This window comes from Punica granatum, chromosome 3 (assembly GCF_007655135.1).
Source record: "Punica granatum isolate Tunisia-2019 chromosome 3, ASM765513v2, whole genome shotgun sequence".
Lineage (NCBI taxonomy): Eukaryota > Viridiplantae > Streptophyta > Magnoliopsida > Myrtales > Lythraceae > Punica > Punica granatum.
Window position 1 is genome coordinate 33,707,655 of NC_045129.1, and position 72,089 is coordinate 33,779,743.

General features: G+C 38.2%; 4 protein-coding genes and 1 long non-coding RNA gene across 5 annotated transcripts; 1 reads left to right on the forward strand and 4 right to left on the reverse strand.

Moving 5' to 3' along the window:
- The first annotated feature begins 6,388 nt into the window (after positions 1 to 6,388).
- On the forward strand, positions 6,389 to 26,029 carry LOC116200561. Its single transcript, XM_031531396.1, has 11 exons — positions 6,389 to 6,467; positions 6,571 to 6,610; positions 6,692 to 6,748; positions 7,108 to 7,179; positions 7,278 to 7,355; positions 7,443 to 7,571; positions 7,982 to 8,358; positions 8,649 to 8,839; positions 11,972 to 12,022; positions 12,129 to 12,198; positions 25,355 to 26,029. Exons 1-11 carry the CDS (start codon positions 6,389 to 6,391, stop codon positions 25,900 to 25,902), a joined length of 1,692 nt encoding a protein of 563 aa, XP_031387256.1. The 3' UTR covers positions 25,903 to 26,029.
- A 13,356-nt stretch (positions 26,030 to 39,385) lies between these two features.
- LOC116200720 lies at positions 39,386 to 40,326 on the reverse strand. The gene is made up of 2 exons (XR_004155728.1): positions 39,888 to 40,326; positions 39,386 to 39,726 (listed from the first exon to the last, which is right to left on the reverse strand). It is a non-coding gene; the product is annotated as an uncharacterized LOC116200720 (long non-coding RNA).
- Positions 40,327 to 49,537: 9,211 nt separating this feature from the next.
- On the reverse strand, positions 49,538 to 53,896 carry LOC116200719 (beta-glucosidase 24-like). Its single transcript, XM_031531576.1, has 13 exons — positions 53,723 to 53,896; positions 53,539 to 53,608; positions 52,269 to 52,327; positions 52,106 to 52,181; positions 51,918 to 51,995; positions 51,719 to 51,806; positions 51,355 to 51,610; positions 50,841 to 50,956; positions 50,528 to 50,745; positions 50,402 to 50,433; positions 50,202 to 50,304; positions 50,003 to 50,111; positions 49,538 to 49,867 (listed from the first exon to the last, which is right to left on the reverse strand). Exons 1-13 carry the CDS (start codon positions 53,894 to 53,896, stop codon positions 49,696 to 49,698), a joined length of 1,551 nt encoding a protein of 516 aa, XP_031387436.1. The 3' UTR covers positions 49,538 to 49,695.
- Positions 53,897 to 57,976: 4,080 nt separating this feature from the next.
- LOC116200718 (pentatricopeptide repeat-containing protein At5g59600-like) lies at positions 57,977 to 60,680 on the reverse strand. The gene is made up of 2 exons (XM_031531575.1): positions 58,938 to 60,680; positions 57,977 to 58,665 (listed from the first exon to the last, which is right to left on the reverse strand). Coding segments are annotated over exons 1-2 (1,599 nt in total). The 5' UTR covers positions 60,536 to 60,680; the 3' UTR covers positions 57,977 to 58,664.
- Positions 60,681 to 65,585: 4,905 nt separating this feature from the next.
- On the reverse strand, positions 65,586 to 68,379 carry LOC116200562 (G-type lectin S-receptor-like serine/threonine-protein kinase LECRK3). Its single transcript, XM_031531397.1, has 2 exons — positions 67,350 to 68,379; positions 65,586 to 67,200 (listed from the first exon to the last, which is right to left on the reverse strand). The coding sequence occupies exons 1-2, from the start codon at positions 68,377 to 68,379 to the stop codon at positions 65,843 to 65,845; spliced, it is 2,388 nt and encodes a 795-aa protein (XP_031387257.1). The 3' UTR covers positions 65,586 to 65,842.
- Between the last annotated feature and the right edge of the window lie 3,710 nt (positions 68,380 to 72,089).

Sequence of the window (72,089 nt, forward strand, 5' to 3'; positions counted from 1 at the left end):
CCATTGCGTTCCTTCCAATTGCAACTTAGTGATAGTTGCTATATGAGCAGTGGCTTCCTTGTCCAAAGCTGCATAGTTTAGCTGCTCCTGAAGTTCATCAACCTGAAGTTTGAGTTGCAGGTTTGTCTCGACTAGAAGTTCGTTGTCTGAAAGAGCTTGTGAAGCTTTATTCTCTGCTTCGGCAAATTTTTATTTAAGCTCCTCAACAATGGTCTCGAAGGAAGCCACTTTGGCCAAAATTTTCATCCAATTTTTCCTTCAAATATGTAGATTTTCCAGAGGCTTCAGCTACCAGACTTTCATAATTAAGATCGTTCTCAAGGCTCTCTAGCCTTGGCTGACTCAAGTCCTCTTTCACTCCAGTCCATAAGCCAGTGGCAAATGGGCAGTGTGTATATACGTTAGTCGCGATTGATGGTTGCAATTCGTTTTTAAGTGTCTATTTAACCCGATATACACACTTAAACAGGGCTTTGCGCAACAGTCGAAAAGATCTGCCCGCCACTCATCTCCTCCGTTAGCTTCCACCACCTTCTAGCTTATGCCCTCATTCATTTCACTCGCATTGCTTATATACCTTACAGAAAAAGAAAGAATCCAAACCTGAAATTCAAATGTTTCATGACCCAATTTTCGATTCTTAATTGGAAACTCAACCCCTTAAACTCTTACCCTGATATAACGTATGCTGACTCATTCACCAAGAGCTTCTTGACCTTCCTACTCGACCAATCATTGGCTGCACTATCAGTGACACCAATCAGGTGCTCGATAAGGCGACGGCGCTCTGCATCATCTGAACTTGAGTGCTCAATCTGTAGCTTAGACCTTTCCGCCTCCAGAGCATCCCTGAGGCTCTGGTCTAGGTAAGCATGGAAGAGCGCATTCTACACAGCAATGGCGTCCTCTCCAGTCCTGTCGGGCTTGAGGATTACCGTCTGCACCATGAACTCTTCGCCATCAAGCGAGTACTCTCGGTTATCTGCCTGGATTGCCTTCAATGCCTCCTTCAATTGCGAAGGATTTGAAATTTTCGAGAATAATAATGTACGTAAAAAAATGCCAAAAATGAAACGAAGCCAATGTGCTTAATCATTTTTCTTTTAATTTTATAAATTATTGACTCTTTAATAATATAGCATATTAGAAGTGCGGTCTAACTTCATATCTCACTAAACATTAAAATAACAATAGAAAGAACTGGAACTTTACCCTTTAGTTAACTTTATAACATAGATTTTAATTGGTCATCACTTTCTGTCTGAATCATGCCAAGTACAAGGAAGATTCAGGTGAAGAGATTGATCAACAGATTATTAATTAAACGGAAGAAGAAACCAACTCGTGTTGTATTATATAACATGACATGATACATTCGAGTATTTTATTTTGGGCCAGACACACTCGTGTTTATACAGCAAAAAATAAAACTTACACTACTTGGATTTCAAAGTTTACTATACCTCCATTCGGAACTCCTCCACCAACGGATTGGCACCAACGGCTTTTACGCGGCTAACAATATCTGCTTGTAGCTACCAGAACTGGGATTCAGCATCCCACTCGATGGCCACCAACAACTACCAAAACTGATATGTAACGTCCCACTTGATGGCCACCATGGAAAGGATGGCCACCATGCAGAGGTACCTCTTCTCACCACAGCTCACTACCAGCTCCGCTGCCCTCCTCAGCGCATCCTCCAACTTACCCATCCTCAGCGCTTCCTTGTTTGGTTTCTGGCCTTTGCTTTATTTGTAGTTTATGGTTTGGTGCTTCCTTTATGGTGGCCCGTGCTTTGCTTTTTTTATTGCTATTTATTGGCTCTTTTTGTTGCTATTTATTGGCTCTCTTGCTTTGCTTTAGTTATGTATGTATGGTTCCTATCAACCTTGCCAATGTATGAATGATAGCCTCTTAAATTATTAAAGCCGGAAAAAAATTTTAACTCGAAATGAAATAATGAGTTACGTGTCACGATAATTGGTCTTATTATTACTGCTACTATTATCATATGGCATGAGATGATAGAAGTTGTACATAATGGTTAGAGCTTATTATGGCACGTGAAGATCATGGAACACTTCAAATATCGAAGTATATATATTTCGTATGGGCCAAGAATTCTGGGATACAACCACTTAAATCAATTGGGTAATCTCTTATCGAGCCGATATTAATTTCATGATAATGATTTACTTGTCTTTATCAATCTTAATTGTATGATTCCAATATGTTGCACGTAAAAGACACTAGGGAAGAAAACCTTCTTTTATTTCCAATGATTACATGCATCCTCTCTCTTTGCACTTAAATGGCTCAAAGCAGTGTTATCAAAATCGGACCGGATGATAAACCGGAAGGGGTATGGTTTCATGGGTTTATGGGTCCAACCGAGAATTCGATGGATCGGACCTCACGTTTAATTAAAATAAAATAAATATTCATATTATTAAAAAATTATGATAATTAAGATGAAAGTATGATGATTTCAAAGAAATATAATAATAGTGTAAGAAAATATCTATATTTAATATTACTTACTCCAAAATAAATATTAGATTTTAATAAATACTAAAAAGTAGAGTTAAAAGAATAAGAAAGTAGTGGTGGCTGGGTTGACAGTATGCTATTATAGGAAGCAAGAGGTCATGAGTTCAAATCCTTACACAACCAAACAATTTTTATACTAAATAAGAAACCCATAAAACCCATAGAACCGGTCCGTTCAATGGGTCCGGCGGTTCAAATCTACAATTTGGGTTTTTAGGCAAACCGGACCGAACATGGGACCGTTCTCGATTTGACCGGTCGAACAAGTCGGTCCGATTCGGTTCTGATAACAATGGCTCAAAGTGTTGGTTGGCCTTGCTAGTGGCAATTGTCTTAGAGCATACTGGAAATTTGATCTTTAGAACAAGAATTATATATTTAAAGGGAGAGTGATGTAATTCCTTAGCAGGCCACAACTGCCACAATGCAAGTTCTAAGGAAGAGAGAGGCTTCTGATTCACGGTTGATTTCGAGCGATAGATCTCACAACAAGTTGGGTCCAGAAGGAGTCACATTGGTAGGAAGGCTTCCTTGTCTGGGTCAAAGGGAAAGCCCCTATGCGGTTTATTCTCACCACATCGATCTCAAAAACTCTCTCTACCCCTAACAGCTCCACCGTGGCTATTGCCAGTGATTGCAAAATTGAGCTAATTAGCCACAATCAACCATTTCTCCGACATGAGAGTCGGTGAGAGGCTAATTAGCTAACTAGTTCAATTACTTTATGGGCCAAATGTTATTTCCATGGTAAGTTCATGGACCACATTGCACTTTGTCGGAAACTCAGAGAAAGAAGGCAAAATCAATAGAGAACAAATTCCCCATCGCCTTTCCCCTTGTGTTTCCCTTTCTCCTAGAAACCTCTGGTCAAAACTCTAGCCCCTGCCATCGGAGACACCGTTCCTTCCCCAAGAAGAGGAAAAGCTCTGTCACCATGGCGTCTCACTCCCCGAAACTCAAGTGCCGCATGTACGAAGCGAAGTACCCGGAGGTGGATATGGCCATCATGATACAGGTCAAGAACATCGCCGACATGGGCGCCTACGTCTCCCTTCTCGAGTACAACAACATCGAGGGCATGATGTTGTTTATTGTGAATCTTAATCAATATAAATTGATTTATGCAATTCGACATTTATTCTCTTTATTTAAAATTTTAAATTCGAGTGTCAATACAAAAAATTCATGATTGAGGAAGTTTTATATTTCAACGAATTGATGCGATTTGAACAAAATTAGTCGAGACTCATTGACTTTATTAGAGTCCAAACTAATATATAATATATGCATATTTAAGATGATTTGATTATGCCTCTGTCTCCATGATTTTTTGACTTTTATTCATTGTTTCTGTCAACGGTTTCTTCTTCTTTCTTGTGCGGTCTGGAAGCAGCTAATACCGCGCTCCATGTGGCAATCCTTCTTCTCTGTGCCTTTGAATAATTGGCTGGTGCAAAATTTGAGTATTAAGGTAAAAAATCAGAAGGGTATCTCATGGGCAGTGGTGTTTGGCGTGGGCTACTGGCTTATGTGGTCGTGGAGAAATAAGTCAATTTTTGACCAAACCTTTTCTAGGCCGCAAGATGCGCATGTGTCCATTCTTCGGGCGGCCGAGTCCTTCTCTGTAGGATGGCAGGATCAGGTTGTAGTTCGCAGAACTGTTAGGGAATGGCAACTCGTGGGTTGGAATCGACCTTCACGTGGGTGGATCAAGTTAAACATGGATGGAGCCTCGAAAGGGAATCCGGGTCCAGCAGGAGCGGGAGGAGTCCTTCGGAAGGAGGATGGTGTCTGGACCGCGGGTTTTGCGAGAAATGTTGGGATTGCAACGGCAGTAGTGGCGGAGTTATGGAGAGTGCTTTCAGGATTGGAGCTGGCATGGGAGCTCGGTTATCGGCTTGTTTTATTGGAAGTTGACTCTTTATTAGTCACTCGTCTCATCGCTGGTAGTGGGCCGAGAGCACCACAATTGAGAACCATAGTTCGGGAGATTCGTGCGTGGCTTGAGCGTGACTGGCAGGTTGAAGTCAGTCATCAGTACCGGGAAGGGAATTCTGTAGCGGATTGGATAGCACGATGGTCACTTAGCCTACCCTTGGGCTTACACATTCAACATATTCCACCGCCGGAAGTTAGAGCTCTACTTGCTGGAGATATTATTGGGGCTGCCTTACCCCGTCTTTGTTCGATTTAGTTATTTGTATATTTGCTTTCTGTTTTGTCCTCGGGCTTCGGCCCCCTATCAACCGAAAAAAAAAATACGAAAGGACATGTGGTGGCAAGTGGATTTTTTTTCCTACCCACAAACAACCTCCTTTGAAAAAAAATCTTAAAAACCAAATTTAATATTTTTCTAATATTATTTAAAGATATTATTTACGATCAATGTTCTCATATTGCAAGTGGGATGGATTTTTCCACTTATTGGGATTCACTCTGTTTGTTTTTATTCAAATTCTTTTAAAAAAATTTAGGTATAAAAAAACTTATTTTAATTGGTTAACAATTTATATTGCCCTTTTATTTGTGATGTTATAAATGTCCATAAAACATAACATCATGCGATCTATTGACTAATACTAATATTTAATGACTTGATCATGACCAGAAAATACCTTTAATGAATTTTGAACTCTTGCACTGCAACTGCAAGTAAAATTCGACCACTCAAAGCCAGCGATGCATTTAAAGTCTATTATATTGCGATCATGGTTTTGTAAGTTTAGATTAGCGGGGAGAAATGTTAGATTCTATATTGTATGAGATAATCCTTATAGAAAATTAGAATCATTGATAATTTAGACAATTCATAAATTTTTTTGGGAACAAAGTGCATAATTTTTTTTTAATAAGTTAAGAACTTTGTTCGTAATTTTTTTACTAAGTATTATTATTAGTTTCAATTATACTATCTATTGATTATTATATAAACTAATATGATGAACCGAAAGATTGATAGAGGAATTTTTCTTCTTGTTGCTTAGTGTGAGTTAATACTATGAAAAGTAATTCCTGGAGAAAATGGCTAGGTAATATACTATTAAAAATCAAAATTCCTATTTTGATCATATCTAACATTTTTACATAGGATAAGTTTTCTCTATAACTAATATGGGTTGGTTCATGCTAATTTCACGGGGCCAAAGGCAGCGTAAAAGGGTGATGAATTCAAAATTTTTATATCCATGAAACTAATCCCAAGACCTACTACAAGATTAGGAAAATAGAAATAGATAAAACGTACTTGAACTTTTGCGGCCCAAGCGTGACGCCTTCACCAAGACCTACTAGAAGATTAGGAAAATAGAAATAGATCAAACGTACCTGAATTTTTGCGTCCCAAGCGTGACGCCTTCACCGGTATCCACACCGATTTTGTCGATGAATCTTCAAGGTCGACAGTACTAGTAGCCAACGCTCGAAGGAAATACCGATGCAACACTTAAAATTATTAGACTAATTGGATCAATTTAAGTTGAACAATTCAACTTAAATCTTCAATATATATGTAAACTCATACACGTACATTTGAGCTCCTTATAAAAGGTAATGAAGAAATCAATTATCATGTTTGGCTGGTATGAGATGGCTGAAATTAAGCCTCCCAAACCGCCACAGCCCATAATAATGGTTCCTTGATTTCTATTCTACTCCTCCACACCTGGTCTTAATCCTTGCTCACATGCCCTGTTCTTTCATTCCTTGTTTCTTCCTTCTGATTCAATCCGGTGGGGGGAAGCTTTCAGCTTGTTTTCGGGCGTGGTAGTTCGGCTCAGCCGGGAAGAGGTTCAGCCTCTGCGAGAGTTCTTTTGGGTCAATTGGGGTTGCTGCAAGAATGGAAAAGAGCTGCAAAATCAGTAGATTGAAGGATCGTGGTGGGATTCTGCTGTTGATGCTCATCTTTGTGATGGCTCGTCAGAATCCGATCTCATGTTGGTGTCTGAATCCCCAGTGAAGGGGATCGTTGCTTGGAAGTCTGAAAAGACGTTTGCTGTTCTTTTTTATGCTTGCTGAAAGGAAGTATCCCTCCTTTTGTGGCTCCTGGTATGTGTTGCAGGTTTGGCTCTCTTGAGGCTGAGGGACAGGATAGAGAGTGACCTTTTTGGAGCCTTGAGAGGTTGGCATTACTATGATGGAGAAATGATTCATGCTCGCGGCTCGGGGTCGAGTGCTCTGACGGAAAGGTTGTTGTCCTGTAAGTTTGGCCGCTAAATTTTACGCCTAGTTGATGCAATTAAGTCTTCTATCAGATGATCGATAGATTGTTCTTGATTGGAGAAAGAACTGCTTTTGAGTTCTACTTTTCAATTATGTATGGTTAATTGGGTGGTGCAGATGATATCTTCGATCTTGGTCTGGAATTTGACTTTTCATGTATGGAAGAACCTTTTGTAGAAAGAAGAAAGCAGCGTTAGTAATGATTTACATTTTGCAAGCTCCAAAGAGCGGAGCGTGCAGTATTATGTGAAAATCCGTGTGAAGATTTACTTGCAAAGTTGCATATCCAGTTGCATACCAGTTTTTTGATGTTCAACTCGTGTCTTATGCCTGCAGCAACTTGAAAGATCTCTGTCTTGGAGGAACTCTGGCACTGGAGATTGAGAACCTCGCCCATATTAAGTCCATGTAAGTTCTTGTTAGTTAGTTCGTTGGACAGCAAATCTTATAGCTTTTGTTTCATTGTATTCATGTCCCTTTAAATTGTCTTGTTGGTCTGCTTGCAGTATCTTACGCAACAATACTTTCTCTGGGTTCATTCCTGAAGAGATCAGAGAGCTCAAGGAGTTGGAGGTGTTGGAATAATCTCTCTCTAGCAATCCTGTAAGTCAGCAAAATACTGGAAAGTCATTTTAAGCTTTAGATCCACTCAATTTCGTAAACTATATGAGCTTGGTTTCTTGTTGGTTGTGCGGCTTACTTGACAACAACGGGCTACTAACTGCACTGTCACCTGAAGTCTGCGAGTTCATTTCCGAAGCTCAAGTTGATGAAAACCTGTTATCTGCTTCTCTAGAAAGGTTTGCATTGCAAGATTATACTAATTGCGCAATATGTTTTGGAATTTAGATCCCTTGGCACTGACCTTTGGAAGGATAAGGTACTTTGTTTGGTCAGCATCTTTAAAGAACCAAAAGTAGGATGAACAAGCAGGTCCTGAGAGTGATACTGAAGTGCCTTAGAGTCTGCAAAACTTTATTTGTGCATATATCGTATTTCCTTTTTTGCATAATTGCCAACCTGCGAGTGGAAGTCTGGTGGATGTCTCCATTCTGGGCTTCTAATTAAATCTTTATCAGCGCCATCTATCTTAAATGAACTTTTTGCACAGCTGAGTTGCTTCATCAGTACACAATTTGTGAGTAGCCATTTTAGTTTTTCAGCTGTTGGCCAATTGATTCTTAAATTCCTTTTTTTGTCCCAAGTACAGGAATGCAGACAGTATTCAAGGTCCGCATTTCATTCATGAGAGAGTGCTTGCTGGGACATCCCCTGAAAGTTCTAATTCACCAGACAGACGAAACCGTGATCGACCGCCGCCACTAGTATCCCCCTCCCTGTCCCCGTCCTCATCCCCTTCTACGTCCCCGACTGCATCCCCATCCCCAACCCGGCCCTCATCCCCTCTGCCCTCTCCTCAGGCCTCTAAAACGAAAAAAGTGCTGCTCATCGGTGCCTCTGTTGGGGGATCTGCGTTATTGTTCTTGATCATACTTGGCGTATACGTCTACAGGCGGGACAAAGGTACTATGGTCAAACCTTGGGCCACAGGCTTAAGGGGACAGCTCCAGAAAGCATATGTAGCAGGTAATATGTTCTTTCATTTATTTCTGTTAGTAGTCCATGACTTTTGGCTTCAACTGATTCTCTTAATATAATCATTTCAATTGATGATAATATGCATTGCTTCCTCGAAACTGACCGACACTTGTAGTCCTGTCTACTTTAACACACTGATAGAGCAGAAAAGAAAGAGTACTGTTTCTTCGCAACTTATGAAACACATGTCGGTAGAACAAGATGCACCTAAAGCTTAAATTATTTATGAGTTTTGATTACTTATCTGTTTACAGATATGACTCCAATCCACATTGCAGGTGTCCTGAAGTTGAAGAGATCGGAGCTCGAAATAGCATGCGAAGACTTCAGCAACGTGGTCAGGACTTCCTCAATGGGCACAATATACAAAGGGACTTTGTCCAGTGGGGTCGAAATAGCTGTGGCCTCTGTTGCAGCCAAATCTGCCAATGATTGGTCAAAAGACCTCCAAGCACAGTTCAGAAAGAAGGTATTTGGTCTCTTCTTTCAACAAAATTTCAAGATTGAAAATGTTGTAGAATAATTTACACATAAAAATATAAATGCATGTTTCAAAACGAAATGAAGTAATATTAAGTGAATTGAATAATACATGGGATAAACTTATATAGCAATTACCTTAATTTCAATTGAAATAACTTTATTCATTTCATTAATCGTCAACTTTTATAATTATGAAAAACGTAATTCTACTATCATAAACTAATTAATATTTTTAAAAATACTGTTTTCAATGAGTAATAATACCGCGCGACGTGCGGGTGGGATGGCTTATTTTAATAATTTGATTAACCTGACTCAGATACTTGACCACTGGTAAAACCAAATACCACTATCTCTTGGTTTCTTCCAATTTTCCTCAATTTCTTCTGCCCTCGTATAATGTTTTACATCAGATCACTAAACGCCTGCGCAGCATATATAAGCGTCCTGAAAGAGGCTTTAAACATTACATCCTTCTGATCGAGGCCGTCCCTTTTCCGTCGCCTTGTCCAACAGAGAATGAATTAGTCTTGATGTTGTGTTTCTCTAGGAGCATTACGTATGAATCAAAGTCGGTCTTGGTGTTTTGACAATTTGATTGATGTACGTTTTATTATGAAAAAGAAAGCCTTGTTTTTTGCGTTAAGTTTTGCTTAACTAACAAGCGCGCAGAGCAAGCAGAAAGTTTCTATAGTTAAATGTACTAGAAAGTTGTACCACTTTTAAAATGACATCTGATAATATTGTTTATGAAAGCATGGTCATAAAAATTAGATTGCTTGAATTTGAAGTGTATTTTTATGAAAATTTAATCGACAGTTATTGAAAGATGAATTAGCAAAATGAAAAAGGTAATTTTTTTTGGTTGAATAATATGTCAAATTTGAGAAAAGAACAAAATACTCGAGCAATGAAAATGAGAGGAATCACCAAGGGCATGTTTGAAGACAAAAGAAAATTAAAGAGGAGGGTTTTGTTGTAATTTAATGATACATTTAGGAGAGGAGAGGGGGTAGAAAGTAAATAAGAAAAATAAAAGGATAGGACATAGGAGAACTAATTAATATTAGGTGAAAATGACGTTTCGGCAAATTCATCCAAAAACGTACTTTTTGTCATTGTTGTCATCAATCTTTCCCTTTTTACCACTTTGATCTAGCCCTCCACTTTTTTCGGTGTAAACCCTGATATTCGTGAACTCTATTAAATTCCGACTAATCCAATTGAGCCAGATCATCCCATTAAGTGGTAAAGCTCCCCCAGCGTGGATTTTAGCCATCTACTTTTTCGTTTGTAGAAGCCAATTATTCAAGCCAATAAGAGCATCCCATCCCATGTGTCCATCATTTTTGAAAGGTTAACGAATAATTAATATGTAGTTAAAAAAATAAAAAACAAACAAACCCAATATCGGAGTGGAACAGAGAGGGGCCAGCCTGTGGAGGTCTTAGAGGCAATCTAATTGAGATTATGAAGTGGTGAGCTTACGATAAATATGATATATAGAATTTCTATTCCATTGATCTACACACGTGAGCCTCTCCTGTGGTAAAAAAAAAGAATAGTTTACAAGAATAAATTAGACATGATGACTTGATCATACCCCATAGCCATTAATTGAAATTGCTCAGACAACTCGCAAATGGAACACATCTGCATCAGAAGAGTTCACACAAATAATCTAATGCATGGATGTGCGATTAACTACGTACATACTCGACCATCGAGACGAGAATTTGATCCATCTGCTCCATTCTCTCGGCGGTTTCCTGGACATACTTGTATAGAAACCATAACGATTCCTCCAAAGACCCTACAGCAGCCATAGTCCATCTTAACAACACCCACTTAGCAGTTCAATCATTGGGATGAATTTATCTCGATGCTTACACTCAGCCAACTAGAAGTTCATTAACGCGGCCAAATGTACGTCGGATTATCTGTAGCTTACTGAGAGAATGAGTTCTGGAGCTCGGAGAGAACTGACAAATGGCGTCATGGAGAGTCTTGAGGTGAGCAGAGAGGAGGGGAAGGATAAGCTGAGATTGTTAGTTGGTGGGTTTAGATAGGTTGATAAATGGGAATATTTTCAAATACTAAGGGGTAAAATTATTGAGTTGGCATGCTTAACCCTAAAAAGAATTGAAGGATAATTAACCACATTATTTACCCTTCATTTCCCGATTTCATATGAAATTTGCGATTTCCAGTCACTAATTTGTTAATATATTTCTGATTAACATGTCATACATGATATATATAGCGTGTCGTTGTGTACCTATCTAGGCACGCGTGATAGATGATGTATCGTCTCACACTTACCATGTTATACTAGCTAGTCAAACATGCCCGCGCATATGCGCGAGCTAAGAATTGTTCGATAACTAAAAAAATTATTATTATAAATTCTTTCATTATAACTTCTATAAAAATGAGTTTTCTTTTATTCTTATACATTTTATGTGTGCAATCTGTTATCTTGATATGTTAAGCAATCTCAGTAGTACTCAACCCACTAGAAAAAAATTATGAATTCTCTCTTATTTGAAAAAACCTTCAATGAATATATTTTATTTTATCCATAAAACAAAAAAATAACTATGAATAATATACCAAATCTCATGTATTATTGCATGACTAATACCTAAATAATAAAATTCAATATATTATAAATATAATCATGAATTTCTTATTTTAGACTTTACTCTTTTTATTTGATAAGACTTTTCATGGGTTCATGTCCTTTTGACTTCTAGAATTGATGTGGTAATGCGAAATCACACCAAGTATCGTGTTCTTATTAGTTGTGACTCGAAAAGTCTCTCAATCAAAGGCATACTTCCTCTTATGTAGCGTCTTCTTAGGTGCGTTGACTTAGGATTTATAATTTATATAGATTTGTTGCATTGTTATTACTTATCAATATAAATATATATAAACTAGGGGAGGAGGAAACGCACCATGTATACTCAAAATGTAAACTCTCGGCTCATTATCTTTTTTGAACATTTTATTCTCCAAACAATTAATTACCAACATTGCTCATAACCAATGTCATTGGATATGATCATCAATCCTTCCGAAAGTCCTATGCCACATCGACTCTGAATCAGAGCAGTTTCCCTGCAGGTTTCATCTTTGGGGCAGCCTCTTCTTCATACCAAGCAATGTGAATCCCGTAAACCTTGGAAAGTCAATCAGTCTATCGCCTTTGCAATGATGTTCTTCTTGATTTTCATCTCACAAGATTTTGGTTTCGCCATTTCCTTTTATAGTACGAGGGTGCAGCTAATGAAGATGGAAGAGGACCTAGCAGTTGGGACTATTTCACCCACACGTACCCAGGTGCATTTTTCTCCTTTGTTATAAATAAACATTAACACTATATCCAATGAGATTAATTTTTTTAGCATATGGCTATTGTCATGTTAAACTTCATATGGTATAGGAGCATGGCTTCGAGCACTGCACATGTGTATGCTTTCCTTTAGATTAATTTCACGAGATGAGCCTTCAAAAGTTTTCAGCCCATAACGCTAATCTTTTAAATATTTCACCCTAATCTTTTAAAACAAATAGTTGTGTGGAAAGGAAAAGATAAAAAAGGTCATGGTCATGTCATAGTTCACCGTTATTGTCTAATATTTCCTCATTGAATCTGATTCCCAAAATGATATTTCCTTATGATTCATTCGGTGTAAAAGGACTGGTAGGAAAATATGATAACAAATATATATATAATGGTCATAAAACTAGAGGAAAAAAAATATGAACACCAGAATATCTATAATTATGGCCTCTTTTGACCATCGATCCATAATAAAACTACCAAACATTCATGTCCTAGTTTGGGAAAATACCGAGCAAAATTCAAAGTGATAGTTTCATACTAATTGATGGGTAATCCTAATTTGCCAGATGACTACTAATTCATACTACAACAGATGCCTAAATGAAAATTAATCACGAAAAATAATATAATAAAATTTTTATTAGTTAATGACATTCTTATTAATTCTTCTCTCTACATAATTATGAGAGATGATAATGGTTGTTTATCATTGCTGGTGTTTGTAAGTGTAAAGAAATTATGCTCTTCCGGATGACATAAATTAATAATATACAAGTGGACAATTGATGTTGTAAGTTCTTTCACTATGACCTACATAAAATTGATTTTCATTTATTCTCATATATATACCAGAAAAGGATCCGCTCCGCTCATATTTAATTCAATTTTTTTTTTAAATTATACTCGTGTTAGGTGTAACACTTTGAAAAAATATTATAATCATGCACTATATTTTTATAGTATAAATAGGTCTTTTTTAATATGAAAATATAGTTTTTTTTTCAGTTAATCATATAAGCAATGAATTTTAAAAAGACAATAATAAAATGGAAAATGATAGATAGTGACGTGTGGGGAAATGAAAGAAGTGGAGAGTTTAGAGAGTCACCCCTAAAATTTTGACGTTATAAGACATTTTTTTTCGATAATTCATTGAAATTTCATTAATAGAGGTGATCTTACAAGATGGAGATCACAAGAGATTTACAAAAGGATCAAAAACAACCCCTACAACCACAAAAGAGTTCACTTCTTTGGATGCATTATAAGAAAATTTATATATTATGGTTTAATTTTTTTTATTAAAATCCTTATATTTGCTTCCCCTAAATCGAAAGCGTTATCATTCTATGCCTCCTTCAAAGAGTTCGCGCCACTCCTCCCCCCAATTGAAATCCTGGGTCCGTCCCTAGAGTGAAAGCTATTTGATATGTAGTTAAAAAGGCATATAAATTTAATTACAGAAAAAATGCGTATAAATTTACATATTTGACCCCAATTTCCTTTATGAGCAAAGGTTACTTAGTAACTTACAGTGGGAATTATAGGGAGAATGAAAGTTACGTCAATTACCTTCCTTCTCCTTTTATAATGTATAGATATATATAACATTTAATGAATGCAATCTCCCACCTCAAAATGTTGAGCATATTCAGCATTCAACCCGCTATATAAACAATCAAATATATCAATACTCCCTAATTCATAAAATCTTTCAATAAATTTCTTTTTCGGTTACAAGGGATGCTTGTGGATCTGATACAATGAAAGAGAAATCCTAAATAACTAATAAAGGGGTACATGTAGTTTCATCGGGTATCGAACATACGATCTCTAAGTTAACAGGTAGGAATGTGCACTATTACACTACGCCATGTTTTGATTGCTACGCATGCATTTATGATCAATAATTTTTGTTCATTAATTGATGTTAAGAAAAAATAGCTGATGCGAGTAATGGAGATGTTGCCGTTGACCAATACCACAAATACAAGGTGCCATCATCCTTCCTCAAGTTTTTTTGACCGTTTTATCGAGATATATACGACTATATTTCTAATCTTAATCTGTAATTTTTCTTTTCGATATATAGTCAGTCATGTAGATTCAATAAATGTGAAATAACATTTTCCAACATTTTCCATATACACACGACGTACATTCTCAGCCTATTTACTGAAAATAATCCATTCAACTATTTGTTTGGCCTTGACCATGAAATGTAACATATATGATATTATTAAATTGAGTTGATCTAACACCAATACATGTGTCTTGTTTGTGGTACGTGGCTGCTTTAATATTAACCAGTGGTTCTATAATCGATACTTTTATTCTTCTTATTTAACTCTTACCGTCACTTGTCTTCCCCAAATCCCTTTGTTGAAATAACAGCAAAAAACCATCCTTTTTTTTTGGTTGTTCATATTTATACTTTAAAATTTTCAATATAAAATTATAATCAAACAAGTGTTTTATTTAGCCACGGCTCCAACCTCCACTTGCTCATTATTAATAAAGAGTGGTCGAATTTTACTTGCAGTTGCAGTGCAAGAGTTCAAAATTCATTATATCTTATGGTCACGATCAAGTCATTACTCAAGTAAAGATTAGTATCAGTTAATAGATCGCATGATGTTATGTGTCACGGACATTTATAACATCACAAATAAAAGGGCAATATAAATTGCTAACCAATTAAAATAAGTTTTTTCATACCTAAATTTTTTTTAAAGAATTTGAATAAGAAAGAGCAGAGTGAAACCCAATACGTGGAAAAATCCATTCCACTTGCAATATGAGAACACTGATCATAATAATGTCTTTAAATAATATTAGAAAAATATTAAATTTGGTTTTTAAGATTTTTTTTAAAGGAGGTTGTTTTTGGGTAGGAAAAAAAGCTTTCACTCGCCACCACATGTCCTTTCATTAATTAATATAGTTAATGTGTTCTTTTAATCTTTTCTAAATGAGTATATTGAGGGGATGAATTCTATATGGAGTATTGCCGAGAAAGAAGAAGAAACCGCTGACATAAACATTGAATAAAAGCCAACAAATCATGGAGACAGAGACATAATCAAATTGTCTTATATATACATATATTATATATTAGTTTGGACTCTAAAAAAGTCAATGAGTCTCGACTAGTTTAATTCAAATCGCATCAATTCATTGAAAAATAAAACTTTCTCAATCATGAATTTTTTGCTTTGACACTAGAATTTAAAATTCTACATAAAGAGAATACATGTTAAATTGCTTAAATCAATTTATATTGATTGAGATTCACAATGAATAACATCATGCCCTCGATGTTGTTGTACTCGAGAAGGGAGACGTAGGCGCCCATGTCGGCGATGTTCTTGACCTGTATCATGACAGCCATATCAACCTCTGGGTACTTCGCTTCGTACATGCGGCACTTGAGGTTCGGAGAGTGAGAGGCCATGGTGACGGAGCTTTTCCTCTTCTCGGGGAAGGAACTGTGTCTCCGATGATAGGTGCTAGGGTTTTGACTAGGGGTTTCTAGGAGAAAGGGAAACGCAAGGGGAAAGACGATAGAGAATTTGTTCTCTATTGATTTTGCCTTCTTTCTCTGAGTTTCTGACAAAGTGCAATGTGGTCCCTGAACTTACCATGGAAATAACATTTGGCCCATAAAGTAATTGAACTAGATATTCGTTCCTTATACTATGTTATTAACCGATATTTAATCAACTCGTGCTAGCAATGCTCGGGCCAAGCCGCAGCCACCATAGCCTCTCACCGACTCTCATGCTGGAGAAATGGTTGATTGTGGCTAATTAGCTCACTTTTGCAACCACTGGCAATAGCTACGGTAGAGTTGTTGGGGGAAGAGAGAGTTTTCGAGATCGATGTGGTGAGAATAAATCGCATAAGGGCTTTCCCTTTGACCCGGACAAGGAAACCATCCTACCAATGTGACTCCTTCTCGACCTAACCTGTCATGAGATCTAGCACTCAAAATCAACCATGAATCAGAAGCCTCTCTCTTCCTTAGAACTCGCATTGTGGCAGTCGTGGCCCGCTAAGGAATTACATCACTCTCCCTTTAAATATGTAATTCTTGTTCCAAAGATCAAACTTCCAGTATATTGTAAGACTATTTTCACTAGCAAGGCCAACCAACACTTTGAGCCATTGTTATTAGAGCCAGACCAGATCGGCCGGTTCGACTGGTTGGATCGGGAACGGTCCGATGTCCGATCCGGTTTGCCTAAAAACCCCAGTTCTATGGGTTCTATTGGTTTCTTATTTAGTATAAAATTGTTTGGTTGTGTAAGGATTTGAACTCATGGCCTCTTACTTCCCATACTAGCATACTGCCAACCAAGCCACCACTACTTTCTTATTCTTTTAACTCTACTTTTTAGTACTTATTGAAATCCAATATTTATTTTGGAGCAAGAAATATTAAATATAGATATTTTCTTACACGATTATTATATTTCTTTGAAATCATCATACTTCTATCTTAATTATCATATTTTTTTAATAATATGAATATCTATTTTATTTTAATTAAACGTACGGTCCGACTCATCGAATCCCCGATTAGACCCATAAACACATGAACCCATACCCCTTCCGGTTCATCATCCGGTATGGTTTTGATAACACTGCTTTGAGCCATTTAAGTACAAAGAGAGAGCATACATGTAATTATTAGAAACAAAAGAAGGTTTCTTCCCTAGTGTCTTTTACGGGCAACATATTGGAATCATACGATTAAGATTGATAAAGACAAGTAAATCATTATCATGAAATTAATATCAGCTCGATCAGAGATTACCCTGTTGATTTAAGTGGTTGCATCCCAGAATTCTCAGCCTATACGAAATATATATACTTCAACATTTGAAGTGTTCCATGATCTTCACGTGCCATAATAAGCTCTAACCATTACGTACAACTTCTATCATCCCATGCCATATGATAATAGCAGCAGTAATAATAAGACCAATTATCGTGATATGTAACTCATTATTTCATTTCGACATAAAATTTTTTTATGGCTTTAATAATTTAAGAGGCTATCATTCATTCATTGGCAAGGTTGATAGGAACCATACATACATAACTAAAGCAAAGCACAACAGCCAATAAAGAGTAACAAAAAGAGCCAATAAATAGCAACAAAAAGAGCAAGGCATGGGCCACCATAAAGGAAGCACCAAACCATGAACTATAACTAAAGCAAAGGCCAAAAACCAAACAAGGAAGCGCTGAGGATGGGCAAGCTGGAGGATGAGCTGAGGAGGGCGGCAGAGCTGGTGGTGAGCTGCGGCGAGAAGAGCTACCTCTACATGGTGGCCATCCTCTCCAAGGTGGCCATCAGGTGGGACGTTACATATTAGTTTCGGCAGCTGTTCGTGGCCATTGAGTGAGACGTTGAGTCTCAGTTATGGCAGCTGCAAGCAGATATTGACACCCGCGCAAAGGTCGTTGGTGCCCATCCATTGGTGGAAGAGTTCCGACTGGAGGTATAGTAAATTTTGAAATTCAAGTAGTGTAAGTTTTATTTTTTGCTGTATGAACACGAGTGTGTTTTGCCCACAATAAAATACCCGAATGTTTCATGTCATGTTATATAATACAGCACGAGTTGGTTTCTTCTTCCATTTAATTAAAATTCTGTCGAACGATCTCTTCACTCAAATCTTCCTTGTACTTAGCATGATTCAGACAGAAAGTGATGACCAATTAAAATCTATGTTATAAAGTTTACTAAAGGGTAAACTTCCAGTTGTTTCTATTGTTATTTTAATGTTTACTGAGATATGAGGTTAGACCGCACTTCTAATATGCTATATTATTAAAGAGTCAATAATTTATAAAATTAAAAGAAAAAATCTTGAGCACATTGGCTTCGTTTCATTTTTGGCATTTTTTAACGTGCATTATTACTCTCGAAAATTTAAAATCCTTAGCACTTGAAGGAGGCATTGAAGGCGATCAAGGCAGATAACAGGGAGTACTCACTCGATGGCAAAGAGTTCATGGTGCAGATGGCAATCCTCAAGCCCAACAGGACTGGAGAGGACGCCAATGCTGTGCAGAATGCGCTCTCTCGGGTTTACCCAGACCTAAGCCTCAGGGATGCTCTGGAGGCGGAAAGGTCCAAGCTGCAGATTGAGCACCCAAGGTCAGAGGATGCGGAGCGCTGCTGCCTTATTGAGCACTTGATTGGAGTCATCGATAGTGCAACCAATGATCGGCTGAGCAGGAAAGTCAAGAAGCTCTTGGTGAATGAGCCAGTATACGTTATATCAGGGTAAGAGTTTAAGGGGTTAAGTTTCCGATTAAGAATCGAAAACTGGGGCATGAAACATTTGTGCCCTGTTTGGATTCCCAATTAAAAATTTTTAACTTTAACTTTAACTTTAACTCAACATACTACACAACAAAAACACATATTTCCCAAGTAAAAAATTTTAACTTTAACTTTAACTCCACACACTACACAATAAAAACACACGTTTCCCAAGTCAAATTTATAATCACATCTCATTTGTCCTTTTCCACAATCACAATCAAAATCAAAATCAAAGTTACTTTAACTCTGAAACCAAACGCACCATTGAATTTCAGGTTTGGATTCTTTCATTTTCTGTAAGGTATAAAAGTAATGCTAGTGAAATGAATTAGGACATAAGTCGGAAGGTGGTGGAAGTTGATGGAGGAGATGAGTGGCGGGTAAATCTTTTCGACTGTTGCGTAGAGCCCTGCTTGAGTGAGTCTATCGAGTTAAATAGACACTTAAAAATGAATTGCGACCATCAATCTCGACTAACGTATATACACACTGCCTATTTGCCGCTGGCTTATGGACTGGAGTGAAAGAGGACTTGAGTCAGCCGAGGCTGGAGAGCCTTAAGAACGATCTTAATTATGAAGGTCCGGTAGCTGAAGCTTCTGGAAAATCTACATCTTTGAAGGAAGAATTGGATGAAAGTTTGGCCAAAGTGGCTTCCCTCGAGACCATTGTTGAGGAGCTTAAACAAAAATTTGTCAAAGTGGAGAATAAGGCTTCACAAGCTCTTTTAGACAACGAACTTCTAGTCGAGACAAACTTACAACTCAAACTCTGGGTTGATGAACTTTAGGAGCTGCTAAATTCTGTGTCTTCAGACATGGAAGCCACTGCTCAGATAGCAACTATCACCAAGTTGCAGTTAGAAGAAACTCAATAGCAGTCTGCTGAGATGAAGCTCACTAAGGGCAGATGCTCGCAGCAAATGCGAGAGCTAGTTCATGGCGCAAATGGAGGATTACTGGCCATGGTGGCTATTATCATGGGCGTCGGCACCATGGTCACCGACCGCATGAATGCTAGCTTATCAGGCTTCGCAGGAGGAGCTCTAGCGTCGGCTATTGGGGAACTCCTGAAGGTCTGCTTGGACATAGTCACAATGAAGGCTCTGGGTGAGATCTACCTGCCTAGAGACGAGGAAGAGATGGTCGATCTCAGTGGAGCTGGACGGCCTCCGTCTCTAACAGCCGATGAGTTGCCATGCCCTTAGCTGGTAGTAACTCTATAGGGCATATCATTTGCTATCGGAGCCATCAGCCTACTGTTATTGAAGCATCTGATCTGATCATACAAAAGTAGCATGTGGACGATGGTGGGTATGGCTACCGCCATGTTCATCGGGATTGGAGCTGCCAGCGGACGTTTGGAGAAGTCCTCTGTCGTCCATTCCTGCATCCGAGTCATTGGATTCGGCTTGCTCTTGATGGCATTTAGCTTCGCAATTGATTGGTTCTACAACCGGGTTGGGAGCTACTGAGATAAATGTTCTTTGACCAGTATTGTAGTAATGTGCAACGATGAAAAATAATTACAATCCCAAAATGAATCCTAAACGGGTCTCCGATCTTTGAGATTCCAATAACAAATGTCGACGTTCACATCTCCTTGAACAACTTGTATATGTTATCACAACATGTGTACACATTTTTTCAATCGGTACGTTGAATTGCCTTGTCCTCTTTCCCAAAATAGTTTCACGCTACCCAAAGTGAAAGAGGACTAGGCAATTCAACGTACCGATTAAAAAACTGTGAACACATGTTTTGATAACATATAAAAGTCGTTCAAGGAGATGTGAACGTCGACATTTGTTATTGAAATATCAAAGATCGGAGGCCCGTTTAGGATTCATTTCGGCATTGTAATTATTTTTCCTCGTTGCACATTACTTCAATACTGGTAAAAAAAACATCTATCTCAGTAGCTCCCAACCCCGTTGTAGAACCAATCAATTGGGAAGCTGAATGTCATCAAGAGCAAGTCGAATCCAACGACTCTGATGCAGGAATGGACGAAAGAGGACTTCTCCAAATGTCCACTGGCAGCTCCAAACCCGATGAACATGGCGGTAGCCAGACCCACTACCGTCCACATCCTACATTTGTAGGATCTGATCAAATACGTCGATTACAGTAGGCAAATGGCTCCGATAGCAAAGGATATACCCTACAGAGTTGCTGCCAGCCAAGGGCTTGGAAACTCGTCGGCTGCTGGAGCCGGAGGCCGTCGAGCTCCACTGAGATCGACCATCTCTTCCTCGTCTCTAGGCAGGTGGATCTCGCGCAGAGCCTTCATTGTGACTCTGTCCGAGTAGGCCTTCTGGAGTTCCCCTATAGCCGACGCCAGAGCTCCTCCAGCGAAACCTGATAAGCTGTCATTCATGACAGGAATCCGGTCGGTGACCAAGGTGCCGATGCCCATGATAATAGCCACCATGGCCCGTAATCCTCCATTTGCGCCATGAACTAGCTCTCGCATTTGCTGCGAGCATCTGCCCTCAATGAGTTTCACCTCAACAGACTGCCATTGCATTTCTTCAAATTGCAACTTGGTGATAGTTGCTATCAGAGCAGTGGCGTCCTTGTTCAAAGCCACATAGTTTAGCAGCTCCTGAAGTTCATCAACTTGAAGTTGTAGGTTTCTCTCGACTAGAAGTTCATTGTCTAAAAGAGCTTGTGAAGCCTTATTATCTGCTTTGACAAATTTTTGTTTACGCTCCTCAACAATGGTCTCGAGGGAAGCCACTTTGGCCAAGCTTTCATCCAATTCTTCCTTCAAAGATGGAGATTTTCCCAAGGCTTCAGCTATCGGACCTTCATAATTAAGATCGTTCTGAAGGCTCTCCAGCCTCGGCTGACTCAAGTCCTCTTTCACTCCAGTCCATAAGCATGCGGCAAATGGTCAGTGTGTATATAGGTTAGTCGAGATTGATGGTTGCAATTCGTTTTTAAGTGTTTAATTAACCCGTTATACTCACTTAAGCAGGGCTTTGCGCAACAGTCGAAAAGATTCACTCGCCACTCATCTCCTATATTAGCTTCCACCATCTTCCAGCTTTTGCGCTCATTCATTTCGCTCGCATTGCTTATATACCTTACAGAAAAAGAAAGAATCCAAACCTGAAATTCAAATGTTTCATGCCCCAGTTTTCGATTCTTAATCGGAAACTTAACCCCCTTAAACTCTTACCCTGATATATTGTATGCTGGCTCATTCACCAAGAGTTCCTTGACCGTCTTACTCGGTCGATCATTGTATGCACTATCGGTGACTCCAATCAGGTGCTTGATAAGGCAGCGGCGCCCTGCATCCTCTGACCTTGAGTGCTCAGTCTACAGCTTGGACCTTTCCGCCTCCAGAGCATCCTTGAGGCTCAAGTCCGGGTAAGCCCGGGAGAGCGCATTCTCCACAACATTGGTGTCCTCTCCAGTTCTATCAGGATTGAGGATTGCCATATGCACCATGAACTCTTCGTCATCAAGTGAGTACTCCCTGTTATTTGCCTTGATAGCCTTCAATGCCTTCTTCAAGTGTTGAGGATTTGAAATTTTCAAGAATAATAATGCACGTAAAAAAATGTCAAAAATGAAACGAAACCAATGTGCTCAAGCTTTTTTATTTTAACTTTCTAACTTAGTGACTCTTTAATAATATGGCATATTAGAAGTGCAGTCTAACTTCATATCTCACTAAACATTAAAATAACAATTGAAAGAACTGGAAGTTTACCCTTTAGTTATCTTTATAACATAGATTTTAATGGGTCATCACTTTCTGTCTAAATCATGCCAAGTACAAGGAAGATTCGGGTGAAGAGATCGATCGACAGATTATTAATTAAATGGAACTCATGCTGTATTATATAACATGACATGATACAATCGGGTATTTTATTTTGGGCCATACACACTCATGTTCATACCGCAAAAAATAAAACTTATACTACATGTGGTGGGACAAGCTACAAGTTAAAGAAAAAACAGAGGTAAAAGAAGGTTGAAAAGGATCGACCCCAAGTTTCTGAATGCGTAAAAACTGTGAAGTCGACACTTGTCTGTCTCGGGATGCGGAGGGATGAGTTTTAATATAATAACTAGTTTTGAAAGTTGCGCGTTGCACAGACATTAACATTTCCAACGAATTGTTACAAATTCGAATAATCTTCAATGTTTGTGCAACGCGCAAGTTTCAAAACTAGTTATTATATTAGAACTCATCCCTCCACATCCCGAGACAGACAAGTGTCGACTTCATAGTTTTTTACGCATTCAGAAACTTGGGGTCAATCCCTTTCAACCTTTTTTTATCTCTATTTTTTTTTTAATTTGTAGCTTGCCCCACTACATGTGCCATAAAGTAATTGAACTAGATATTCGTTCCTTATACTATGTTATTAATCGATATTTAATCAGCTCATGCTAGCAATGCTTGGGCCAAGCCACAGCCACCAAAGCCTCTCACCGACCCTCATGTCGGAGAAACGGTTGATTGTGGCTAATTAGCTCAGTTTTACAATCACTGGCAATAGCCATGGTGGAGCTGTTAGGGAAAGAGAGAGTTTTCGAGATCGATGTAGTGAGAATAAACCGCATAAGGGCTTTCCCTTTGACCCAAACAAGGAAGCCTTCCTACCAATGTGACTCATTCTCGACCCAACCTGTCGTGAGATCTATCACTCAAAATCAACCGTGAATCAGAAGCCTCTATCTTCCTTAGAACTCATGTCGGAGAAACGGTTGATTGTGGCTAATTAGCTCAGTTTTGCAATCACTGGCAATAGCCATGGTGGAGCTATTAGGGGAAGAGAGAGTTTTCGAGATCGATGTAGTGAGAATAAACCGCATAAGGGCTTTCCCTTTGACCCAAACAAGGAAGCCTTCCTACCAATGTGACTCATTCTCGACCCAACCTGTCGTGAGATCTATCACTCAAAATCAACCGTGAATTAGAAGCCTCTATCTTCCTTAGAACTCACATTGTGGCAATTGTGGCCCGCTAAGGAATTACATCAATCTCCCTTTAAATATGTAATTCTTGTTTTAAAGATCAAACTTCCAGTAAGTTGTAAGACTATTGCCACTAGCAAGGCCAACCAACACTTTGAGCCATTATTATCAGAACTGGACAGGACCATCCAGTTTGACCGATTGGATCGAGAACGGTCCCATGTCTGATCCGGTTTGTCTAAAAACCCAAATTGTAGATTTGAACCGCCGGACCCATTGAACCGAATGGTTTTGAGCAAAATTCCATTAAACTGGCCGGTTCTATAAGTTTTATGGGTTTCTTTTTTAGTATAAAAATTATTTGGTTGTATAAGGATTTGAATTCATGACCTCTTGCTTCCCATACTAGCATATTGTCAACCAAGCCACCACTACTTTCTTATTCTTTTAACTCTACTTTTTAGTACTTATTAAAATCTAATATTTATTTTGGAGTAAGAAATATTAAATATATATAATAAGAAATATTAAATATATATATATGATAAGAGAGGATTTGTTCATGAAATGGGTAAAATTTAGACTCGGTTTTATGTTGTTTTCATGGTATCTGATGCTTGGATGACAATTTCTAGGAAAACTTGTGCAAGAAAAGAATTGAAGGCAATTTGATGCATGTTCGGGATGAATTGGAGACCATTGAAGTATCAAGATGGAACTTGCAATGATACAAGGACTTCTAGTTAGTGGTGCACCACGTGCACAACCGATCCGAGAGGGAGTTTAGAATCAATTCTCGATTTATTTGCAAATCTTAGGATTTCCTTTCAGTTACAATGAGAGTTTTTTAGAAAATCTTTTAAGATATGTTCATTATTTGTTTCATATTTTTGAGGGAGATATAAAAACCTATGGATCATCTAGGTTTAGGGTCTTCTGGAAGTTTAGTTTTTCTGTGGAGAGAAACTTGGAGAGCAGGCTGGCGGCTGCGGAGTGTTCCTCCAACGATCATCAGTTTTCATGGATTCTTGTATAGCCATGTGTGGCTAATTCGTTTCGTTTGACTTGAGAACGGAAACCTCACGGTTTGGTTGTGAGGAGCTGGTTTTAATATTTCGATTTCAGCACTTATTTATTCTTGGATGTCATCGTTACAAGTATTCTCTCATGGTTGTGAATAGGATATTTGTAAATTAGCTTATCGACGACTACTACGGTGTTTGTAGAAATCGATTCGAAGCAAGACTAATTAGGAACAAACGGTAGTTGCTGCCCTAATTGGTTAGAGAATAATAGGACGAGTCAATTAATTGATGAATCGATTAATCGCTCGGGTTAAGGCATCCTTGCGCTTAAAGCTGTCGCTTAGTTAATTAGGGAATCGGTTGATACCTTGTTAACTAGTTGATGAACTGACTAGTTAGACGGTGTTTTGACTAGTTAGAATTTAGATGCTAGTTGATTCCTTGCGGTCGCGGGAATCGAATCTTAGCTACTGAAATTTACATTCTGATGCTTCTATGATCAACCAAACGCTAGGTGGTTTTCGAACTCAAGTCATACGTCTCTCAATTATTGATTACTCAATCTGCCTCGCACTTTCAAATTGTTTTTGCTGCAATTTAGTTTCTTGATTATCAAAATTCCCCTATCGTTACCTTGCAAGCTCATTGGTTAAGAGAATCCTTTAGCCTCCTTTGGGATTTTGACTCGACTCTCACCCTTTTCTTACTACAAGTTTTGGGGAAACCGATTTTATTTTGGGGGTTTCGAAAGGCCGTGCCAAATTTGGCGCCGTTGCCGGGGAGGCAATTTAATTCTCTTAATTGTTGAGCTAATATATGCCCCGTTCTTCTCGTACAGGTGAAATTATCTTTGATCCAGAGATCGAGAAGACCGCAAGGACGAATCGGAGAGCCAAAAGGCTAGTCGACGAGCTCGTGGAGCCAACCTCTTCTTTCAACGACAGTGAGAGTGAAGAAGAACAAGAATTGACTACAACCACAATGGCTAGAGAACGAACATGGAGGGAGCTAGCAACTCCTGACTTGAACCAACAACCATTGTGTATTACATACCCAGAAACAGAGGCCGCCTTCGAGCTGAAATCAGGGCTGATACACCTTCTACCTACCTTCCACGGACTTTCAGGAGAGGACCCACATAGGCATCTCAAGGAGTTCCACACCGTGTGCTCCACGATGAAACCCCGAGGGGTGACAGAGGAGCAGATTCAGATGAGAGCTTTTCCTTTTTCCTTAGCAACTCTGACGACCTTGTCTCGAGGGAAATGGTCTCCAGAGCAAAACTCACAGCCTTTGGCTGTGAAAAGACGAGATTTAGGCCGAATTCCATCGTTTAGGGTCTCAAACGGACATTTTTATGATATTTTGGTGTTTTTACAATTTTAGGAAAAGTTTATGTCTTTCGTGGAATTTTGGCGTTTTTAATTCTATTTAAGCATTGTAAAACCCTAGGGTTAAGAGAGTTGTTTTTTATCAATTAATAAAAATTGGAGCTTTCGTGCTTTTTGCCCAATTCTCGGATTTGATTCGAGTCGGATGCCAATTTCCTAAGAATTCGAAGAATCAATAAGGATTGAAGATCGTAGTTCCTGTGTTCTGCGGAATCAACGGTTTTGTGACAAGTTCTGTGCGTGAACGCTACGTTAGTTGGTATTAGAACCTACGGTTTGATCTGGAACAACTATGCCACCTAGGAGAAGGGATCGTATAGATGATGTTCTTGAGCGTGACAACCTGCGACATCTAGAACAGAGGATGGAGCAAATCGTGAATCAGAGGATGGATCGTATGATGGAGCAGCTAACACAGAGGATGGCTACACTTATGGGGAACCAGAATTGGGAAAACCATAACCCGAACCCTAACCCTAACCCTAATCCTGAGCAAGAGGAATCTGGCGAGGAGCCAAAGGGAGAGAATTATTCTATCAAGTATGATTCTTTTTGAAAGGGACACGAATATATTTATCAAAGAGGATCTGTCTGACGATGCATTTTTTTTAGCGGGAGGCGATGGAGAGCTTGAGTTCAACGAGGATGATGAGGAAGATGACAAGGGTTATGACGAGAACCGGAAATTCGATGAATTTGAGGGGAATGATGTGGGTCTCTTTGCTTCTGCTGAGTATGATGAGGATGACAAGGAGGCTGATGCGGTCTAGGAGGCCATCAACAAGAGGATGGACTCACGAAGAAAAGTTAGGAGGGAGGCGAGGCTAAAGCAGGAAATTGAGAAGTGTCGTGCCTCAAATCAATAGATGAGGACGAATATGTCAGATGTCTCTATCGAACCAATTACTGCAGCAGAGTATTTTGAGTCAGAATTTTTTCCAATCATCCATTATGGAGCATGGGCTAACATCGATTTTCGATCAAGTATGGAAGATGTGTATGTTTGTGTGAATAATTTTATCTCTGGACTCCTATGGCGAATTCTCTCCAATCAAGGGAGAATGATGCGGCAGAAGGCGAGGCAAATCGGTAGTTCGAGAAAAACAGGTTCTGACGCCTTGTCTCGAGGGAAATGATCTCCAAAGCAAAACTCACCGCCTTTGGCTGTGAAAAGACGAGATTTATGCTGAATTTCATCGGTTAAGGCCCCAAACAGACATTTTTATGTTATTTAGGCGTTTTTACAATCTTAGGAAAAGTTTATATCTTTCGTGCAATTTAGGCGTTTTTAATTCTATTTAAGCATTGTAAAACCCTCGGGTTAAGAGAGTTGTTTTTTATCAATTAATAAAAATTGGAGCTTTCGTGCTATTTGCCCAATTCTCGAATTTGATTCGAGTTGGATGCCAATTTCTTAGGAATTCGAAGAATCAATAGGGATTGAAGGTCGTAGTTCCAATATTCTGCGAAATCAACGGTTCTATGACAGGTTCTGTGCGTGTACGTTGCGTCACTTCGAGACAGATAAGTCAGCCACACACGCTATGTAGTAGGTGTCCCTTTAGAAATATTTTCTTGCAATGTTTCATGTAGAGTATTTTATATATACACATGTTTTACATCTTACCCTCTTCTAATTAATATGCACATGTAGGATTGAGATGAGCAGCTCAGTGAGCTCATATGCACCATGGGCCGGGACGGGACATCACAGAAGCTGGTGTGTATGCTGAGGACAGGGCTACATTATCAGACGAAGGGCATTGATTTATGTGAGGGCAGTGGGATCCTTCACTCACTTGACACGCACCAAGGACGAGTAGCCGCTTTAACTTGCCTGTTTTTAGTCCCTTCCAGGGTCATAATGTTCCAAGATCAACGATGGAACCGCACATGTTCATGAACACTCCTCAGAAGCAATAAGTAACATGAATATGCCTATAGATCGATGATCCGGATATTGTCAAACGTATTATTGAAACAGCGCAGTAATGAATCGGATTTTTTTTTCTTTGATGAAGGCGGGGCTTACCATCTTTCTCACTCTTGTCTTGATGCTCTGGGGAGTGCAATTATTATTTGGTTTCTGCAGTTGACACTCCTCCGGCCTCGTGCAATGTATGCCTATAAAACAGATTATTCATTCCAGAAGACATGATGTATTAGAGGATAAGAAGATTTGGACAGTACTTATAATGTCGTTAGGTAATCATCAACATCAAAAGTAAAAACTGCATGTTTCTGTCCTCCATGCTCAAGAATCTGTAAAGGCACTTGTAACGGGAAGCTGTTCAGTTCAGGGCAGTGAACTTATCGGCCCCAATCTATATGCATATATTTTCATATCATATGGACATCGGGTTTTGCTAAACTAATCAAGTCCACAAACATAAAAGATTTACATAAAACTTTTCATGATAATAACTACGCTGGGTCGGTGTGGTGCTAGCTCATGTGAGCACAAAAGACATAACTTATTCTGCTACCATATTAAATTTCATTTGACTTATACGGAGTTTAGGCTTATTTCCACTAAAAACTCAAGTTGTTAGGCTTTAGAATCCAAATCTCATGCAAATCTAGTTATCTTTCTATCTCTAATCATTTTGAGATTAACTCATTTTACTTCTCAATACCAACAGAAGAAAAAGTACAACTTTCGGGATCCAAGAGCCTGGCTTGTTCGTTTCTGTACGTTTTAATTCTATTTGGACCTTGCCCCTCTTTCTACCAAAAAAATTATATATTAATCATAAATATATATATATATATATATTAATTTCGGTTGGATTGGCCCCATTAGGTTTTTTTTAATCGGGGCTAGAGCTTTGCAAGTGGTTTTTTAGGAGATCACAAACCACTCAAAGTTCAAGTAGGGATCCGAAATTTCAATCTTTTGGGTCAGGCAGGGTCAATTTTTCCAATTTTTATGGTTCTTACTTACACCTCTTGTCAAATATAACATAACTGGTCGTTACTTGTCTACGTCACTTAAAATATATATTTTTTTTTAAAAAGCAAGAGACGGGAGACCAGATCAAGGCGGTACCCCTTCCTCCCAGAAAGGTCATTGGAGGCTCTGATGCTGCAGGCTACTTCGTCGGGAGGGAGAAGTTGCCGAAATGGGTGCCCACCCCGATCTGGACCCTCCTCTCTCTTTGTGCTTTTTCAAAGAAAGACAGAGGGAGGGGTCGAGATCGGGGCTAGGATCCCTTTTGGAAACCCCTCACTATTGGTGAGATTGTCGGCAGCATCAGAGCCGATGATCTAGCCAGGAGGGACAAGTGGCCAGAAGGGGAGCTCAACCTCGATCTAGGTCCCCTCCCCCTGTTTGAAAAAATAGAGAGAGAGAGAGAGAGAGTGGGGGGAAAGATTCAAACATGGGTGTCTCCTTTCGCCTGTTTACGATCTCATTGGGTGGGAGGGGTGGGCAAAAGCGGGAGCCTTCTAATCTAGAAACAATCTCGTTTTAGTGTTTAAAACATATAGAGAATGGGGGATGGGGGTAGGAAAAGGGTGTAGGAGGACGACTAGATTGGGCGCCCCCTTCGGGCCCCTCCTCCCTCCAACGAGGTTGCCAAAGGTGTCAAATCCTCAAGCAACCTCCTTGGAGGGAAGAATGGCAGGAAGGGGTTGGGTTTTCCTTTACTATTTTTAAATTTATTTTAAAAGGCCAAGTAGGAAAAAGAACGGCCACATTTGTCATGTTTGATGGCGTGATGTCCATATCAACAAGTCCGTAACAGTTAGTTCTGAAATGGACAAAAAGTATCTCTTTTAAAAAATGCTTAGGGCTCATTTTTATAAAATGAAACTTTTAGGACACATTTCCAAAAAGGATAAACTTTTGGGACAAGTATTGTAATTATCCCTTAATATAATTATATTAATTAATGCAAATTACATTTTCCTTGAATTTTCTCAAATGACACTCAACCCCGATTCTTTGAAAAAATTAGCACCCTCCTTGAGATTTTCTCAAATGATACTTAACCTCATTTTTAGGAAAATTGACAAGCCCCCCATTTAACTATGTTGACTAACACCGATACAATATTCTGTGAAATATTCATTTAACTTTTATAATTATTTTAAATTCTCATGGGAATCAAATAATAATAATAAAAAAAATAAGGGTTAATAACAAAAAAAAAGTATAAACTTTCACATTTTAACAATTCTAGTATGAACTTTTTTTCTTTAAATTAAAAAGTACAAAATTTTGATTTGATAACACTTCTAACACGGCGTCAAATTTTTCGTTAATTTGAACAAAATTGAGACCATATAGGGCGCAGGCGACCCCAATAGGAGGAGTGATGGCCGGGATTGTGTGGCTCCACCCACCAAAATTGGGATAATCCCTAATTTGAGGGTTCTCCCAATTTCGGCGGGTGAGGGCCTTGATTCCGGCCACCACCACCCCAGATGGAGTCGTTGGCGCCCTGTCACCAATTGGAGAATTTGAATTCAGTTAACTTTTATAATTATTTTAAATTCTCATGGGAATCAAATAATAATAATAATAAGGGTTAATAACAAAAAAAAGTATAAATTTTCACATTTTAACAATTCTAGTATGAATTTTTTCCCTTAAACTAAAAATGTACAAAATTTCAATTTAATAACACTTCTAAAACGCCGTCAAATGTTTCGTTAGTTTGGACAAAATTGAGACCATAAAAGGCGCCGGCGACCCCAATATGAGGGGTGATGGTCGAGATCGCGTGGCTCCACCCACAAGATTTGGGAGAGTCCCCAATTTGAGGGTTCTCCCAATTTCAGCGGGTGAGGGCCTCGATTCCGGCCACCACCACCCCGATTGGAGTTACTAGCAACCTCCCCCCGATTGGAGTCATCGGCGCCCTCTGTGGCCTCGTTTCCGTTCAAATTAACGGAAAATTTGACACCGTGCCAGAATTGTTATCAAATTAAAAGTTTGTGCATTTTTAGATTAATGAAAAAGTTTTTGCTAAAATTATTAAAATGTGAAAAGTTTGTATTTTTTTTTGTTCATAATAATAATAATAATAATAAATTCAAGAGAGATAAGTGCAATTTATCCTATTAATTAATTTCGAGTAGTCCAGATGAGTCTTTGTTCAGTAAAACTTATATAACCCAATGGAATCGTTCAGGGCAACTTGGAGCACTTTAAATTTTGACACCATTAATCTATGATAATTAGTAAAGGTTAATAACAGAAAAAAACAAAAACAAACTTTTCACATTTTAACAATTCTAGCACAAATTTTTTTCTTAACCTAAAAATGCACAAACTTTCAATTTGATAACAATTCTAGCACGATGTCAAATTTTTTATTAATTTGGACGAAATTGAGATCACAGAGAGCGTCGGCGACCCCAATCAGGAGAGAGGGCGCCGACAACCCCAATCAGGAGAGAGGGCGTCGGCAACCCCAATTAGGCCATCGATTGTGGCTCCACCCGCTGGAATCGGGAGAATCCCCAATTTGAGGGTTCTCCCGATTCCAGGGGGTGGCGGCCTCGATTCTAGCCACCACAGCCCCGATTGGGGTCGCCGACACCCTACCTTTGATTGGGATCGTTAGCTCCCTCTGTAGTCTCGATTCCGTCCTAATTAACAAAAAATTTGACGCCGTGCTAGAATTGTTATTAAATTAAAAGTTTGTGCATTTAAGAAAAAATGTTCGTGCTAGAATTGTCAAAATGTGAAAAGTTTGTGTTTTATTTTTGTTATTAACCATGCTATTTAGCAACCAAAAACTATGCCTACGTCTTACTATATTGTGCAAGGTTGGCTTTTTCATTTTTTCAATAGTTTATATACATCTTATTCGAGCTTGGCTTGCTCGGTGATTATTACTATTAAGAGGCTCGACAACTTCGACATAGTGGTCGATTGTTCAACTTGTGCGTAGATATATCCATATTGGGGTAAAAAACGATATATAATGGAGAGGCACATAGAGAATCTTAGTCAGCCGAGATAACATTGGCCATAAGTCGCTGATCATACAAGCAATCCCCCTTCCAAACAGAAAGCATACAAAATCTTCGCCAAAGCATGTTAATTCATAAAAAACTAACTAACCGTATCGACTGTCATCTAACAAGCCCTTAGTATGGAGCGGAGGCTCAACTAAACATGAAACCCTCCGCAAAACTGCTCTGGTTTAGCCCGCAGTGTCGGAGGAAATAGAATTGAAACAACTCCTGCGAATTCGCCTACCATTCTTGGTAATGAAAACAACTGGATTGCCATATTTGTTCTTTGTTAAAGCATAAGCTTCTGTATTCCCTTCAGCTAAGAGAAGAGCCAGCTCGACCCGGCCTGTGATAGATCATGAGAAATGCATAGGGTAAACTTACACTTCGAGAAGGATATCATCAGAATTGAGTAATACTAGATGCATGAAAAGGGTTTGATGCTACAAACCGGAGCACCGATAGGAACTCCATTGCGCTCAGCTACAAGAACATTTCAAATACTTATCAGGGTAAGCTTCACAATTCTTCTCTTTTTTTATTTATTTAATTGAGATCTTTAGTCTTACTTGAAAGATTGGCCCGACAACCTGTTGTGTTGCTTGGATTGAACTTCCAAGCTGAGGTGCATCTTGTGCATAATTAGTAGTGTTGTAGTTCATTCCGATGAAATCAAATGACCCCTTCACAATTGCAGACTGTTCAAGAGAGAATCTTGGAAGCCTACTCGCGACAAGAAATTGCATGCTATACGGGCAAGTCACGAATCCCCGGACGGTTCTGCAAATAATGATGTGTTATTTTACTTTTGTACAACACACATATGCATCGCATGGTAAGCAACATGAACTGGAAAAATCCCATGATATCTGGCTACTAGCCAGAAAAGGAAATGTTTAGTTCTTTGATCTATTCAAAATAGATTGCTTGATTCGCTCTTCATTGCCAAAGATTGATCTATAATTACCCTTTTTTTACTTGTACATTTATAGACTCAAGCGAATAACTATAATTTTATGGCAGCTTGTTGAAATTCCTCAGCTAGTTTCTCACGTTCATTATCTTCTAGAGAATTGGTCTATCAAGTGATGATAGATTACCGACAAAATTGAACAATTATATGATTTTACCGCAAATTTTACAAGAACTTGTCGATGTGCGAACCTGTTATTGATACTATTAAAACTAGGTGAAAACCCTCGCGTTATGCGGATAATTACTAAGGAATTTAACGATAGAAATTGTGAAATATAAAAAATTATTGTATTGTTAATTAATGTAAATTTGATCTTAATATATGTAAGTATAAATGATTGAAGGATATTCAATTACTAAAGTAACAACCATGCTAAAACTGGAATAAATATTTTATTAAAAAAATTAATATCGAAAAAATTAGTTTGAAAAAGAAATTAGTTTAAAAAAATTCATTATACAAATCAAAATTCAACCAAAGAATAAGAATAAATAAGAAAATTCTTATGATTACTTAAGCGACGTTCATAATGAAACTGGAATAGAGATAATGTCAAAACAATCAGTATTGAAACAATCAATCTCGAATAAAGTTCAATCAACAAATCAAAATTCAATCAAAAAAAAAGAAAATTTTGGAGAAGATTATTAAAACAATCAAAATATGGAAGCAATTAGTTTTAAATTTGCACTAGCAAATTCATTCTACAAATCAAAACTCAACCAAGAAAAACAAAAATTGGGAGATAAAAGGAAAAAGAGGTTTAGAATTATATATAATATTGTTATCCTTTAATCGATACTTGGGTAGGTAGAGGACTATTATATATAAAGATATGAAATTGTCAGAAAACGGCAATTATATATTTAATATATCTAATCTATGTATACTTAATCTATATATTTTATTGAAGCGACAACTATATCTTTTATATTATATATTCGATTGCATATTTTGTTCTCTTATATATATTCTGTTGTGCCTTATGTCATATTTTATTCCCATATATATTACGTTGTGCCTTATATATAAAATTTATATATTTACTACATAATTAGTTAATAAAATTTATTTAATAAGAATATAACAATTTCCTTAGTATAGATGATGATGAGATGGCGTGAGAATTTGACTATAAGCTCCATTTTGTTTTTGATGATGTGGTGCCTAGGGGTTTAAGAAAAAATATGGAAAAACGAAAACCAAAAAAATCCGAACCTACCTAACCCTAAAGTTTAGGTTTTTCCTATCCTTAAATGGTTTTTGGGTGGTTTTTTAGGCCATCGAAAACCGAACCGAAAATAATGGCCCCCAAACCAAAAGAACCAGATGTTACCCGAACCCACCCGAAGTTTATGTCATCACTTATATTCTTAGTTTCTTAAGTTGTGTGTTATACTTATTTTTTTTTTAACTTGTTATCTATGATGCTTAGAATGCCCAATCTTAATTAGATTGTTGAATTTGTTATTTATTAGATTGTTTTGAACTTAAAATTTTGTTTTGAGCATTATATTTATGTTTGTTAATAATATTTAGATAATTATATTTAAAGGTGTAAAATGTTCATTTATTTATCTTGGGACCGAGGAACCATCTGAAAAAAATTGAAATGTGTATGGTCGGTTTTTCTTATCCCAAACGGTTTTTGGTTGGTCTTTTGTTCTTAAAGAAAACCGGTCCGAGAAAAACGGAGCCCAAAATTTTATTCAAAAAACCCAACCTACCCACTTGCTTTCCAATTGGCGGCGCGAGAATTCGGCTCGAAACTTTATTTTCATATATATATATATATATTATTTATAGAAGTATAAAAAAGATAAGTAAATGAAAAGTAAAAAAAGATTCAAGTATATCACTTGTGGACATATCAATTGGAAAGTATAAAAAGTATCAATTGGAAAGAAACAAAATAGCGAGATTGCGGACTGGGAAGAAAAAGAAAGAGATAAGAGAGGACATTTGACCCACCGCCAAAATATAATTTGGAAAGAAACAAAGGCATGCACCAAATTCAAATTAAAGTATATTTAGTTCATATAAAACATGAATTCAGAGTTTACTTGGTTAGTGCACTTGCATTTCCCTTTACCTGCTGCTCTTTGTTTAACTGCAATATATATATATACACACACATAAACGACAATATGAACGACAATATTATAAGCAAACAATATTGTATAAACGACAATTTGATTTTACTTAATATTATAGGAATATAATTTCCTATAATGCCAAGGGCAACTCTATAAATATTATAAGTGCTCGTTAATATTAGTTTCCTACTTTACATTTTGCTGTAATTTATATGAATAGCAATTTGATTGCTACAATATATGAACGGCAATTCTGCAAGTAATATATATATAATTTATTGCATAATTAATGATAAAAAAATTCCTTAATACATAAGTGATGACATAGCAAATCGAGATAATTTCGTTTTTTATTTTTAATGATGTGATGGCGTGAGAATTCGACTTATACTTTATTTTCATATATATATATATATATGTATGACACTTACGATCCAGAGGCTTTAAAATATTATCGTTTTTTATCATTATACCATAGCTAGAAACTATTACCAGCAAAACTATTATAATTATCACTTAATTTGACTTATAATAGCTAACCCATAAACATTATGATATTAACTACACTAACATTATGGACTATTCAAGTGATGGACATTTTGGACTTTTACATCTAACATGATATCACGATTTTGTGACAAGTATTTTATTTTTATCGGTGATAACTCGAAAAGTCATTCAATGGAAAAGTTATTCATCCTATGTGGCATCTTATGAAGTGTCGCTTCGGCTTTTAGTAAAGTAATAGTGAAACCGCCTCATTCTTTTGGCCATTTACCCCTCTTTATTGTATTTTCTATTTTCTCGTGTCACATCAATGAGTCTCCCTTGTAATTAGTAAAAAAAAAATTAGAAAAGAGAGTAGCCAGAAAGTACACGTACTATGGAACTTACAGGTATAGAAGTTCTCAATCCATCTTTTGATTCCCTAAAATTTTTCAATATAGTTAAGTCACCAGCTACCATTCAGAAGAGCCAACTACTTTTCAAGTAAGACCAAAGAGATTCCCCAGCAGAAGAGCATTATTAGCAGCATACACCACAGATAACCAATATCGTGCATAGTACTTTTTCGGTGAGCATCGAGCATAGCACTTAGATTGAACCCCCACGGTCTACACTTCGATCACTCCATTCTACGACTGAGATCTTTGCTGTATCTGAAATTATCCAAACTCTCCCAAGTGGTCCCTTCTAGTTAACATTGACTTTTGAAGCATCTACTATCTTATCCATTTCTTACTGCTTCAAGAGTTTATTATGCGTCTGATAACACAGTGCCACGTGGTATACTTATTATACACAATACCTTCTTCTATTGAATCCCGTCAAGTTCCAAGTAAGGATCTATATATAATATATAATTGTAAAACAAGGAGAGAGGATTAACGAGGTTGCTTCAAGTGGAGAGAGAGAATTATTGAGATCGTTCCAAGTGCCAAATCACAGCTTACCATTGTGCCACTTTTCATCTACCAATGGAGATAACTTGACCAACGAGAAAATAAAAAATAAATTCAGTAATAATTGTCTAGACTCCCATGTTCTATCTTTTACTTGAAAAGAAAAAGGGAAAAAAAGTCTCCTATTCTCTTACAAATCAAAACTACACAATAAATTCAATAATAATTGCTCAAATACCTATTTTCATCTATGACCGATACAAAGAAAAATGGTCGTCTCTTAAAAGAACCAACGCTTCTCTTGCAAATCGAAACTATAAAAAAGTTCAATAATAATTGCTTAAACTGCTATTTCCATCTTTGATTGAGACAAAGAAAAATGGTCACCTCTTAAAAGAAACAAGGCTTCCCTTTCAATACATATTTTACTTTATTATAAATCATTTGAAAAAATTATATGTTTCACAGGCCATAAATTACATCTAAAATCATATTTGCAATATATATATATATATATATATAATAAAATTTTAAAATGATTAACATTCTATACATAATTCATAAGTTTTTTGCTAAACAACCAACATTAATTTGATGGAAAATTAAAATGTTGTAGAATACTTTACACACAAAAATATAAATGCATGTTTCAAAACAAAATGAAGTAATAAAAATATGGGCAAATTACACAAAAAATCTAAGTTTTGTAATGTTGCGTTTGGTTTCAAAGTAGGATTTTAAAATCAGATTTTGATTTTGAAAAAGAGTGATATAAATGGGGCCCACCCTTTAACTTTGTATGAGTTATTTTGTTTTGTTGTTGAAAAAAAGTAGTATAAATGGGGCCTACTCTTTGATTTTGTATGAGTTATTTTGTTTTGTTGTGAGCAGAATTAGATTAAAGTTGTGATTTTAAAATCACATTTGCAAACCAAACAAGTCTACGTCTCAGTTTTGTCCTAAATTTTATAACAAAACAAACCATAAGTTTTCTAAATTGTCTAAAAAATGACATCCGTTTTAAATTCCGTCAATTTTGCATTGGTGGACTATTAACTTCAGACATAAATCAATAAAAAAAATAAATTAGGTTAAATACAAATTTTCAAAATTTCAAAAAAGTCTCAATTTCATCATAATTTTGGTTTGTAATGAACAAAAACATATGTTTTTGCTCTTAAAGTCGATCCCGACTAGCATCTCCTCTCATGGATCATTTCTGAGAAATTTTTAAAATATGTATTTTTTTTAAATTACAAATCAAAAGTTGGAACAAAATTAAGACTTTTCTGAAAACTTAGGTTATTTTTGTAAAGGAAAGAGAAGATAATCAGATGACGTGTAAATTTTGTGGGTCCCATGAAGTCCACGTAGGCAAATAGATGGCAAGCTTAACAGAATGGTAACGGGAGGTCAAATCTGAGACGATTCTCAAAACATGTTATTTTTTTTGTTATAAAACAAAATTTAGGACAAAACTTAGGTTTTTTTTTGTGTAATTTGCCCTAAAAATATTAAGTGGATCAAATAATACATGGGATAAATTTATATAGCAATTACCTTAATTTCAATTAAAATAACTTTATTTATTTCATTTAATCGTCAACTTGAAAATTATTAAAATTTAAAAACTTAATTCTACAATCATAAATTAATAAATATTTTTATAAAACTGTTTTTCATGAGTAATAATCTCGCGCAACACGTGTGGGTGGGATGGCTTGTTTTAATAATTTGATTACTGTGAATCTGATACCTGACCACTGGTAAAACCGAACACCACTATCTCTTGGTTTCTTCCAATTTTCCTCCCTTTCTTCTGCCCTTGTATGATGGTTTGCATCAGATCACTAAACGAGGCCGTTTAGTGAAAGAGGTTTTTAACATTACATCCTTCTGATCGAGGCTGTCCCTTTTCCGTCGCCTTGTCCAACGGAGAATGAATTGAAGTCTTGATGTTGTGTTTCCCTAGGAGCATTACGTATGTAGCAAAGCCGGTCTCGGTGTGGAGGCAGCACGACAAGAATCTCCCTTTTCCAAGGAAAATTTTTGGTGAAATTTCCCGTTGATGAAAATTTTAATAAAATTAAAAAAATGAAGTTATTTTGTATAAGTACTCTTGTTTTGACAATTTGATCGATGTATATTTTATTATGAAAAAGAAAGCCGTTTTTTTTTTGTTAAGTTTGGCATAACAAACAAGCGCGCAGAGCAAGCAGAAAGTTTCTATAGTTAAATACACTGGAAAGTTGTACCACTTTAAAACTACACCTGATAATATTATTTATGAAAGCATGGTCATAAAAATTAGATTGCTTGAACTTGAAGTGTATTCTTAGTAAAATTATTTGACAGTTATTGAAAGATGAATTAGCAAAATGAAAAAGGTAATTTTTTGGTGGAATAATATGTCAAATTTGAGAAACGAACATAATAGTCGAGCAATGAAAATGAGAGGATTCACCAAGGGAGTGTTTGAAGACAAAGGAACATTAAAGGGGAGGGTTTTGTTGTAATTTAATGATAGATTTGAGGAAGAGGAGAGACGGTAGAAAGTAAATAAGAAAAATAAAAGGATCGGACATAAGAGCACAAATTAATATTAGGAGAAAACGACGTTTTTAGTCCTTAATCTATGACTTTTCGGCAAATTCGTCCAAAAGCATATTTTTTTTGTCATTCCTTTCCTCAGTCTTTCCCCTTTTACCACTTTGATCCAGCCCTCTGCTTTTTTTCGATGTCAACCCTAGTATCCGAAAGTCCTATTAAATTCCGATTAATCTAGATGAGTCGGGTCGTCTCCCGAAGTAGTAAAACTCACCCAACATGGATTTTAACCATCCAGTAGAAGCTGAGTGAATATTCAAGCCAATAAGAGCATACCATCCCATTTGTCCAGCTTTTTATAAAGGTTGACAAATAATTAATTGGCAGTTAAAAAAATAAAAAAGAAACAAACCCAAAATCACAGTGGAATAGATAGGGGCTGCGGTGGAGGCCTCGGAGGCAATCATAGTTATCTAATTGAGATTCTGACGCGGTGAGCTTACGGTCGATATAATTTACAGAATTTCTATTCCATTATACTACATATATAAATCTCTCTTGTAATCGAAAAAAAAATTATTTACAAGAAAAAATTAGACATGATGATTTGATGATCCCCCATAGCGATTAATTGAAATTGCTCAGACAATTCGCAAGTGGAACACATTTGCATCAGAAGAGTTCACACCAATAATCTAATGCATGGTAGTGCGATTAACTTCGTACATGCTCGACCATCGAGACGAGAATTTGATCCATCTGCTCCATTCTCTCTGCGGTTTCCTGGACATACTTGTATAGAAACCATAACGATTCCTCCAAAGACCCTACAGCAGCCATAGTGCATTTTTACTAACAGATGAACTTCGGCACGACTCCACCCACTTAGCAGTTCAATCATTGGGATGAATTCATCTCGATGCTTACACTCAGCCATCTAGCAGTCAATTAACGCAGTCAAATGTACGTTGGATTGTCCGTGGCTTACTGAGAGGATGAGTTCTGGAGCTGGGAGAGAACCGACAAACCGCGTCGCAGAGCTTCTTGAGGCAAGCAGAGAGGAAAGCGCTCATCGAGTCAGTGTTTGACCTCGGCACCACAAGCTGCTACTCTCCTTCCTCCGTTGGACTGGCAGCTGATCAGAGCTGAAACTATTTGGCTCCATATTATTCGATAAAAGGACCCCACATTTTTTTTATTTAATAAAAAAAATTCAGAAAATTTTTTTTTAAAAAAAAAAGGGAGGGGAAGGATAAGCTGAAGACAAAGGGAGGAGGGGGCCGGCAAGCCGGCGGCGGTGGCCTCTATTGCGGCAACCACCCCCCAATCGGGGTCTGCGGCGACCTCTGTGATGGCTGCCAACCCCGATTGAGGGGGTGGTGGCCGCAATCGAGGCCACCACAGCTGGCCCGCCGGGCCCCCTCCTCCTCAGCTTCAGCTAGACCCTTCTCCTTTTCTTTTTAATTTTCAGCATTATTTTTATTAAATAAAAAATGTTGGGTCCACCCATCGAATAATATGGCGACACATTGCATCGTTAGTGTCTAGTCAGTCAATACCGTTATAATTGATGAAATATTTAACAGTATGCTACATTTGAGACTAAAATGAAATGTCGTGATTTTCTGTGTTATTTCCGAAAAGTCATTCTAGAATTGAGAATATGAGCAAAAGTCACGCCTTTTTACGTAATTACCTCTTTTCAAGAAAGCTCTTGAACCAGAATGTGGAGTACTTTGGATATCATTTACGCCCATTCAGGTAATCTATATAGTTGATGCCAAACCGAACCGTGTAACCACTGTACTGTACCGCTCGAAATTGTTCAGCAATGACCACGCAAAGTAGCCCTTAACGTTGGCGCCTTCCCTAATGAGACCCCCAGTCGATCATGACAATTATAACTCATAAGGCGATTAATTAATTAACCGAATGAAATATGCATCCGTTAGCTAGTAAATGATAAGCATTTTTTTTTTTGGGGTGAAGTGCTTACTTGATTGCTCTTAGAAGGTACGAGAGATGGCTAAAATGATAGTTTATCCTTGTTGGATCATATAGTTGTTGCCAGAGCGGCTGTGTAGAATTGTTGAACTCATCAACTCCTGATTTCTCAGTACAAGAATATACACATATTTCTATAAACCATCCAACCGAGATTAGAACAAACTGTCCCTCGGTAAGTTGCCCACCGTTTTCGGTGACAAAAATGACTGGGTAGCCATATTTATTCTTTACGCGCAACATAAGCTTATATATTCTCTTGGGATAAATGAAGAGCCAACTCTATTATGGGTAGCTTCAATGTATAATAGGCACATTGTAACATATATAGTAACCGTAGATATTTCTCATATTAGAATAATTCCTTTTCCTTCTCATAGCCTATTTATCATTCCAACAAACATCAATACAATTAAGTTGGATTGTTCCAAACTTCTCAAACTCAAAGCCGCCTGACATAGACAATGATCAGTTCAACGGATAGGGTAACCTTATACTTCTAGAAGTAATCTATCGATTGTCGCTATTGAATGATAGATGAAAAGGGGTTTGTCGTTACAAACCTGAGCACCGATAGAAAGTCCATTGCACTTACCTACAAGAAGATTTTAAATACCCATACCATGGTAAGCTCTATAGTTGAGATTTAGTTTTTCGTCTTTCAAAAGAGTTGAGATCGTTAGCCTTACTTGTAAGATTGGTACGAGAATCCGTTGCATAGCTTGGACTCAAACTGCTTAGCTGAGGTGCATCATGTACATAATAAGTAGTGTATCAATTTATTCCCATCAAATCAAATGACCCCTTCAACATAGCAGACTGCTCTTTCGAGAATTTGGGGAGTCTACTCCCGACTAGAGAATGCATGCTATATGTGCAGTCGCCATATGTTATTGGGTCCAAGAACCTGCGAAAGGGATTTCAAATTTCACACAATGAAGTTCTACCCCTGTTCGTGGCAATCTATCTTGACAATTCAGGAGAGAGATGGGGAATATTGCTCTCACCAACCGAGCATGAAATCCAAGGCTTGCTTTGCAGCGTTAAGGCCTTTTGCCGAATTCAAGTAAGGCTCCTGTGAAGATTGGAACAATCCAACTTGCATTCCATTACGACCATAGACAAATAATATAGTCTGTCCTGTATTACATGAAAAAGGAAACTGTAAACTATTCTAGGCTAATATCTAAGTCTACCAAAAACATCAATTAGCAAATATACAAGTTTCCCTAATATACAATTACATAATCAAGAATATCCATAGTACTCCCCCTCAAGTCGGAGCATGAAGATCACGAATGTCCAACTTGGAGAGTAGGAAGCGGAAGCGATCTCGACCTAATGCCTTTGTGAAGATATCTGCCAATTGTAGTCTTGTAGGCAAATAGTCAGTAGCTACCACGCCTGACTTGAGATGCTCACGAATGAAATGGCGGTCTATCTCAATGTGTTTTGTTCGTCCATGAAATACAGGGTTAGTTGTAATATACAGTGCATCTTGATTATCACATAATAGCCGTGTCGGTGCGGTCAGTTGCACTCCAAGAGAAGGAAGAAGACTTCGTAGCCATATAACTTCACTAACAGTTGCCACCATTGCTCGATATTCTGCTTCAGCAGATGAGCGTGACACTGTGGTTTGTTTCTTCATCTTCCATGAAACTGGACAACCTCCAAGCATAATGAAATAACCCGTAATAGAAAAACGGGTCAAAGGATAGCTTGCCCAATCTGAATCACAGAAAGCCTCAAGTTCGAGAGAGGTGGGCCGCAAAAAAATTCCCTGACCAGGAGACTGCTTCAAGTAACGAAGAACCCGCATAGCTGCATCCCAATGATCTTGGCGTGGTTCCAGCATAAACTGCGCCAAATATGAAGAGAATAGCTAATTTCTGGCATGGTAATGGTCAGATAAATTAGCCTCCCAAACAGTCATTTGTACTTACCAAGATCCTGTAATAAGTCACTAGAACTCGTGGGCAAGCGATGATGCTGCTCCATGGGAAAAGGTGATGGTCGCGATGCCAACATACCACACTCATTCAAGATTTCAAGGACATACTTTCGTTGATTGAGACAAAGTCCAAAGTCCATTTTGGTGACCTCAATGCCAAGGAAATACTTCAAGGGTCCTAAGTCCTTTATACGAAAGCACTTATCTGGATAGCCCTTGAAAGAGTCACAGTGGCTAGGACTATTGCCAACTATGATTAAATCGTCCACATGAACCAATACGCCAAGAAAAATTGTAACTCGAGTAAAGGTTAAAAGGGAATGATCCGTACCTGATTGAATGAACCCATATTGTCGAAGTGCATCAACGAACTTAGAAAACCAATTCCTTGATGCTTGACGTAGTTCATATAAAGATTTGCGGAGTCTGCACACATTCCCATTCTTGGAAGTGGAGAAACCTAGAGGCAATTCCATATAGTCTTCCACGTCCAAGTCCCAGTGCAAAAAGGCATTATTGACACTCCTTTGCCACTGTGACTGTCAAGAGACATCGTCCAGCTTGGCCACTGGTGCAAAAGTCTCATGATATAGTCCACTCTTTCCACTTATGTAAAGCCTTTCTCGACTAATCAAGCCTTATAACGCTCTATACTTCCATCGGCCCAGTGCTTCTCCTTATACACCCACTTGCACCGGATAGGGCATTTACTAGGAGGAAGTTGTTCAATAGTCCACGTCTTATTCAGTTCAAGCGCGCGGATTTCATCTGCCATAGCAATTCTCCATCTTTAATCCTTGACGGCCTCTCGATATGATGTGGGCTCTCTATCAGAGTCAATTACAGCTAGAAATGCTTTGTGATGATCAGATATATCCAAATAATCGATAAAATTCTCAATAGGGTAGGACGTACTTGAGGAGTCCGTGGAGAAAATGTACTAGGAGGAGGGGTCTTGTGGCGAGCAGTGTGAACAATGAAGTCCTTGAAGTGCTTAGGAAGATTGGTAACCCGCTCAGATCTCCGCAAATTCTCTTCCGACAAGATATCCTTCTTATCCATGCTTAGTACTTGCTTATCCTCATCACTATTCTCCCGATTCGAATTTGAATTTTCCAGTGAAGAACTCGTTTTAGACGAGTCCTCTAATACTGATCGACTCCCCCTCACCTCCAGATTCCGACCCTTATCTTTAGCTGATCCACTCCCCCTTATTTCATGTGTACATCCCTCATCTTCCTCCACTCGACCCATTTCCAAAATTTGTTGTTCTGGATTGGCCTCATTTCTGGGCCTCATTCACTTCTTTTCCTCCATTCGGCCTGCTTCCTTCCGATCTGGACCGACCCCATTTCTGAGCTTCACTCTCTTCCTTTCTTTCTGAGTCTGGCCCATATGTCCTCCAATCCAGCCCGTTTCAAAATATTGTTGGGCTGGACCATACTCATCTCTGCTACTAGGCACATCCTCTATTTCTAGGCCTGCCTGTCTCTCTCGACTGGGCCTTGGGCTATTTCATTGCCCATCATTTCTGGGTTTGTTGGGCTGCTGTGTGCTAAGTCCGGATTCCTCAAAAGAACTTCGGTAAATGGTGGGCAGGCCTTCACTCAAAAACAGTGGACTCCCTTGTCTCCTTTGCTTCGGTTTTGCACTGTCCGAGGCAAAAGGAAAAATCGTCTCGCAGAAACGAACATTCCTTGACACGAATGTTTGTTGATTCTTCAAATCATAAAGCCGCCAACCCTTCTTCCCATGTGGATATCCAATGACAACACATTTCCGGGACCTTGGTGCAAATTTATCCTTGGTCTGCATGTGAGCATAGCATAACGACCCAAAAACTCGTAAATTCAAGTAGTTAGGTGATTTGCCAAAAAGTACCACGTGTGAGTTTTTGTTATCAAGCAAAGACGATGGAGTGATATTTATCAGGTGAACTGCAGTTGACACACATTCTCCCCAGAACCGTGTCGGTAACGAGGCTTGGAACATGAGTGCCCGAGCAACATTTAGGATGTGCCGATATTTCCTTTCAACCTATCCATTCTGCTGCGGCATATCTATACAAGACGTCTGGTGTACAATTCCATGCGTAGAGAAAAAATCTTGCAGCTCCCTTGACAAAAACTTCATTCCATTATCACTTCTCAGAATCTTAATCGTACGATCAAATTGATTTCTAATTAAATTGTAAAACTCAATGATAAAGCGTCTAGCCTCAGATTTTTCTCGTAGCAAACATAGCCACACACCCTGACTAAAGTCGTCAACTATAGTAAAAAAATAATTAGCCCCACAACTAGCTTTAACTATGTACGACCCCCAAAGATCACAATGTACAAACTGAAATGGATATTCAGCTTTATTCATACTTAAATGAAATTGTGAGCGTGTCTTTTTCGCTCTAAGGCAAACATCACACTCCTTATTACTTCTATCTCCAAAATTCAAATCAATACCCTTTAATTTTATCAAGCGAGACGGATGACCGAGCCTTTGATGCCAGATGTCTGCGGATTCCTCTGTGACCGCCTGACATGATTGAGGTGCAGTAGCCACTCGCCTTAGATAATAAACCCCTCCTCGAAGTTCACCCACTCCAAGTGTCCTCCTCGAGGTGCGGTCCTGAATGACACATAGATCGGAGAAAAATGTCACATAACAATTCATCTTTTTAGATAATTGAGCAATGGAAATCATATTGCAATTGAAAGTGGGCACATAAAGCACGTTAGTAATTTCGATAGAGCCTTCAATTATCACAGTTCCCGTTCGAGTGGCTTGTACCACGCCCCCATTAGGAATATATATTGGTTCCCCTCCCTTAATTGGAAAGGATGTTGAGAAATTATCAAAACATCTGGTCATATGTTTCGAAGCTACCGTGTCAAAAATCCACTCATTCTGCAAATTTACAAAATTAAAATCATTACCAATGAGCCGACCAGAATCCATGGTGTCCTGTGAAAGCATAGACAGTAATCGTTGAAACTGTTCATCGGGGAGGGCTTCTAAATGTTCGGCCCGCGACTTACTTCCTTGCCCAGTCTGGATTGCATTTGCGCGGTCTGGGCCTCGCCCGTTCTAGGCTTTCCTGCGCGGCCCGGGGCTTTGTCTCACCTGTCCAAGTGCTAGGCCTTTTCTTGCTCCAAACTTTAAGTTTTTTTGTTGCAGATGGACTCAAGTCCATGTAGGCCCAAGTGAAAATTTTACATGGTATCAAAGCGGGTTATGCTTCTACGTCCTCGTATGGGCTCACACCATGCCAGATTTTGTGTGAGACAACCAATAGTGCGCCTTATGTTAATCAGGCCGAAAAGTGGCCCGGTCCAGTTTCAAGGTTGGTAAAAAGTACACCTCTAATTAGGCTCGAGTGTGGAGCTCGAGGTTAATTTGGTATTTGTCCCCCCCTTACCCGAGCACGGAAGAGGATGCCAGGCTCGGGGTCAGTTATTAAAAACAGGTGTTTAAGGGCACGCGGCACGTGTTAGACCACACGTTGCTACGTGAGGGCGGGTGTTAAGAAATGTTGTCCCACATTGAAAAATTGAGAAAGAAACCACAAGCTTATATGAGGTTTGGGTCCAATAACCTATCAGCTTAAACTTTTGGGTTGCAGATGGGTTCAAGTCCATATAGGTCTAAGTGAGAATTTTACAGCTCCATCCAATGAGTTATCAGTGTGATCCCGATTACTCCCTTTTGAGATGCCCGTACAAAAAATCCAAATTAAGCAGGAGTAGTTATTGGTATCATTAACCATTTCTCCTCATCCTGTTGTTTATTAACAATGCCGATCATGTTCATAGAAAGAACATGTATAAACATCAATGATAATTGAGCAAGGGCTGAGTTTAGTGGCACAAGTCACTAATATAGAACCATAAGGCCATAGGGTCGATCCTCGTAAGTGGAATTTTCCTAACTCCTTTATATTGCCTTTTGTATTATTACACTAGGCCATTGGGCCTCCGACAAAAAGAAAAAACCGCAGTAAATATTCTAAACGTGTTTTGTCATGAGGACGGCCCCATGTTTACGACACCACGGAAGCAGGTGTGCATGCTGAGGACAAGGCTGCATTATCAGACGAAGGGCATTGATTTGACACCCACCGAGGATGAATATAGCCGCTTTAACTTGCCTGTTTTTAGTCCCTTCCGGGGTCATCATGTTCCAAGATCAACGATGGAATCGTACGGGTTCATGAACACTCCTCAGAAGCAATAAGTAACATGAATATGCCTATAGATCAATGATTCGGATATCGTCAAACGTACTATTCAAACAGCCGAGTAATGAATCGGATTTTTTTTTCTTTGATGAAGGCGGGGTTTACCATCTGTGTCACTCTTGTCTTGATGCTCTGGGGAGTGCAATTATTATTTGGTTTCTGCAGTTGCACCGACACTCCTCCGGCCTCATGCGATGTATGCCCATAAAACAGATAATTCATTCCAAAAGACATGATGTATTAGAGGATAAGAGGATTTGGACAGTACTAATACTGTCGTTAGGTATTATCAACATCAAAAGTAAAAACATCGTGTTTCTGTTCTCCATGCTCATGAATCTGTAAAGCCACTTGTAACGGGAAGCTGTTCAGCTCAGGGCAGTGAACTTATCGGCCCCAATCTATATGCACATATTTTCATATCATACGGACATCAAGTTTTGCTAAATTAATCAAGTTCACAAACATAAAAGCTATATATAAAACTTTTCGTGATAATAACTAGGTTGGGTCGGTGTAGTGTGAGCTCATGTGAGCACAAGAAGTGTAACTTATTCTGATACTATATTAAATTTCATTTGACTTAAATGAGGTTTAAGTTTATTTCTACCTAAAAACTCTTTAACTCAAATCGTTAGGCGTTGGAATCCAAATCACATATAAATCTAATTATCTTTCTCTCTCTAATCATTTTGAGATTAACTCATTTTACTTCTCAATACCAGCAAAGAAAAGGTACAATTTTTGGGATCCAAGAACCAATAAGTATGTCTATTTCTAGGCAAGCTAGTGGGATTGCCTTTTCCTTTTTTCTTTTTTCTTTTTATTTAGTGAACATTTTACACGTTTTTATTTGAATTTTCTGTCGCCCAATGGTTTCTTTGAGAACCCTTTTTCACAATCAGTCAAAAGATTCGAGGCTACGTCCACATGGACAGTAAAGTCAGGGATCATTGTACTGTGCCAGCAACGATTGATTGAGATCATATCATATACTCACTCATTTTCCCCATCGAAAGATATTTCTATCAGCTTTGCTCCATGCAGATGATAGAGTTTTGCTGTTAATATGTCTGAAATATAGGGGGTTAGTGGTGGGGCTGGGATTGGATAATAGAATCGAAACAGGTTTTATTTATCCTTCCCTACCTAAGGAATGGAAGTACATTAGCTGGATTAAGCCGGCTACTGGGTGGCTTAAAATGAATACGGATGGGGTTTCTTGCGGTAACCCAGGGCCAGCTGGTGCAGGTGGGTGTGCTACTATATACAGCTCGGTGCCTGAATCCCCACCGGTGCAATCCTAAGCTATAGCCACCATCACAGAAGCTCCGTGGCTTATTTCATGTTATCCAATGCTTAACCCGATCACCAAACTCCTTGAAGCAGATGTCCACGAAATCTAGATAGTCACCCCTTCATAAACAAGTGATTATTATATATACATTTATACACGGAGCTTTCTAACTTATAAATTGTTCGAACTGTATATTGCATGGACTAGAATTCTAGCAACTTACACGACGCGATGACTTAAGAAGCCACCATACTCATCTTGTAAAGTATGGGGAAGGTCCCAGAGAAATAAAGTAACATAGGGCTGAATCCCTGTAATTCACGGTATGCTTAACACATTTTGATTATTCAAGCGTGTGCAGTCGTACTTATTCTATGAAATCTGATGATTAATATAAATTGATAGTTGTAGTTGTTGTAAGGGCTGATATAAAGCTTTATTTCTTGTCAGAATGAGATCTATAATTAGGCCTTAAGTGGCTGTCGAATTTTGAGCGAATGAATTTTACTTGCAATATGAGTTTGATATTCATTAGAAGTATCTTGTAATCACAGACAAATTTATACCTAAATGAAAATTATTCTCAATTAACACGTTGGTGTAACTTTACAGTTCACCGAGAAATAAGAATAGTTTTGTCGTTATAAATAAAAAGAGACTAATTTGTGACAAGTTATACTATTTTTCCCCAACTTGGGTTAGTTTTAGGTGGCTCGACGTTGTTCCCCCATAAGACAAGGTCTCAAGTGCGAGTCTTGTGATTGAGAAAAATTTACGATCGAGAGAGTTTTATTCCTTAATGGGATAACTTCGTTCAAACCTAGATCAATCGTACCCATTGAACTACTACATATCATGTGATGCGGACCGGATGTAGTGGCCCGACAACACTTGGAGGTAGATTAATTGAACCTGTTGAAACTTTTGAAATACCGAGTGATGCTCATAGGACGAAAAAGAAAAAAAAAAGAGTTTGTATTTTTAAAATGAAATAAGATAGTGCAAAACTTTGAAAATTAAATAATTATTAAAATAAAAAATATAAATTTTTAAAAAGAGAGAGAGAGAGAGAGCAGGGTGGGACCCTTACACAAAATTTTTAGTTTATTTTATGATATGATAGCGGCGAAAGGTCAACAAACTATCATAGAAAGAGAAGCGATATTGCACATTGAAATTGCTTCTTGTAAATCGGGGCATATTATCCTTAATTTTATTCATCAGACACTTGGACAATAGTGTATCTCATGGAGGTTTCCCTTAACTGATATTATTCCATGCAAAGCACATGCTAATGTGCATATATATTACTTCTTTTTGAGAAAGCTCTTGAACCAAGATGCTGAGTACTTTGGATACCGTTTAAGCCCATTCAAGTAATCTATATAGTTGATGCCGAACCGAACCGTGTAACCACTGTTCCACTCGAAGCTGTCCAGGAATGACCACGCAAAGTAGCCCTTGATGTTGGTGCCTTCCCTGACGAGAATCCCGGTCCATCACGACAATATCAATTCATCATTAGGCGATGAATCAATCAATGAAAAGAATTATATGCTCGCATTAGCCCGGTAAACGATAACCGTTGTTTTTGAATTTCAAGGAAATACTTACTTGATTGCTCTTAGAAGGTAGGAGAGATGACTATAATGATAGTCTATCCTCCTCGGATCATATAACTGTTGTTTGAGTGGTAGAGTAGAGTTGTTGACCTCGGAGAATCCTGATTGCACAGTCCAAGAACATACGAATATATAGTTTGTTAAACCATTCAACAGAAATAGAACAATATGTCTCTCAGTAAGTTGCATACCGTTCTCGGTGATGATAATCACTGGATTGCCATATTTATTCTTTATGTGCAACATAAGCTTCCATATTCCCTTCGGATAGACAAAGAGCCAACTCGAACCAGCCTGATATAGATAATGCATGATCAGTAATTTATTGGATAGGCTAAACTTGCGATACTGGAAATGATATCGTTGGTATTGAATGTTTATTGTTACAAACCTGAGGACCGATCGAGACTCCATTGCGCTCAGCTACAAGAAGATTTTAATTACTTATTAGGGTAAGCTTCATATTCAAGATCGAGTTCATTATTTCTAATAAACAAATTGAGATCCTTAGCCTTACTTGTGAGATTGACGCGATAATCCGTTGTGTAGCTTGGATGCGAACTGCTCAGCTGAGGTGCATCTCGTGCATAATTAGAAGTGTAGTAATTCATTCCCATGAAATCAAATGACCCCTTCAACATAGCAGACTGCTCTTTCGAGAATTTTGGGAGTCTATTCCCAACTAGAGAATGCATGCTATGTGGGTAGTCGCCATATGTTAGCGGGTCCAAGAACCTGCGAAAGGGATTTCAAATTTCACAATGAAGTTCTACCATTGTTGGCGGCAGTCTATCCTGACAATTCAGGAGAGAGTTGGGGGATGCTCTTACCAGCCGAGCTGGAAATCCAAGGCTCGTTCTGCAGCATTACGGTCTTTTACCGAATTCGAATAAGGCTCAAACCAACTAGTCACCAGTGTGATCCCGATAACTCCCTTTTGAGATGCCTGTATGAATATTCAAATTAAGCAAGATTAGTCATCAGCGCCATCAAACATTTCTGCTCGTCCTTGTTTTGTCAACAATGCCGATCATATGTTGATAGAAAGAAGATATATAAACAACACCAGTAAAAATTGTGGAAATCTCAGTATAGTGGCACAAATGGTCGACACAAAACCATCAGGTCCGAGGTCGATCCTTGCTAGTGGGTTTCAGTACATCGCTTTTTGTATTCTTGTGCCCATTGCCTCCCATATAGTCGAGGAAAGAAAAAATAGCATTAAAAATTCTATACATGTGTTTTGTATGAGGAGGGGAGATTAACTCCCATGCTAATCGATATTAATTACCAATTTATGTTTCCGACACCAGAAAAGGGCGTTGGTTCTTAATGAACGCAAACCTGATATTTTTGTTTGTACAGTTTAACAGCAGCTGCATGAGCAAGAAGTAGATTGTGTGCTACTATATACGGCTCCGTCCCCGACTCCCCACCGGTGCAGTTGCTCTTCTGCCAAGCAGAACACCGGCCTGGGGCCAATATTCCTGTGGCATAGCCACCATCACAGTAGGTATATGGCTCATTTATTGTTATCCAGTGCTTCACTCGATCACCAAACTCTTTGAAGCAAATGTCCACAAAATCTCGATAATCATCCCTTCATGAACAAGTGATTATTGATTATATACAACTTATACAGAGCTTAAGAAATTTATAAATTATTTCAATTGTAATTCTATGAATGCTATAATCCTTAGCAACTTACATGACGCGATCACTTAAAAAGCCACCGTACTCATCCGCTAAAGTTTGGGGGAGGTCCCAGTGAAATAAAGTAACATAGGGCTGAATTCCTGCATTTCACGGCGTGCATGACATATTTTAATTATTAAAGCTATAGTGTTGTATTTATTATATGATAATATTGATATGAATTAAGGTATAACAGTTTAAATTAGATGCACCATTAGCAAGGAGCTCATTGATTAGGTTATTGTAGTGTTGTATTCCTTTAGGGTTGATTCCTCCCCTGAGTTTTCCGCCTGCATTATTTTACAAAGATCATCAGAAGCATTATTAGAAACATATTGTGGGGAAAAAAAAAGATATTAATTGTCTATAAAATCGGAAATAGTTGAGATCGTAAACTTACTGGGTAATATTCGGGGCCACGAGATCGACAGTCTATAAGCGTCAAAGCCCATCCCCTTCATTATGCCCACATCTTCCTGTACATCGGTCGGTTTTCAATTTCAGTGTCCGAAATTCTTCGTGTATTTTAAAAATGGTTAAATTAATGATGTGAGGATAGGGACCTTATATTTGTGGTATTGTCCCACAGCAACATCTCCGTTACTCCCATCAGCTATTTTCTCTATATGTAATAGACATCATTAAAGCACAAATATTCATTATCATAAATTAAGATAATGGAGTCTTCATACAGTGGTACAATACGTTGACTCAAAATATATATTTTCTTAGTTTGATCCTCACTCAGTTAAATTATATATCTTTTTATTTCGATTTAACTTTTATTTTTATATTGGACTCATAAATATCTCTCATGACATAAAAAAAAGAAAAAAAAAATACAAGAGCATAATGCAGTATGACAAGACGAGGCATGTTTGTCAGTGGCTGGAGACATAAAGGTTATCCGTATATATTTTTGTTTTATGCGTTGTCTAGTGCGACATACTTTCTTTTTTTTTTCCCTATTTTTTGGTAAATTAACTCATTTCTTTATATTTATCTACGTACTGATAGACTCGTTAAAAAATATAGAGACGAGAAAATCTTAAAGAATCATGTATTTCCACAGTGATATGATGGCTAAAAGCTAGTAACATTATTGCAATGAATGAAAATTACGGCATTATTAGAGTAAATAACTTTGGTTAATTCATTTGCTGCAGTCTTATTTATATTTTTCTCACGCTGTATGACTAGAGATTATAAGTTAAAGTTTTCAAAGAAAAGAGAGAAGTTCGTTTTGGTTTTGATACCAGACCGGTACGATTCTTTTCGGATTGCCCAAGATAGGATGTAAAACTTTTTATATGTACATCCCGATGTACAGAAGTTCAATGGATAGTTCAAGTCGAGACTCTGATCCGTCCACTAAAAGGTAAAACTCTCTCAACGGAATTTTTTTCATTTACGAGACTCAAACTCAAGATCTTATTATTTAAGGAAATCAAGTGTCGAACCGTTTGAACCAATCAACGTTAGTTGGATAGTAAAACATTGGCAGTTTGATATTGGATGGTCAAGAGACGCTACAGTGATGTTCATTTTCTTTTCATTATTATGATTATGATCATTTATTCCTCTTGGCCATCATATCAATGTTATTTAATCGACGCCCACGTTATCTATGAAACTGGCAGTCTTAAGGGTAACATAATCAGACGGGTTAGTGTGGTGAAGTGGTGCGGAAATTGTAAGAATTTCAATTCCCTTCCGGCTACCATGTTATGCTTTCTTGCTATCGTGTTATATAGCATTTTCAGTTTGTAATAAATCAATTAAATTCGGTGAAAGAAAGGAAACGAGGCAATGACAAACGACACATTAATATACCAGGGTACCCGTGGGCGAAATAATCCCAAATGCTAGGTCCTTTTCCATCTACATTAGCCGCACCCTCGACCTATAGAAAGCAACAATAAGAAACCAGATTTGTGAGACCACAGACAAGAGGAAGACTGCAACCAAGGTGACAAAGTAATTGGCTGTCTTATTAAAATCACGGGGTATAAGTTACTTGGTACGAAGCGGAGGCTGCCCCGAATACGAAACCTGGAGGAAAGCTGCTCCGGTTGAGAGTCGAAGTGGCGTAGGCTATTGGGATCGATGGATGATCATATCCGACTACATTGGTAATGAGCAAGCCCAAGAGAAGGAGAGCAAGATGATTATTCATCTGTAAAGAAGCCATACTTATTCAGTGTGATAGCTTAAAGCTATGCTCGTGTTCTATTTATAGAGAGGCCCTTATGAAGTCGTAGTGACGTAAGCATGTTAATCAAAATATTTCAAATTTGATACTCGCGATAAGATTTTATTTTTATCCATTTTATTAACTATTAAGATTTTTCTTTCATTCTTTTAAGTTTACGAGTCTTCTTTGTAATTGAAAGAAAAAGTAATTTCTAAATTTCTTTTCACGTTGAAAAAACAAAAGAAAAGGTAGCACACAAATATTGCCAAAAACACTAAGCAGACAGCGGGTGAGATGTTGCTTTCAGGTAAGAACTGAGAAGACTGGAATCTAATTTTTGCAAATTTCATATATAAAAATCAGGAATTGAAGGCTAAATAATGTGTTCAAATCACCATTGTAATTTTTGTAGTCAGAAAATGCTTTAGTATACTAAAAATTGGCCAAAGATTGGGTTGGATTCAAAAGTTTCAAACGCAGCAAGTTGTGAATAATTTTATCGATCAACTTTGAAGATCAATGATTTTAGCATATATACGATTTAAGTGTGTATGCGATTAGGAAGGATCCCTAAAAAAAAGTTCACTTTTAAAATTGCTCTAAAAACTAACAAGTCTCCTATTATTACAAAAAAAAAAAAAACTACCGTGCTTAGGAAATTTTTAAAATCTATATTTTATACAGATATTGGAATAGCTAATACATTAATATCTCAAAAATATAACTCAAAGAAAAAATTGTTATGCCATACCGCATTAAGAACATGTATGATCTTCAAAAATGAAATCGATTTTATTTTCACGTATATATAGGTCACGTTTATATTACAATTGATTGATGTAGGTCATGTCATTTTTTAGCTAAATGCAACTCAAAAAGAGAAAATTACTATGCAACACCACTTTAAGAACATGTACGATTTTTAGAAATGAAATCAGTTTTACCTTTACGCATACACAGGTCACATTTATGTGACATATGATTGATGTAAATCATGTCATTTTTAGCAAAATAAAATTATTTTTTAAATTTTTTTATATTACCACGAATAGCATAAGTTTGTTTTTCACTAGTGAATTTTCGATAAAAATGCATAATGAGACATTAGTATTTTTCACTAATAATAATTTCCTTCTTTCGCTAAAATTATTCAACCTAATTAATGTAAATCGATAAAAATATAGTCTTTTTAATACATATTTCATTTTTTATTTTTATGTATAATCATAAAATGTATATTTCATATATTTCTTTTTTTAGTAGACAAGACCTAGCCCACTCCATGAGGGACCTTCGCGTGTCTTTTCTAATTATCTATCTCTAATCATTTTGAGATTAACTCATTTTACTTCTCAATACCAGCGGAAGAAAAAGTACAACTTTCGAGATCTAAGAGCCTGGCTTGTTCGGTTTTCAAAATTTTTTTAACTCTACTCCACTTAACTCCACTTATCTTCAATTCAACAACATAATTATTATTTTTTCCTTTTTCTTTAATTTTTTAATCATTTAATTCAATTTTTAATACTAAATTCTCTCAATTATTCATTTTTTTTTCACAATTCAATAACACAATATTACTTTCTCAACTATTCATTACTTTTTCCATAATTTAATAATATAATCATTACTTTCTCTCAACTATTCATTACTTTTTCATACTTTTTCTCATAATTACAAATCATTACAAATCAATTAAAACTAAAACTCAACTCAACTTTAAAACCAATCGCAATATGTCTACTTCTAATCAAGCTAGTGGGATTGCCTTTTCCTTTTTTTTTCTTTTTTTTTATTTAATGAACATTATTGTACATTTTTATTTGAACTTCATGTCGCCCAATGATTTCCTTGAGACCTCTTTTTGACAATCAGTCAAAAGATTCGAGGCCACGTCCACATGGATAGTAAACTCAGGGATCAGTGTACTGTGCCAGCAACGATTGATTGAGATCATATAATATACTCACTCATTTTCCCCATCGAAAGATATTTCTATTAGCTTTGCTCCATGCACATGATAGAGTTTTGATGTTAGTATGTCTGAAATATAGGGGGTTAGTAGTGGGGCTGGGATTGGATAGTAGAATCGAAACAGGTTTTATTTCTCTTTCCATACCTAAGGAATGGGAGGTACATTAGCTGGATTAAGCTGCCTTCTGGTTGGCTTAAAATGAATATGGATGGGGTTTCTTGCGGTAACCAGCTGGTGCAGGTGGTCTTATTCGAGAGTCCGGCAGAAATTGGATCTGTGGGTTCATTCATAATGCTGGTTTTGCAACTTCCATGGTGGCTGAGATGATTGTTGGGATGTTGGAAGCTTATTATTGAAGTCAATTCATCCGTTGTGTGCTAACTCGTTATGGGAATTGAGGTTGGAGCTCCAAACTTTCAGCAGATTCTTGCTGAAGTTAGGGAGTTCATCTCAAGAAACTAGATATTTAGATCACTAATACTTTTGGGGAGGACAATTATTGTGCAGATAGGCTTACCCGAAGAGTTTCCTCATTCCGGCTCGGTGTTCACTACCTTGAGTCGGTTCTTAACGGCTTAAGACAGCTTTTGTTAATTAGGAGATATTGTTGGGGCTTCCATGCCCGTTTCTGTACGCTTTGATTCTATTTGGGCCTTGCCCCTCTTCCTACCAAAAAAATTATATATTAATCATAAATAAAAAAATATAATTATTAATTTCGGTTGAATCGGCCCCGTCTGGTTTTTTTTAATCGGGGCTCAAGCTTTGCCGTGGTCTTTTAGGAGATCACAAACCACTCAAAGTTCAAGTAGGGATCCAACAATTCAATTTTTGGGGTCGGGCAGGGTCAATTTTTCCAATTTTTATGGTTCTTACTTACACCTCTTGTCAAATATAACATAACTGGTCGTTACTTGTCTACGTGACTTAAAAGATTTATTTAAAAAAAAAAAAGCAAGGCAGGCTACTTCGTCGGGAGGGAGAAGTTGCCGGAATGGGTGCCCACCTCAATCTGAACCCTCCTTCTCTCTATGTGCTTTTTCAAAGAGAGAGAGAGAGAGAGGGGTTGGGCTCCCTTCTGGGAACCCCTCACTATTGGTGAGATTGTCGGCGGCATCAGAGCCGTTGATGATCTCGCTAGGAGGGACGGGTGGCCAGAAGAGGAGCTCAGCACCGATCTGGTTCCCCTCCCCCTGTTCGAAAAAATAGAGAGAGAGAGAGAGTGGGGGAAAGATTCAAACATGGGAGTCTCCTTTCGCCTGTAACAATCTCGTTCAGGGCAACTTGGAGCACTTTAAATTTTGACACCATTAGTTTATGATAATTACTAAAGGTTAATAACAGGAAAAAAAAATAAAAAAATAAAAAGCAAAATTTTTTCACATTTTAACAATTCTAGCACGAATTTTTTTTCTTAACCTAAAAATGCACAAATTTTCAATTTCATAACAATTATAGTACGATGTCAAATTTTATGTTAGTTTGGACGAAATCGAGATTACAGAGGGCGCCGGCGACCCCAATCAGGAGAGAGGGCGCCGGCAACCCCAATCGGGCCATCAGTCGTGGCTCCATCTGCCGGAATCAGGAGAATTCCCAATTTGAGGGTTCTCCCAATTCCAGGGGATGGTGGCCTCGATTCCAGCCTTGATTGGAGTCGTGGGCTCCTTCTGTAGCCTTGATTCCACCCAAATTAACAGAAAATTTGACGCCGTGTTAGAATTGTTATCAAATTAAAAGTTTGTGCATTTTTAGATTAAGAAAAAATGTTCGTGTTAGAATGGTGAAAATGTGAAAAGTTTGTGTTTTGTTTTTGTTATTAACCTATTCCTAAACCATGCTATTTAGTAACCAAAAACTATGCCTACGTCTTACTATATTGTGCAGGTTGACTTTTTCATTTTATCAATAGTTTATATACATCTTATTCGAGCTTGGCTTGCTCGGTGATTATTACTATTAAGAGGCTCGACAACTTCGACATAGTGGTCGATTGTTCAACTTGTGCGAAGATATATCCATATTGGGGTAAAAAAACGATATATAATCGAGAGGCACATACAGAATCTTAGTCAGCCGAGATAACATTGGCCATAAGTCGCTGATCCTGCAAGCAATCCCCCTTCCAAACAGAAAGCATACAAAATCTTCGCCAAAGCATGTTAATTCATAAAAAAAACAAACTAACCATATCGACTGTCATCTAACAAGCCCTTAGTGTGGAGCGGAGGCTCAACTAAACACGAAACCCTCCGCAAAACTGCTTTGGTTTAGCCCGCAGTGTTGGAGGACTTGGAAAGAACTCGGGCTCCGATGATATCAATCACAGCTAACAAACCCAGGAGAGAAGAGTTGGGAGCAGCAAACGGCTCAGGCAAAGCGAATGGTGTAGAATTTGGTATTTAGGATCGATTCTAGTTCTCGTCTCGGGGATCATGGAGTCATTTGCACATTGAAATGGTATGGAAATATCGTAGACTTCACAAGAAATCATGTCCAGTAGAATCGTGGAGAAAATGTTTCAAATTAAGCAGAACATATGCCCGTTCACTTTGCCACTCGATGGACCCTGTTCTAGTTTTCCTGCTCCAATGAATTCCGTCACTGGCCACTCATATCGATCAGTCAAATCAAGCAGTTGCTCGTCCCACCCCATCCTCTTCTCCGACCAAATGTAATAATGCAATTCTTGTTCCCTCTCCTTTTATAATGTCATAGGAATACCCCTCCTAATAGCATTGTTCAACAAAACATCAGCTTTCGCTCTCTTAATCAGGCTTTTCCGGATTTTCTGTAGAACAATAAAAAGGTCTTGATAAGTACAATGTCGAAAGGTTCCTCTATCAAATCAGAGTAAGTCAAATACAACAAACGAGCCCTCAAGCCAGCTAAATGTACAAGATCAGATGTTCCTCCAGCTAATCCAAGCAAGCATGATATTTGAGACCTCGATCTGCTGCATTCTTTCCTAGGCTTTTACCAATTTGAGTATTCATGCAACCTAGAAAATGTGTTGAGTAATCAGTTCAATTCTATCAGCGTCATTTCCCTCAAAGAGCTCACCATGACCCATCTCTCTCCTCGACCCAACTGTACGCGGGCACCTTCCTTATCTGTTTCACCCTCATCAACTTCCTAACATTCTCAACCCCTTCCCACTCTTCACCTGCAGCATAAATGTTAGACAGCGTAACAAAATCACCGGGGTTGTTCATTTGTAGCTTCTTAAGATCCTTGGTCATTGATTTGGCCAAATCTTTTCTCCCGTGAATGATGCACCCATTGAAGAAAGCCCCAAGTATTGACTGGGTAACATCAACTGACATCTTCCTCACCATCTTGTAAGCCTCAATCATCCTCCCAGAACGGCATAGAAGATCAACTATACAGGCATAATGTTCTCTCTGGAGCTTAATGTAACTGTGCTTCTGTTCCATGGACTGGAAGATCTGCAAACCCTTCTCCACTAAACCTCCGTGACTACATGCAGAGAGAACAGAGACAAAGGTGACTTCATTGGGTTGCAGCCCTTCTTCCTTCATCATCTCAAAAAGCCGTAACGATTCGTTAACCATCCCGTGCTTCCCGTAACATCCAATCATAGCATTCCAGCTAGCAATATTCTTTATCTGGGACCCGAAGCCAAACACATTTGATGAATCCTTCACGTTCCCACATTTTGAATACATGTCAATTAGAGCGCTAGCAACATATACGTTCCTATCAAGTCCTATCCTGTATATCAAACCATGAATTTCTCTCCCTCTCTGTAGCGTACCGGTCAATCCACAGGCAGGAAGCAGCCCCGTGACAGTGACATGATCGGGCTTGACTCCTGATGCCAACATGGCCCCAAACAACCGCAAAGCTTCTTCAGGGTGGTGGCTCTCGACAAACCCAGAAATCAGAGCATTCCAAGTGACCAAATCAGGAAGCAGCCCTTCATTCTTCATCCTTGTAAACATCGAGATCACTCCATCTCTGTCTCCAATCCGCGCTTGACCCACAATCATCGCATTCCAAGTGAACTCATTCGGTTCTAGACCTTCCAACTTCATCTTCTCAAACAGTACGAGCCCCTCCTCAACCTTACCCTCATTGCAGTATCCACAGATCATTGAAGTCCACGAGACAACATCTCTAACAGGCATGTTACAGAACACTCTTTGCGCATACTGCAGTCCTCCGCACTTGCAGTACATATCAATTAATGCATTGGCCACAGACAAATCATCCCCCAAGAAGAGTCTATACACCATGCCATGAACTTCTTTCCCCTTGTTCAAATCCATTAACCCGGTACACGCCTTGAGCACTGCCAGGAATGAGAATTTATTCCAAGCTCTCTGCTTCTGCATCATGGAAAAGTACTTGATTGCATCCGCATAATTGCCATCGAACGCAGAAGCAAGTACCATCCAGTTCAGCGCGAAAACATTTGGCTTCGGAATTTCATCGAACACCTTCCGCGCAGAGCTCAGGTTCCCGCAGCTCGCGTACAGCCCCACGAGCTTTGCACCCAGAGACATGCGATTCAAGTCGGTCCCGGTGGTCAATAAGAAAGCGTGAAGCTGCTTCCCCGGCGGCAAGGTCTTGGCTTTTATGCATCTTTGCAGTACCAGAGCCAAATGGTCTACGGGCAGCCTGTTTCCCGTCAACATTATGAAACCTTCTCATAGCTTGAGCGGTTAAATTATGAAACCGCCGCCATAACTCGTGTTCGTGAAGCTGTTGCGGCTTGTTCGTGCATGAGAGAGTCGACTGGTGCCTGTTTCCCTATTTGATTACCGTCGGCCATTAAGAAAACATTCACCTCGTTTGAGGGGTATGGTTGTTATTTCGGAGAAGTTCAAGGGTGTAACTGCAAAATAGTAATTCTACACATATGTACACAAATATAAATTTTTCTCAATCGGTAACGAGAATCCTTCATAAACCGGTCCACTGCAAATCGGATATAAGAGAAAATATCCTAACAGAAATTATAAGAGCGGGATACATTGATTAGCCTACTGTTACCATAATAAAATTATTTTCTGATACTCGCCACGTGACCTAATTAGGTCATTAGATGTGTCAAGGGCATTCCTGTAAATTATAAAAGTTTGGGGTATCGGTGTAATATTAGTAGAACCCTAGAAGAACGGTATCGTTTCTTGCAAAGCGGACATATTCAAATTCTAAGCCTGTGAATAGACAGAATCTCAATGTAACCGTGCATGGCACTACATGATTCAAATTTTGTGACTGACTGGCTTCTAGAACTTGAGCAATGATGATGTCTATCCGAATCATAACTGCTTTAGAATCTAGGCAGTCATGATGTCATCTCTAAATCACAATTGTTGGGCATTTACAGATCGAGAAAATAAAGCTTATCTAAGGTGGACTGGGTCAAAATTGTGGATAATTATCACGTGTGGATAAGATGACAGTTAAAAGCAGTTGGATAATAAGGAGCCCATGTTTTCAAGATGAGATAGGGTATTTTATAATCGTCAAGGACGAAGGAAAATCTATAAATACCAAAAGATCTCGCAGGATTAATGTACAACTCATTCAACATGCAGAATCTCTACAGATATCTAAGCTCAGACGAGCTTTTATCCTTAAGAGGTTAGATATCTCGAGCTTGTAGTGGTAGGGTGATCCCCTAAACGATTCAAGTCCACAAGTCTGAGGCGGCAAGATTACATCTTCAACGACACAGTCACGACTCCATCAGCTTGTTGACAGAAGCTCTTGGCCCCATCCCACGGCCATTCGCTCAAAGCCTCTCAACGCTATTGCATTCCTTCTACTTCGTCTACAAGCGATCTCATACCTGAATTCAAAGCCTAAACTATCTACCTCAATAGAAAGCAGAGTAGTTCATCCACTGTAATTTTTGTTTGAATTGTTTATTTCTATCATGTTGGGTTAAAATTCCATCATTGTATATATCTTCTTCATTTAATAAAGTATCTTTCCCCATTGATTGTCTACTTTCATTGAGTGAATTTCCTTAATACACATAGTCCCTCTACGGAAAGCATTATTAAAAGAATCCACTTAGGATTTGAAAGGAAAAGAGGTTTTTTAGTTTTCTCTATTTATATAAAGATTGGAAGCCACCTTTCTCCTTTCACCAATATTCGACAACGATTTATTGGCGACCATAGTAGGAGGTAACTCTTTAAGTTATTAAAGGGATGCCACCTAGAAAGCATTCTCGCAATCCTAATCAGGGTTAGGGTTTCATAGACCCCCCGTGTGCTTGATACTTCCCACGACAATGTGGAACAAAATCAGGGAGACAATCCTCCCGTGGACTTAGTCATTAAGCAGCAAACTGAGGTTATAGGTGACCAAAATCTCAAATACATCAAACAACTGAAACTCTGATTGTTGGTGAACCCTCTTCTCAGGAAGATCTCAACAAGTCTCTAGTTAAAAAGTTAGCAGAGTTTGAGGAAGTCATTAGTCGAATGAAAACTAATGGAGACGCTTAGGCTGAACTTATTAATGTTCTAGAAAGGTATAGAAAAGTGTTTGATACTTCCGTACTGAACCATGTTGCTTCCAACCATAGTGTGCAGGAAGAAATCCAATACATGTTTAAACAACTTGATGAGAACATAAGAACTCAAACTGAAAAGATTAGGTATGATTTGTATCCAACCTTATCTGAGCACATGGAAGAAGTAACTAGGCAAGTGGCTAATTAGGCCTTTGCGGATTCTGCAGATAGAAACACTAGACCATCTTCCTCTAAAGGGAAGGAACCTTTGGTTTATCCTTATCCTTAGCCACCTACTAGATCAGTAGGAAGGATCACTCAAAGTCCTATTATAATTGAATCCCACAGAGTTCATTTCTCTAAACAACCTAGATCTGCCCACACTGTGTATTATCCTATGGGGTATGACCAAAGTGGGGTACATATGATGACCCTCCTCTTAGAACCTCCAAGCAAAGAGGAAATTTTGATAGGGACCATTATCCCATGTCCTTTTCATCCCGCCTTCCCAAACTAGATATTTAAACTCCAATATCAAGAGATCTTATTTTGGTAGGAATAATCCAGTTTATAAACCAAGGATTTCTAATCAGAGGGAAGAACCCAAACAACCTATAAGTCATCAAAATTATATGGGTACGAATGTTCTTCCTATTGAGGATGAACACATTACGGTACAACTCCCTCGTCCTCCTTACCCTTAGTGGGTAGATGATGAGCATTTTTCTATATGTTTCAATATTCCAGACTTCACTAGATTCTATAGTGAAGATGATGTGTCTACAGTAAAGCATTTGACCAGGTTTTTCTGTCAATCGAAGGAAGCCTCTAATAATGGGCCATCAAAACTAAAATTGTTTTCACTATCCTTGACAGGGGCTACCTTTACTTGGTATACCTTTCTACTAGTTGGTTCTATCCAAACTTGGGATTATATACAAATTAAGTTTGCTTCTCAGTTCTCCAAGACTGACCCTGGAGCGTCTATTAGGGACCGAGACCTGTTTGCTATCACATAAAAGCCAGGTGAATCTGTTGAAAATTATATCAATAGGTTTGAAAAGGCGAAAATGAGATGCAAAATTGCTATAAAAGCGAAGCACTTTGTATCTATAAAAATACCAAGGCTTACATTTAGAATTACGAACGAAATTCCAAGATATGGGATTTCGTGACTTGTTTGAATTGGCATCTAGAGCTTCTGGATATAAGAAATTGTTGAAAGAAGAAAAAGGTTCATCTCATAATGTTTACTATTAGGAATGTATTGCTGATGATTCTAACTATGAATATGATGATGAATATGGTGTGGGGACTATGTATATGATGTCCTTGCTTATAAAGATATAAAAGCTCATAAGTCTTTCTGGGACAATATTGAAAGAAAATACTCTTTCGATATCAATACAGCAGATCAGATTTTTTATTAGCTTAGGTCCCACAATAAGATTAAAATTAAAGGTAAAAACAAGGTTATGAGTAACCAGGAAATCAAAGGTAGAGAGTACTGTAAGCGGCATGATACCTTTGTTGATTCTACATCTAAGTGCCTACAAATAGGGACAATATTGAAAGAAAATACTCTTTCGATATCAATACAGCAGATCAGATTTTTGATTGGCTTAGGTCCCATAATAAGATTAAAATTAAAGGTAAAAACAAGGTTATGAGTAACCAGGAAATCAAAGGTAGAGAGCACTATAAGTGGCAGGATACCTTTGCTCATTCTATATCTAAGCGCCTGCAAATAAGGAATCTAATTCAAGACAAACTACAACCGGAAATAAACATGAAAACCACATTGAGTAAAAACACTAGTCGTTGTGATAAACCTTATTATTTCCGACCAGACAATATTTGTAGCCAACATAAATATTTTATCAGCTTAATTTTCTTTTGCAAGACCTCTGGATGGACAACCTCGAACGTTAAGGAGAAAATTTTAAGTGATTCTAATTCACAATATCATAATTAATAAGGTTATTATAATAAAAAATAATTTTGACAATTACTGAGTGATTAAGAAAATTTTATTTATGTTTTTTCACTTTTCATAGAGAGGCAGGACTTTCAAAGAATTTTTCATTTTCTAGCAAGACTATTTGTCATGGTGTCCAATTGTCCATCACACAAAAATTGGGGGTTCCACAAAATTATGTATGCTGGGCACCAATGCAATTTGAGTTTGTCATGCTAGAATTCGCTAAAATCGCAATTTTGGACCAAGTTCATCGCCGCCATGGAAAATGGTCGGTCTTTCCATCAATAGGAGGATGCAATACGGGTGAAAATAGACCAATTCCGAGATTGCTACAGTCAATCGTAGAAAATGGATATCATATCACATATGCTATAAAACATAGACAATGTACCGGTAATATGATCTTCTATTCCCTAGGATTTGGAAATTACCAAAAGAATCCACTTAGAATTTAGAAGGAAAAGAAGTTTTCAGTTTCTCCCTTTACAAAGAGATTAGAAACCGTCTTTTTCCTTTCACCAAAATCCGACAATACCTACTAAGCAAAACCTACAATGGGAAATAAACGTGAAAACCACATCGAGTAAGAACACTACTTACTGTGATAAACCTTATTATTTCCGACCAAACAATATTTGTAGCCAAGATAAATATTTTATCGGCTTAATTTTCTTTTGCAAGACTTCTAGATGGACAACCTCGAACGTTAACGAGAAAACCTTAACTGATTCTAATACACAGTATCATAATTAATAAGATTATTATAATAATAAATAATTTTGACAATTATTGAGTAATTAAGAAATTTTGATTGATGTTTTTGCACTTTTCACATGGAGGCAGGACTTTCAAAGAATTTCTCATTTTCTAGCAAGACTATTTGTCACGGTGTCCAATTGTCCATCACACAAAAGATTGGGGGGTCCACAAAATTATGAACGAGTCCATCGCCATGCTAGAATTCGCTAAAATCGCCATTTTTGACCGAGTCCATCGCCATGGAAATTGGTCGGTCTTTCCATCAATAGGAGGATGCAATATGGGTGAAAATATACCAACTCCAAGATTGCTACAGTCAATCGTAGAAAATGTGTATCATATCACATATGCAATAAAACAAAGACAACGTACCAATAATATGATCTCCCATTCCCTAGGATCTAGCTTATATACCGATAAGTAACTAAAGAAAGCTCGACGTGTTAACTCAAAACATAAAACAGCTGAGAACTTCCAGGTTTATTCGCCTTGTCGATTTATTCAAACTTTATCCTTCTCTAAAACAATATTTGCTGAAAAGCTCCTGTGACCATGAATACTCGTTGTTCGGTCTGCAGGAAAGGAAATGAGCCTTTTTTTTCCCGGAAACTATCTTCAATTGTATGTAACATATTAAACATATTAAGATGTTCGACATTTTATTTCAGATCACCGACAAACAAGAACATAATACTAAAAAACCTAATATCCTGATTGCACGGAGAATAATTAGATTGAACCGATAAATGAGGACGGTGCCGGTGGAATAGAAACCTCAACTGCACCTTCGAGCATTTGAGTGACTTTCTTCATAGGCGGCCTCAAAGATGGGTCTTCCTGTATGCACCACATTGCTACCATAACGAATCTCCGCATTCTCTTCATGTCTTCAAGCATCTCCTCGTCGCCCCCTCCAATTAGATCAAGCTTACCTTGGTAGTAGCAATCATAAACCCAATCAGAGAGTATCATCTGATCCTCATCATATAATTCGAACTCGCAGCTCTTCCTGCAGCAAATCAGCTCCAGCAGCAGAATACCGAAGCTGTAGATGTCCACTTTAACAGAAATTGGCATGTTCCTGAACCATTCTGGAGCTAAATATCCCTTTGTCCCCCTGACCGCAGTCATAGTTCGTGTTTGGTCAGTCATCAGAAGCTTCGCTAACCCGAAATCGGATATCTTCGCCGTGAGAGACTCATCGAGTAGGATATTCTGCGGCTTTATGTCGCAATGGATAATCTGCTTGCTGCACTCCTCATGGAGGTATAAGAGGCCCCTGGCTACCCCACAGGCAATCTCGGTCCTTTTAAACCAGCTTGGCCTTGAACCTTTAAACAGAAAATCAGCCAGTGAACCATTTGGCATGAACTCATACACCAAAAGGCGGTTCTGGCCCTCGTTGCAGAACCCGATGAGTTCGACAAGGTTCCTGTGATTGGTCCGTCCAATCGTGCCCACTTCGGTATTGAACTCTCCATCACCATCAGCAGTTAACTTTTCCAATACTTTTACCGCAATAACCCTACTCTCATTACATGTGAGAACTCCCTTATATACCGACCCAAAAGCACCTCTACCCAGCTCTTCCTGGAACTGACCGGTCACTTCTCTGAGCTCCTGGTATGTGAAACTCTGCATGCTAGTGAACGGACTTATCACATTCGGTTTCACACCTAGAGCTTTTTGCCCGCGAGTGTATCGGAACCAAATCAGGGAGGTTAAGAGAAGTAGGAACAGGTTTAATGCTGCTGAGCTGCTCAGAAAGACTGATCCAATAATAATCATAGACCTGTTATCTCTCTTCCTTGGCCCACCAAGCGGGATATTCGGAGTAGAGTTATTAGTCCTCACCTTGATGAGGGCTTTTGTGTCACTGGCACTGGGATCAAACGCTCCATTCGAGACAGGCATCCTCTTCTTCCAGCAGGTGCTGCCTCCAAATATTACAACATCGCATAAGCAATCATTCAAACAAGCCTGCCTGCAGGACTCCTCATCCTGATTCCGATAAAAAGCATAATCATTGAGTGGCCAATTGACGTTGATCATATCGCGCATTGTGAATAACTCTTTTTCCAGCATACCTGAAGATGGAGAATCTTTAGGTCAGTCAGGTTCTAGAATACTTTACCTTCTATATATGTTCTGAATTTCATTTGAGCACATTTATGCAGTCTTGCTTAATCGATATGATCCAGTTTTATTTGGCATTGGCCAGTTTTACGGATTTTACCTTCATCGCAACTCTGAGGTAGAAAATCCGGCTTGCATCCATCCATCTCGTATGACGGATCAATATAGCTGTACCCAGATGGGCATTTGCATCTTGGCCTCTGGTCATCTTCGAGGACACAGTAGCTGTTCACCCCACATGCCCCAACACCAATATTTTGCCTAATACTTGTGCAGATGTTTGTTGGGACTGGGGAAGAAACTTGGGACCAGCCCATGACCCTCCCTGAACCCAAGCTCGCATTTCTCGGGTAAACATACTGCCTGAACACTCCATCGTATTCGAGGACCGCTCTCTGGTAAACCTCGCTGCTCGAGACAGGTTGAGACATTATCTTACTGAGCACAGAACCGTTCCTATAGGTGAGATAGATCTGCCCTGTCCGGTTGAAAATCACCTGATAGCCACTGCCTGCAGTTTGGGTGGACCAGTAGGAGGAAGTTGGGTCGAACATCGGGGGAGTGTACATAACAAGATTCCCATCGCCCTGCAACCAAAGCTCAAATCTTCCACTTGAGTAGTTCGTGGCAGAGTATCGGGATACAAGTTTGGCCCCTTGATCTAACACCTGTGTAGGCAGAATTGTATCGGAAGGTTGACTGAAACTCTCCCACAGGTTGGAGCCTTTTCCATCCTCTAGGACAAAGTTCCCGGTGTCGAGCATGGATGCATAGGAAACTCCCGTATCCGTCGGCGTAGCCCAAATTTCTTCACCTTTTGGATCACTGAGAACTAAACGCCCCTCCCGGGTCAACTCAACATTTGATCCTTCTGGAGCCAACTTATCCCCGTTTGCAGACCAGATAACTGTTTTCTCATGTATCTTATCGAACCATATGGCCAGTAGAAAGCTCCCATTACTAATCCTCTTGAACCCAAAGGCAAAGTCTCCCGAGGGTGACTTCCATGAGGAGTTCGGACCATCTGCAGGGAGAGATGAGCCCAAGTTTATGTTGCTTTGAGCTTGGGACAATGTGGCAGATGGAAGAAGAGGAAGAAGAAGCAGAACTCTAATGGCAGCAGAAGCCATGAGAAAGCAAGTCTTCAACTTCTAGGACTGGTTCAAATTGCCAGCTAGAGATGAATGATGAGACTTAAATGCCTCTTTTTTTGCCCTTTAGAGTTGGACTAATTTTCCCTTATATAATCAATCTGATTTCCTAGGCGGGTTGGAAATTTTCATACCGGATCAGAACCAACAGAGTTCAAGGAGAATAACAAAAGTCAACATGCAAAAGACGTGGTATATCTTCCATTGCATTTACTTTTCATATGGACTTTATAGCCAACGCATTTGGAAATAAACTGATCCTAATAACAAATAAATGGCACACATAGTCCAACCACGAGTATCAAATTTGAAATCTCTTGGTTACCAGACAAAGCGTGACCACTTCACTACACCCTCTTTGATATTGAGTCTTCCATTTGCATGGATCTCAAATTGAAGTTGTCTATATATGCTTGATTTTTTTTTTGGGTGTAATCTCGGGGCCGAAACCCAAATCTATATGCTTGAAATTTATTCTATGTCATTTCTATATATATCATGCATTGGGGCATGTATTACGTTGGACCTCAGGCCTTCTTCCTGAGCCCAGTCCACATCACGTCCGATCTGCCAGGTTTTCCCTGTGAAAAAATGGCTCCTCATCGAAAAGATAACCCAAAACTATATGCTGTACTTATAGCGCTGAAAATGAATGGACATCGGGGAATAGAAACTGGAATTATACTTCCAGCAAAAGCATGACCTTCTTCCTGGCCCGACCTAAGAGATGGGTGGTGGTCTTCCTGAACTTTTTCGACAGACAAGGAAATGGCTTTCATGTATTTTTGCAGTAGCTGAGAAATGGTCTATGGATGTTCCCTGCGAACACTAATCTTCTGATCATTCCTTGAGCCTGTAACTCATGAAACCACAGCACGTGATGATTTCTCTCCATGAAGTTGTTGCCCACAACTAATGCACCGGTACATCGAGTAATAGGGTTGAGCGAGATTTGGTCCCACAATTATTTCACATCTGCACCACACCAGTAAAACTGATAAATTTGGACGAAAAAGTCACGGCGTGTCAATTTGATACAAACACCAAACTTTGCGCCGTATAGTTAAAGCATCCAACTCATAATTGGCGAATTCATAGATTCAATTCCTATTGGATGCACCCCAATGGGATCCTCCAATAAGTCCATTGGAATTGTCTCTGTATCAATAGAATCACATCATCCATATATACTCGAGTTTGACGTAACTGGTACACCTTGTGTCATATGGTGTTATTTTTTCATAAATTAAAAAAGTACTTATCTTAGTGAATGCTGTAAGATGAGATAAAACCCACTTCTGAAAATTTCATTTAACGCATGTGTTAGAAATATATTGATGACCTACTTTTCCTTTGCAAGACTTCTAGATGGTTTTGGGGCTTCCATATGGATGGATCTAAATTTGAAGTTTTCTATGCGTGAATTTCTTCCTACACGTACCTTCTGTATGTCATATGCCAAGAGATCGCATGTTGGATTGACAATCTATATATATATATATATACACACATACACAAACATATAGTCAAAATCATGATTCTACCTAAAATCAATCGAGGGTCATGGAATCGTGAATCGTAAAATCGAATTGTAAATTGTAAGATTCTAACTGTAATTAAAAAAATAGCATATATATATACACCAAATCCCATATCAGAAATAGTTAAAGTAAACATTAAATGATAAATCTTGTTGCCTCCTACTTCATTCATCAAAATCAGATGGTGTTTAGTTTTGACAAGAGAACGCTCTCACTAGAACAACCTCCAATGAAAATTGATAGAGTACCGTGGTCACGGATCCTATAGGCGATGCTGCTTTTCCTCCCTAACTTCTTATTGGTCTGTCCCTTCTTGAAATCATCTTTCTTTGCACCTAAAAAAGTCGAAAAAAATTTCAGCCTAAATCATCTCAAACTAGACGGCAATCAAGAAGCAGCTGAAACCCAATTCGAAGCAGTTCCATAAATTTTCTAGGTCCCTATCACTTACAGCCAAGAGGCAAGTTTCAAACTTTTCATAAAATAAAAGAACCAATGAGTAATATTGTCGCACAATAAGAGAGATGAGGAGGGAGAGAGAATGGGGCATACGACTTTGGGTTGAAATTAGAACCGATTCGATTCTACGATTCTGCGATTCAAATCGCAATTCAGCCACGATTCTATATTTTTTATTCATGTCATAGAATCGGAATCACTAGCTACCCCTTAAATCATATAATCGTAAGATTCTACGATTCGAATCACGATTCTAACAACCATGTGATATACTAGTGTAACAGCACGTATGTTGCCCATGCAGCGTTTCCATTTGTTCAATCAATGGCCTATCATTTCAATTAATGCGAACACTCCATGCTATATATACTTAGTCATGCGAATTGACGCACAACTTTCCATTATATCCAATACAGACGTGATAATGTCCACATAAACAAACAAGCCTCATGTAATATTATTACATACAGCTCCAGAGATGAAAACAACCAGAAGATTACCAAAAAAAAAAAGGATGAAACTAAGAGCAATTAATCCAGAATACCGGCAGTGAAGATTGATAAATAACTTTCTAGTTGATAGGAGGATTTCCCAATTCCAAGAATATGGGGTGAATGTGCACACGGCAAAGAGGGAAGGGGAGCACACAACGGTGAAGCAAGGGGAGGCACACAAAGAGGGAATGGGTGGCACCTTCAGCTTCTTCTTGCCATGCCTGCATCTTCATGTTTTGAGATTGAAACTATTCGAGCATGAAAAACTGAATCATTGATTTATAGCACAGTTCGGTCTTCTGTAATAAAGAAAAGCTTTTAAAAGGTTCAATGAAAACATGAGAACATGATGGTTAAACATGGACTTAAGGTTCTTGTTGTCATGCTCTTAAATTTTAACCTATTCTATCATTGCCTTTGTGTGAATATGTTTACCATGCAAGATGAAAAGTATCTCAAGGCAAATATAAGGTCAATCAGGAGCATGAAGTCAGGAAATACAACATCTAGATAAAATTTGGTACCGGTATCACAATTTTCTGGGGCTAGGTTTTGAAAGGTCAAAACTTTAATTGAGCTGTGTAGGTATTGTTTTGGATGAGTTTGCAAACCGCTCTTTCCAGGTGATGAATTTCGATTTTTGTGATCTAAAAAAGTGTGTCTCTTGAGTTCAGATCCAAGGGTTTGTCCTTGATGAAAAGCTATTGTTTTAGTGAAGTTCATTCGGAGTTCGTCCCGGGTTTTTCCCACGTCGGATTTTCCATGTTAAAAATCCCGGTGTTTGTCTATTTTTCTTAGATCCTATTTTGATCACACAAGGCAAAAAAAATTAACTCGCAGAGTGTAGGGATCCGATGATCCTTTTCCAACAAGTGGTATCAAACTCTACGCAAAGGCTCTTCTCTGCATTCCAAGCTTTATTGATTATTAATTATACACAATCTTATTAACTTTATTTGATAAGTATTAACATACTTACATTAAAGAGCAGTTTTAAGTAGGTTTAGATTTTTTGTAGATAATGTATTTTAAGTAGGTTTAAATTAACTTGGATTTTTAATATTATTCTTCGTATTTTCTATAGATTTTCTGTTTTTTATCTTATACAAGGTACTATTTATTAGGTAAATTTTCAAATTATTATCTTGCAAGATATATTTTATTTTCACCACCGGTTGGTTATACATGGTAATTC

Bases quoted from the DNA above. Each gene is read 5' to 3' on its own strand.
- LOC116200718 (XM_031531575.1), bottom strand. From the start codon at position 60,535: ATGTTGACGGGAAACAGGCTGCCCGTAGACCATTTGGCTCTGGTACTG.
- LOC116200562 (XM_031531397.1), bottom strand. From the start codon at position 68,379: ATGGCTTCTGCTGCCATTAGAGTTCTGCTTCTTCTTCCTCTTCTTCCA. The intron at 67,201-67,349 runs GTAAAATCCGTA...CTCCATCTTCAG, and splicing joins ACCTCAGAGTTGCGATGAAG to GTATGCTGGAAAAAGAGTTA.
- LOC116200561 (XM_031531396.1), top strand. From the start codon at position 6,389: ATGGAAAAGAGCTGCAAAATCAGTAGATTGAAGGATCGTGGTGGGATT. The intron at 6,611-6,691 runs GTTTGGCTCTCT...ACTATGATGGAG, and splicing joins GCTCCTGGTATGTGTTGCAG to AAATGATTCATGCTCGCGGC. The intron at 6,749-7,107 runs GTAAGTTTGGCC...TTATGCCTGCAG, and splicing joins GACGGAAAGGTTGTTGTCCT to CAACTTGAAAGATCTCTGTC.
- LOC116200719 (XM_031531576.1), bottom strand. From the start codon at position 53,896: ATGGCTTCTTTACAGATGAATAATCATCTTGCTCTCCTTCTCTTGGGC. The intron at 51,611-51,718 runs GTAAGTTGCTAA...TTGTTCATGAAG, and splicing joins TTTTTAAGTGATCGCGTCAT to GGATGATTATCGAGATTTTG. The intron at 50,112-50,201 runs GTATGCAACTTA...CTGTGCAATCAG, and splicing joins GATTATCATCACCGAGAACG to GATTCTCCGAGGTCAACAAC.